We start from the raw sequence: 52665 nt of genomic DNA, 5'->3' as shown, positions 1-52665 counted from the left end.
TTTGCTCTCAAGGAGGGTGATGGTGATGTTGGGAGTTCCACTGACACCTCACCGTGGTCCACTCCCTCCAGTCTGCACCGTGGCTTTAATAGTCCATACTACTCATCTGATTTTGAAGACCAGGCGGACTCACTTACAGTAGTCAAGACATCAGACAAGTCGCGGGGATCAAACACAAGTGGAAGAAAAAAAGGCATTTTATTTAACATGATTTACTATCTGTGTAGTTGGACTTGTGTTGTTTATATGTAAACATATTGGATGCAGTTCACACTTCATGAGTTTTATATTCTTCAAGGGCCCCACAAGCAGAAGACAAACCACACTGCAAACCTCCAAGTCCCGAAGTTGCCTGCGATCAAGCCCCTGCAGGTTTCAAAGCCGGGGATCCAGTCTGCCAACGTGAACTGCGTCAGGGTGCTGAAGAGCCAGGTGTGGGATCTGCAGCAGCAGCTGAGCAAAGCCAGGACTGAGAACAAGCTGCTGAAGACGGTCCAGCATCGCCACACGGTGGCACTGCAGCACTTCCAAGACTCTGAGGGCAGCCTCTCACAGGTTGGTTGGTTTTGTCCCTTTGCTATCACTGCTCAGATTTGAATCATTGCCACAAATGTTGTAACGGCTTTTAAAGCTAGAGAGAAGATACTGGTATCATATGAAACTAGAAAATCTAAGGAATCCATTTATATCAACCATGGCATACTAGCTTGTCGCAAAGGAGGTTAAATAACGCTCCAAACATACACAATATAAATTTTGGCGAGGAAAAACTGGCACGGCCATTTTCAAAGGGGTCCCTTGACCTCTGACCTCAAGATATGTGAATGAAAATGGGTTCTATTAGTATCCACGAGTCTCCCCTTTACAGACATGCCCACTTTATGATAATCACATGCAGTTTGGGGCAAGTCATAGTCAAGTCAGCACACTGACACACTGACAGCTGTTGTTGCCTGTTGGACTGCAGTTTGCCATGTTATGATTTGAGCATATTATTTTATGCTAAATGCAGTACCTGTGAGGGTTTCTGGACAATATTTGTCATTGTTTTGTGTTGTTAATTGATTTCCAACAATAAATATATACATACATTTGCATAAAGCAGCATATTTGCCCACTCCCAGGTTGATAAGAGTATAAAATACTCGTCAAATCGCCCTTTAAGGTTCATTTTGAACAAATAAAAAATATGCGATTAACTATGGACAATCATGCAATTAATCGCGATTAAACATTTTAATTGACAGCCCTAGTTAAAATATACCAGAGTGAGCAAAATATACAAAATAGAAAACATATGCAAAATAGTAAATTTAAACATATACAAGACAGTAAATATGGTTAAAATTGAGGTAAAAAGTAAAGAGTGTAGATAAAGTGGCAACAGTATATAACAGTAAATAAATGGCAGTATTTCTGGTATATATACATAGGTGAATGTACTTGAGAATATTGTCCTTAAAGGGGTTTATTGTTCATTGTTCAAGGCTCTTCCTGTGGGAAGAAACTTTTCCTCAGTCTTTCAGTGTGTGATTTGGGGAGTGGGGGGGATTTTTGCCTTTATTTGACAGTGTAGAGACATAGAGACTGGGTAGGGGGGAGAGAGAGGGGTCCCAAGGCTGGAATTGAACCTGTGACCTAGCGGTGATGTGGCATGCGCTGTAATCAATTGGTTACGAAGGTGCTCCAATAACAGCAATTTTCTAATCATTCCTCTTGATGCCATCCCTATCCCCAGATCATCACCAAGCACAGCAACGAGACCCGAGCCCTGCAGAGGTTGCTCCGTGAGACCCGCGCCTGTCGCGACAATCTGGCGAGCCAGCTACAAACCACAGAAAATAAGTTGCTAAGCACAAAGACCAGCCTCCGGCGCCTACAGCTACTCAGCCAGAACCAGACCCTGCTGGAGAGGGAGGAACCCACCGTCAGGCTGACCAGGTCCTCTGCAGAGCTGGAGGACAAGGACAAGAAGATACTGGTATGGACTGGAGGGGAGCAGGAGGGTGGGATGGTGGTGGGTGAGACTGTTCAGAGTAAGTGTGTGGGAGCAGCATCCGTGGTCACAGCCAAAAATGGAGATTATATTTGACACCACTATACTGTAGATATAAATGGGAACGTGATTTTTATGATTTCCTTTGTTCGCTTTCCACTGTAACGCTGTATTCTAGGACTTGGAGAAGCATCTTGAGTTGTGCCAAGCCTCATTCAATCGCCAAATAGTCACTGAGCAAAGAAAGATCAAAGAGGCGAGAAAGACATCCTGCTCTCTGCTAGAGCAAATATGTCAGCTAAATGAGGAAATTAAAGTAAGTTGAAAAGAACTGTTTCTTTACAGCATTAGCCATGTCCTAGTCCTTGTTAACATACAGTATTGTTTATTGTGCAAGCTCTTTCTTGAGGGATGGTAGCACTTCCACAGGGGCTTGTATCCCATAATGACAATGTTTCGCATATCCCATTTGCCGTCAGACTAAGCATTTGTTGGAGAATTTGGTTAAGATGTTTGGATCAATATTTTCCACACACGATTGCCCATTAGTGAACCATACTGAGGGCTTAATACTTGTGTTTGATGGTGTAATGTGCTCTCCAATGACACTGAGAAAAACACAAGTTCTATGCAAGCATTTTCCAGGTGTAGATTTCAAAATATCTTAACATTTAAATTATATTTTAAACTGTCACATGGTTGCATTAGCTGCACATGTAAGAGATATATCAGACTATGCATACAGTGCATCTTTTGTTTCCCCTTTACAGGATAGAGACAGAGAATTGGAAAAACACAATATTTACTACCACAGATTCCTAAAAGGATCTTCCAAAAAAGGTATACAAATATGACTCTACCTCAGTTTGGCTGTATCTAATTTGTTGTGGGTTTTGTCTGAATGTCTTTTCTGATTTACAGGCAGTGAAAACAAGATGGTTCAAACAGACGCATTTGTCCTTCTCCCCACTGAGGCGGCAAATCTTTTGGAGTTTGGATATACAGAGACTGAGGAGAGGCTGGAAAAGCAGGAGAGCTCCGTGAACTGGGTATGACTCAAATAGTGTGTGGTGTATTTTCAGGGGTTTTTGTACCTGTTTTTCCACTCGTTTGCCTACCTAATTTGTCTACCTGAATTTAATTGTTGGAAAAGAACCTTTGCCAACAATTACAGCGTTACAGAAGAAGCGAACAAAGGAAATCATAAAAATCACGTTCCCATTTATTGGTGTAAAATATAATCTCCATTTTTAGACTGTGACCACGGGTGCTGCTCCCACACACTTACTCCGAACAGTCTCACCCACCACCATCCCACCCTCCTGCTCCCCTCCAGTCCATACCAGTATCCTCTTGTCCTTGTCCTACAACTCTGCAGAGTCCCTGGTCAGCCTGACGGTGAGTTCCTCCCTCTCCAATTTTTCAGACAAAAAAACATACATGCTTTTGTATCATCAAACCTGGACTACTATATCTCTCTTTTTACCTGTTTAAAATCCCACAGCCAGATTATTACCTGAATCTAGGAGGTCCTGTCATATCACTCCAGTTTTAGCATCACTGCCCTGGTTGCCCATTACGTTTAGAATACATTTTAAAACTTTATTTATTACCTACAAGGCCATCCATGGTCTGGCACCAGATTATATCAAAGAATGTTATGCCTATACTATTTTATGGTGTTCTATTTCAACTTTGTTATTGCATATTTAAATGTTGCTTGTTTCCGTATTTTTATATGCACTTCCATATATTTTGCACTTTTATCTGTTTAGCACTCAAGACTTTGTTCTTTTATTGGCATTCTTTCAGCTTTATATGAGATCACTTCTGATATTTGCATCTTATTTGTTTATATACTGTATGTCGTTATTTCCTTTTCTTAAAGGACCACTGTGTAACAATTAGGGGGATCTATTGGCAGAAATGGAATGGAATATTAATAAGTATGTTTTCTTTAGTGTAGTGTGTTTTCGTTAGCTTGGAATGAGCCGTTTATATCTACACAGGGAGCGGGTCCTCTTCACGGAGTCCGCCATGTTGCACAGCTATGTTTCAAATGTAGCCCAGAACGGACAAACTAAACTCTGTTAATGTTTCCTGCGTGGGCCGTAGTCGATAACGTTACTCGCTCGCCTCACCGCCGTCGCTCTCTCTCTCTTGCTTTACCACTCACTTCCCACATACACACACACTCTACGCACTGGCTCTGCTCCAGATGGCTCTAGAGAGGGCTGTTCGCGTTTTTGTGTTGGCCACTGAAGCTCTCCAACACGCTTGTCACACGGTAGAAGTTTCAGTTGGTTGCAATCTCCTCACCTCACCGCTAGATACCACTAGATCCTACACACTGGACCTTTAAATTTCACCTGCTTTATATGAGCTTATTTCTCTTATCCACATCTTACTCAATTATATATGAACTTATTTTTTTTATTTTGCACTTGCACCTCCAGCTGTTATCGGCTCAGTGCTGCTGTCATATATGGTGGGGGCTAAGTAGGTTTCAGATTTTTGTATTCTGTAAATCTTTTTATCTGGAAAGCACTGTGTGCTTAAGCTTGAAAAGTGCTATATAAATAATATTATTTCTGCTGAATGTAGTCGTGACGATAGGACTTTTGAAGACATTTCCTTACCTCTGGAAACTTAATATTTTTTTGTAATTTCTGAATTTGTTTTACTATCCAAATAGTTTAAGATTTTGCTCTCATACTAATAAAGCCTGTATATCATTTCAGTGTTCAGTGGAGTCTTTGGTAATAGAAAATCCAGAGACAGAGGTTTCTGCAAATGTCCCGTTAGAAGAGAATCACCAAGAGGATACTGAGACATGTGCAGGTGAGCAGTTCATTAATGTTACATTTACAGTATAATAACACACTACAAGCAATGCACACATACAGACTTGTTGAAAGACAAAATACCATAATCCACCAACAAATCTCTCACACGAGACAACAACCACAACATTAAGAGCAAACTTGAGAATGGGGTCTTATAGTAGTTGAGCTTAACGTGTGTGTAGCGACTACTATCAATTGAAAAATATTTGTTTTTAGATACCGGTGAGCAGAGTAGTTGTTCAGAAGAGAGCCCAGAATATCAAACTGAGGGAGATTGTGAGGAAGTAAAAGAGGCCCCACAGGTGTTAGAAGAAGAGTGGAAAACAGAGGAACAAGATAGCGAGACGTCCTACATTTCAGAAAAGTCTCTGAACCCAACTGAATCCGAGAGAAAAGGATCCAAGCTCCCCAAAATCAGACGCAATTACGCCTTTAAACAAACTATTGAGAACCTGCACAGTGGAAGGCCTGCCATTAAACAAATTATAAAGAACCTGCACAGTGGAAGGCCTGCCTACACTGAAGAGCCCGATCAAGGTGGAGACCATCAGCAGTTTTTCTGAAATATTTCTCTTAATAAATGATTGTTTGACCAAAAGCTCCACACAGTCCATTGTGATCTATCTACTTTGTTTTAATCTTTTACAATTTGACTTCAAGGAAAACTACCTGGTTTGTTTTTGCTTGTGAATTCCCAATTTATAACATTACAATAATTCTTTATTTGTGCATATAATAAAACAAAGGAGAAGAGATAAATAACATAAATAAATGCACAGGTGGGTTGAAAAAAAAAACCTGAGGGCTTGTAAAAGGAACCCACCTAACATTGAAATTAAAGACAGCTGTAATACAATTTACAAACAAACATAAATATTTTTTAAAAAGATCTAAAAGAATGAAAAGATTACTTTTTCTAAACAAGAAATGCTAGAGATAAAAAGACAGGAAAGAATCAATAATTGAAAGCTTTCTTTTGTTTTATTTCTTAAAAAGGCATGTCAACATTTACAACCCATTATGTTTTGAAATAATACAGCCAAAACATCCTCACAATAACTTAACAAAATCATAGGAACAAAAAGAACTAAATTAAACATCACCAAAATACTGTGAAACAGCCAACGCCAAAATGCACTGCATTTAAATGTTGACCTGAAGCAGCTGACAAAAAAATTACATGAGCTAAATGTTGAGCAATTAGTTCGAGAATCAGCGTATTTAACTCAGCTGCCATCTCTAGCTGACGGCATGGAGACCCAGCGAAACCACTTTGTTGCAAACCACCAGCCAGCATGTGATTCCAACTCCACCTGAAGGGAAAGAACAGCTCCGTCAGTGAATGAATAAAGTAGGGAAAGTACAGCACACTGAAATTTACATATATACAGAGCAGCACTGTGTTTGAATCAGTACAAAAAAAAACATCTAAACGAAAGGTTTTATTATCAATGCATTACAAAGAACGATTTCCTATCTGTATTATATAGTTATAGATTTCTGTGTTTATAAATTGTCTTTTATTACCTGCAACTCCTGTTGGGAAGGCCACAAGGCGCTCCACAGGGGCAATCCATTTACTGGGGACCACCGTCACTGGATCAGCGTAATACTTCCATATCAAGGAGATCATCAGAGCAGCCTGACAAATAAAAGAAAACAAATATTAATGCCTAATGGCTATTTTATTAGCTTCTCTTTATTCTAGCAATATCAACCTTTCCATTATATTTCTAAAATTGTCAGAATACTTTACAGTAATGGTGCCTTCAAATGACACTTGTCACTGTCGTGTACATTATATGCTTGGCGTTCAAGTGGTTAAGTTGTGAGATCACTGCTGCTAAGCAACGGCATTATTAACGTTACTGACGGCGTCTAGAAGCCACAGAGGCTAACAATTTAGCAAGTGGGTAACATAATGCAGTAAATGAAAAGGCACAATGACAGAGGAAAACGATGAGGCTGTTGGGAATATCAACATTTTCCTCAGACATATAAAATTATGAAGAAAAACAATATACGACTAAAATTACAATATATTAACTTATTATGCTCCAAAAATTAATTTACATGACCTCCTCCATTTCTGACATAGTCAACAAACGCGTCACAGCTTGTGAACTCTGAGCTTTCAGAAACTTTCCCCTTAAGAGGTCGTGAATACCACAAGAGGGGGGCGTTCATATGGACTCTTCTTATGAACGCGGTAAACACAACCCCGTTTGAAGGCACCATAAATAACATTAACTGGAGGTTTTCTATCAAATAGATGGTCCGTGCGTACATGTTTGGTACTAAAGTAGCTCTCTGTGTGTGTCTCATAGCTGCATTAGAATCTACAACTAAATGCATGTGTGCTCCTACTTACAGTTTCCACCTACCTGCAGTATATAAAAGACGATGTTCACAACCCATTTCATTTTGGCTTGTTGCGCTGTTCTTGATTTCACTGCAAAAGTGAGGAAATACACAATCGTTAGACTCAATAATACACTGATTTTTGTAGTGAAGCAACCTTCTTTAACACTAACCCAGTCAGTGCCTTTTCGCCTGCTGCTAATCAGATTGAACAACCAGGTCGTTTTACTTCATTGTTTGAATGACTGAAATAAATCAGAGATGTTGGCAGCGATTCAGAGGTCAGAGCACCTATTTTTGTACATTCACAATGAATGTGATCCACCCAGTTACAGGGTAACATGGCAAGTATTCCAAGAGTCCGTTCTTTGTAAGGTCTTGTATCGTAACAAAACAGTTTCCTGGAGCATAACGACATCCAAAATGACGGATGGAATTACAAACTGACCCGACTGCTAATAAGGCTGTATTTTATTTTTATATGTGTGTTAGTTGCAATGTTCTGTACCTAAATTTGAGGAAGAACATTTTTATCTCTTTGTTTAATTCACTGTATTATTTTTAAATTGTCTTTGTGTATTACTGCCATTTCTGTGCAACAGTAACTTCTGTGTTGAGAGAAACTATTTAACATTGACTAACAGATTCTTTATGTAAGTATCCTGATTTAATTGTCTGCCTTTCTATCTCTGTGTTGGCAGAAGTTATTTAACATTGATTAACAAATCTCTGAGTGAAACCTTTGCTGTAGTATGAAGATACCAGTCCTGTGAGAAGTCACACCTTAACTAATTCAATGCCGATAGTTTCGATGTCCTTTCTTCTTCCTGAGAAGATTAGTTCAACCCAGCTCACACCTTTTGTTTGACCTGTTATTTCCAGTAACCTTGTATATAATCCTGGCCAGAAAATCTACAGTTTGTGGTGAACTTCTGTCTCCACTGCACAGGGAATAAAACTCATCTGAACCAGCTACAGAATTGAACCTGAAAGATTGTTTCCTGTTTAGATTATGTTTGTTTGTCGATGTTATTCATCTTATTGTCTTCTTTCTTGTAAAAGACAATGAAGATATAAGTGGAGAGTTCCCCTTGATGAACACAAGTAGAGTTTGGGAGCCATAATTGCAGTAAAACTAGTAGAAAATGATAGTGATTGTTGGTATTTATTGAAGTCATATAGAGTACGACATGGGCTGTTTTAGCTTGGTCATGGGAGATTTAACACTGTCAGTGTGCAGTTAAGAGAAAGAAAGTATAAAATCGGAAACATTCTTTGCTCTGCTGTGCATGTGTATCATACTGAAATTCTGATTTAAGCCACTTCCTGTCTGCGCACAAGATAATCCTGAGGCTGAGGGCTGAAGGACAGTAACAGGCAGCAGCTGTTCCCACTGAACACTCAGTATGTGTTATCCAAAACCTCCTGCCACTTGCTGCGGTTGGTGGTTTTAATGTGTGAATCTGCCGTAGCAGACATGCACAGGTGTGGAAGTCACAATGTGTGCCTTTGACAGTAAAAACGACAGTGTATCACCACATATTTCCAAAAGAAAAGAAGCTGTGAACATACAGGGTGGACTAAATAACAGGAATACAAAACAATAGCCCGCAATAAATGCTCACTTTCTAGAGTTTATGCTCAATTATGTTCATAGTTTGTAGTGTTGCTGTATGTAGATGTTACGGATGTTGTGAATTCAATGCAGCATAACAACAAAGTTGTAGTGCGTTGTAATTGAAGTAGGGCTGTCCCGAATACCATTTTTTGGGCTTAGAAGCTTGGGTGAGAAATATTTGAAGGTATTCGAAGCTTTAGGGCGCAGCAGGCTGTCATGTTTTTCTGTCGGTCTGTCTCCATCTCCCACGTTTCAGTGCCCGGGACAGTGCCACTGCCGCAATACCGCACAAACACGCACCTCAACACACAACAAATATCAGATATCCGTCTGCGAATAACTAAGAATAATTATACATCAATAAAACAAACCAAAACTTTAATTTGGAGGTTGATTTCCATGGTAATGGTCGAAGTTTCGAAGCATTCGGGTCAGCCCTAAATTGGAACATCTCAAGGACAGTCTGACACTATTGTATTGGGACTTCATTTTGGGGGCTCCAGTCACATTGTGTGTATACTATGTATGTCATGTCATGGTGACTAAATGTCCCTCACCGTGAGTTTTCAGCTTGTCTGTCATCTTGTTGATTTTGCGCTCCAACCTGGCATATCTAGCAAACTCATCCATCATGCTAATGGAGGCCTGCTCCTTCTTCATCTCCTGGACTTCAGACCTCATCTCACTCTCCTGCTCAGCATCTTTCTGCACCATCTTTGAGAGCTTTAAAAGAAGGGGAAAAAAAGAAATTTAACTGTAGGCTAGAATAGAATAGAGTAGAAAGCTTTATTGTTACTGTATTAAATACAACGAGATTCACAGTTGCCACTTCTGGTCAGTGCTTTAAAACAAATACTTGACAAGACTAAACGAGGCAGATAAAACATATAACAGGTAAAACACACACAGTTATAAAGCAAAAAAAACAGGTAAAGTAGATGTAATAAATAAATATAAACAGAAGTGTTACACTAGAAGTATAAAATATAAAAATAGATGTAATGTAAACAGAGGTAATTGCAATTGTAAAATAGGTAGGGTAGATGTAATAAATAAAATATAAACATAAGTGTTACACAAGAAGTATAAAATATAAATATAGATGTACTGTAAACAGAGGCATTTGCACTTGTAAATAGGTAGGGTAGATGTAATAAATAAAATGCAAACAAAGGTAGTTGCACTTGAGGTGTATATTGCATCAAGGACATATTGCACAGACAAATGTATTTCACAAACAGTGTATTAATATTGCACAGATTTATTGTTTATTCAGTGTCCGTATGAGTTTTAAGACTAGCCTACAGATTTTGCAGCTATATTTAGCAATTACACAACTGCAAACCTGCTCTTTACATTTGTACAATGATACAGCACAAAATGTTCCCCCCTTATGTGTACTAACTTTACCAGGATCTCTGCTAAACCCCACCCTCTGACTGTAGCAGAGCAGTTCTTTCAAGCTAGATAGCATGACAAAGAGGGTGGAAAAAGGAGTGGACATGCGTCATACACAACACATGCGCGGTCTGCACTCGCCGCAGCTATAGCTCTACTGCGCATGCGCCACACCCAAACGCAAGGCACGTTTCTCATCCTCTTTCATTCAGCCTTGCTAAGCATGTAGCTTGAAGCTAAGCTAGTCAACAATAGTCTGCAATAATAGCCTACAATAACACCCATAATATATATATGTATAGCTATAGCATGTACCTTCACGGGCACACACATATATATTCAAAAAACATTACTTACAAAAGAGGATATAGTCGGCAGGAGTGTTTTCATGAGATTGCACAGAAAAACTGAGCACAGCACAAGAAACCACGCGTAGCCTGACGCCATGTTTGTTCCTCCTTCTTCTTCTGCTCAGTGGTTCAACATCCTCGTTGTTGATGAGAGAGAGCTGCTAGCTTCCAGTGAAGTTACATAAGAATTACAGGTTATTCTGGTTTTTGTTTTATAAAACCGCCTCGTCTTTACAACAACAATGAACTAATTTATTTATAATGTCATCTTGGTGTGTGTGCATCTTTTATAATCACGTTTTGCAAGGCGTTTAATCATAAAAAAAACAAGGATATACAGATACAGGTTTATTTATCCCCTCAAGGGCATTTCAGTTTCTGCAGTCAGTCCACCGAGACATATACACATTCATACTGCACAATCATCAATGCACTATATTCATTTTTAACAGTCTCTTCTGCACTTTTTAATAGTCGTGTATCACAGTTGTTACCCTGCACTATATTCAGTTTTAACAGTTTTTCTTCATCTCCTTGTCTTTTTATATCTGGTATATTTTTTTTGTAATTTGTACTTTGCACTACTTACTGTTTTACTGCCTTTTTACTAACATGTTTTGCATTATGGAACTGTGATGCTGGAAACTTGAATTTCCCTCGGGATCAATAAAGTTACTATCTATCTATCTATCTATCTATCTATCTATCTATCTATCTATCTATCAATGACAGAGGGAACACAAGTAGGTGGCATATGGGGAGGTGCAAGATCAATAAAATGTACAAGAATAAAAAATATACCAAAACCTCCTGCCACTTGCTGTGGTTGGTGGTTTTAATGAGTGAATATGCCGTAGCAGACATGCACAGGTGTGGAAGTCACAATGTGTGCCTTTGACAGTAGAAAATGACAGTGAATCACCACATATTTCGAAAAAGAAAAGAAGCTGTGAACATACAGGGTGGACTAAATAACAGGAATACCAATACAAAACAATGGCCTTGCAAAAAATGCTCACTTTCTAGAGTTTGAAATAAAAAGCAATAAATACAAGAATTAAAAACAAGACGAGATAAAAGAATAAAGGAAAAAATAAAGTGTATTGCACATTACAAATTACATTCCACTAATGTACCCTAATTGCAAACACGGACAACCATTATATGGTTAGTGCAAAATAACATAAATATACATATCACACGCTCTTTAGATCTCATGTTAATGCATGTACAGCCTTTCTGTTTTAGCTTATAGGAAGATCTACTAAGATTTAGTGTATGGAGACTTTGGTCACGAGTGGGTATTATGAGTTTTATTTGTCACATAGGTCTAACAATCTGTCAAAATGGAAAAATAAAGGGGGACTTCAACTTTAAGAGGTTTCTTTAATCATGCACATTTTTGTCATAAGTGTGTTGAGTATTCAGCTTCATGCCAAGGGGACACTTTCCCAAAAACAAGTCAACAACAACAAGCACCTCACAACAAGAGTATGCTCAGACTTGCCAACAGCATCTCTTCTGATCCCTTACATGTTTTAAATGGGGAATATCAACTTCTGCCCTCCAAGAGGCGATTCAGAGTCCCTACATTTAACCGCATCAGGCTAAAGAACGCTTTTGTCCATCAGTCCATCTTGTTGCTATATAATAATTAATGTGCTGCTAAAGACATGTAAATCAGAGGACAGATGGTCATTTTGTAATGGGTTATGTATGAATAATTGTGATGTGTTGTTTTTTTTTGTCTGATGGGTCTTACTTGCCTGTCTGTCTATGGTAACAGTATGTCTGTTGTATGTGTACACTGTTAAGAATTTCCCAGTAAAATAACAGTAAAGAACTGGCAGCAGGGTTGCCTTTATATTACTGTAAAATTAACATTATTATACTGTCGCTGAAATTTACAGCTTTGTACTGTTAATAAAAAATACAGTTTGAACTGAAAAAGGCTATACTAGACTTGTTGACACTTTTCCCAAAATGTCTGTCTCTAGCTGGCTACAAGCACAGAATGCAAACCAGAACAACATGTGAGTGAAGAACATCACAGAGCTAATTCACTGATTTTCCAATCATGTACAATGTACAAGCCTCACATGTGCAGATCAGGTCCCTGAATTAAAAAAATACAGCTTGAAACTGTTACTGATGATACTTTAGACAGTTGATCAGCAGTAACGTGCTGTTTTTTAAGAATGCATTATAGTTCAGTTAAAGTAATTTAACAGGTTTTCTTTTGTATGAACAGTAAAGCATTGTTTTTAGCAATAACAGGTTAATACTGTTGAAATCCTACTGTAAATTAACAGCAATTGTTTACAGTGTACTTTTTCTCAAACTGAGCTGCCTATGGATGCAAAATGAATTTCAGTGCAAACTGACAATAAAGCTGTATCGTATCGTATCTTATCTTGATGCCTCATATAACATTTCCTTGCATACACACACACACACCCTGGGAACAAGTATGTGATTAAATAAATGAGAGTTGGCTGACTGATTGGCACACAGTCCTGCCCAGACAGGTAAAGATGTTATGGTTCAAAAATGTGCTGCCTGGTCCTCCAAGCCAATCAGCGTGCAGCTCGTGGGCGGGGGATCACTCTCCCTGCTCTGCGAGGGTTTGGTAGGATAAGGGATAAAATATACATAGAGAGGGGGGATCCAATCCGGTTCCAGCTAGTTCTTAGTACTGCTCGGACGTTTAATGTGAAGTTATACAGACGGCTTGTGAAGGTGTAGACTGTAGAGGTGTACCGGCTGGCTGACCGACCCACATATCTCATTTATCTTCCCTCCACGACACTGTGAAAGGCTCTTTATTCTCTTTATTATCTCTGAAAACCTGAGCAACAATGGGAAGGAAAGGAGCAAAAGTAAGTTTAAAATAAAAACACGTGTGCATATATGTGAAATATCTATTTAGTAACATGTTTTATTTTGCTTAAATGTATCTTTTTGTTCCAACTTGCATGCGCTGTAACGTAGCCTTATAATAAAATGTGTCCATGTGCGTAATGTCCGCCTCAGCTCTGTCGTTTTGATAACAGGGAAGTGGCGCCTTTTTACTTAGTGCGGTGCAACCATGCTTCTTCTTCATCCCAACAACACGTTTTGCATAGTCTCATCTAATGCAAACTTCTTGTTTTGCTCAACCGTGTGTATCTGGATGGTGGATTTAATAAGAATAATATTAATTTGTCGTCACCGTGTGCTGTGAGATCAAACAAAGGGGTGTAACCATCACCACCGTCGACGAACAGGTTGCCATTTCAAGGAAATGTATTGCGTAGTTGCCCATGTTTTATATTCAAGGAGTTATTTGCACTGTCGATTTTTGTGCTTTAATTATTGTTTTACCTCTGTGTGGCTGTGCGCACTGCAAAAATGGTGCGCGTCAGACCTTGGTGAGGTGTTTTAGTCTTTTTCTTTTTGTGGAGTGTCATGGCAGCTGATAATATCCTCCATAAAGACAGCGACACATCTGGTCGTTATGGAACAATTGGAGACATTGCATTGATGTATGTGACGAAGAAGCGCGTTTGGAGGTGGAGGTTTTGGGGGGTGGCCACCTCTTCCCGCTTCTCTTCCCTATAATAAAGTAGCTCCAGCACCATGCTTACTGCACAAAAACATGTCTGATGCACAGCAGTGCTTGGCGGGAAGATACTAGAACTGGTTAAACCTCTTTTAAGTCAACGTGTTGGACTCCCCTCCCCACTTTAAAGGTTGCATAATGTCTTTGTAACTTCAGAGGAGGGAGAGGTGCCCATCCCCCCTCTACATGCCTTACACACCCACATTAGCTCAGCCGTGAATGGTGGCTCTTCCTGGCTTTTTAATTTATCTCTTTCTCTTTCTTTCTTTCAAAGGAAGCAAAAACCACGGAGCCAAGCGAGCCAAGCGCAAAGGTTAGTATTCAAGTATTAACTCACCACAAACTAACCCAGACTGTGTTCTCTGACACTACCAACAACTTGCACCCAAATGAACATTTTGTTCTTTCTGCCAAGACAAAGAAAAAGGTCTTGATCGAGACAGGATGTTTTTTTTTAATAGAATTAATGCAGCCATGTTTTAATCGTGCAAGTGATAAAACTGAGGTTCTAATGATGATAATGTCAATTAGTTGGTTTAAATGTTCATGTTGTGATCTAAACCTGGTCAGTTTTATAGGGTTAGAGGAACTGCACCGCCTCTAGGGGGCGCTGGTTATTATGCAGCCAGTCTCTTATTTGCTGTTTTGCCCCTCTTTTTTTATAATATGTTTATTGGGTTTTCTTATTTTCACAAATGCAACAATAAGAATAAAAAACAACAACAACAAACAGACAAACACTGGTACAGCTCAGATCAAAAAATATATATCCTCCTGGGAACTGAGTAAAAAGTGTCATCCAATTTCTTTTCTTTTTTGTGATTTCCTTCTTTTTTAGGGTTAGAAGTAAATCTTACAATTTAGGCTTTAAAAAAATGAATTTAGAAGATACAAAAAATTAACACATTATGGCTTTAGAGTGATATTAAACCAAGAATACATTCAACTTGATTGATATCACTGGAAAGCCCAGGGTGCCCTCTTTACAATATACCTGGGTTTGGTGAAGTAGGTCAAAAGAGTAAAAGGATATGCATGTGGACAAAATGTCCACTACAGAGGACACATGTCAATGGGCTGGGTCTCAGGAGGATACAGGGGGGTCATAGGAAATAGTCCATAGTGCAGGGAAGTCACAGGATATGAGTTCATGTTCAGGAGACTCCTTGTAAGATAATGGGTAGATCAGGTCCAATATAATTCAGATAGGGCTGCCAAATATTGTAGAACTGATCTACTTTGGCATGTAGAATATTTATAAGATATTCCAAAGGGACCATCTCAAATATGACTTTACGCCAGCCTTGAACAGAGGGTTTCTTATCACTAATCCACTGTAGTAATATATTTTTTCTAGCAGCAAATGTAAGAATGTTATATATCCTTTTGTTGGCTGCAGTAGTTGTATTTGTACTTGGGATTCCTAAAATCAAAGACATTGGATTCATTTCTAAATCCTTATCAAACATCTTTTCCATTTCCCATAATATTTCAGACCTGTAATTTATGACACAACCAAAGGCAATGGGTTAAGGTACCTAGTTTGGTTTTACATTTGAAACACATCTTTGCCCCTTTTTAATGAGTGCCCTGATTCTTAAGTTACGTACGTGATGCCCTAAAATCTCACCATTTTCAGTATATGTATGGGTACTGTGTGTTAAGTTAGCATCACATAGGTTTAGTTATTTGTTTAAATAGCTGAGGAAGTCACACTTAAACTGCATTTAGTGTGATTTGGTCAAGTAAATTTTATTTATACAGCCCAATATCACAAATTTGCCTCAATCTATACAAGATTCGACACCCTCTGTCCTTTACAGTATAACAGTCTCATTGGACGAGGAAAAATGACACCAAAAAACTTTTAACAAGGAAAAAAACAAACACCATTTTGCTACAAATCACACATTAAGCCCCCAAGATGACAGTATAAGGTACAGTTATGCAGCATTACTTGTCAATGGTGATATCTCAGCATAAGAAATCTGAGTTTACTATTGAGTTCCCTGTTGAGTACCTATTATGTGGAGATATGTGAATGACTGCACACAGAAGCAGTTAAACTGTTGCAAATAATACAATTGATGTACATAAAATGTACCAGTATTTAAATTTTCATTCTGATAAGGACACAACATTTTGAATTTGAAGGAGTTGGAAGAATTATTTAACAAAACTAATAAATAAATGGTTTTATTTATTTATTTCCCCCCATATTCGCAGTCATAGCACCCTCCAAACATTTGTCTCATCATACATTTTTATGGAGGAAAATGTTTTGTGGACTTGTGTGATTCTGTATCATGTGTATCAATACTTTAAAATGACTGAACTAACATCTCATTATAGGTTGCAAAGGTGGTGGAGAAGGTAGAGAAGATGGAGAAGGTGGGGAAGGGCCCAGAGAAACAAAGGAGAATTTCTGAGCGGTTGAAAAAGGTAAGTTGTGCATAGACCATGACGTTTAAATAAAAAAAAATGGTGCATATCGTACTATTACTATGCTTGTTTAACACATAATTGTATGTTGTGTCTGTGTTACAGCAGGCACAGCCAGAACCACAGGTGAAGACGGTAAGTGGAGAAATCTAGTGTGATCAGTGAAATAGAGCACTGAATCCATTCAAAATGCACTGTTTTATTTCTCCGTTGTGAGCATTTGACTGTGCATTTCAAGCTGCTTGTTTTGTTTTTGATATAGAAGGAACCTGCCAAGGCCAAAAAGCCAGCTAAAGCCGCAGCAAAGGCCAAGCCAGTGGCAAAGAAAGTTGTAGAGGAGGAGGAGGAGGAGGAGGAGGAAGAAGAAGAAGAAGAACCCGCGGTTGAGAAAGAAGAGGCTCCTGCAGAAAACGGAGATGGCAAAGCTGAAGAGGTATATTACAAGCTGGCCTCTTCATGACTCTTGCCATGTGAAATTTGCACTGTAATATACAATATTCAAAGAGAACCAAACTGATAAAGCATGTTTTCTCTGTCCTTCATCAGGCTGCAGCAGCAGATGAGGAGGAGGAGGAGGAGGCGGAGGAGGCAGAAGACAAGGCTGAGGAGGAAGATGATAAAACAGCAGAGTAGTAGTGACCTCTAGACTCACGTGCCAGGGCTCCCTGTACCTCGTTTCTTGTACAATGCAGAGAATATTTTTATCTACTATTTTCATAAGACAATAATGTTTTTAGGCAGACGTGCATTTTTAAAAAACAATACTACAATCCCCATTCAGTTTCATGGCCTCTCGGTCAGGTTGTGTTGGTTTGTTTTTCTGTCTTGTCTCTCTGGCTTCTTATTTTGCCTTTTAGGTTGTAGTTTTCTGCATGACATGAAGTCGTGCCTATATCAGGAATTTGATGTTCAACTCCGGGAGAGTTTACCCGAGACATTCCCGAGGCGTCTTGAGGGACTTTGTAACCTGTACTGTTTTGGAATTTAATACATCGTAATACTATGTGTTTGATAGGGAATAGGATGATTGAAAGTTGTGATCTATGCTAAAGAAAAGTCTCGTTCACAACATTCACTTTAATCATGTTCACTAGTACTGGACTTGTGTTTTTTATGCTGTCATTTGATGGTACATTTCAGGATGGTTAGTCTAATCCATACTCAGCTGTGCTCAAAACAATGCATTACAGAGCTAATCATACTAGTTTATCCTTTTTAGGATTACTGTATTTTCACCTCAGTCTACAAAATGTATATGCCACATATTTGTGGATATATCCATTGCGGTTTGGGGATTTCTCTTCCAATGTACAGTTTCCTCCGTTTTTTATAAAAAGGAAAAATAAAATAAAAATGTTTTCTTTGTTATGAATGGTATAAAATGCCAAATAAAGTGGGAATTCCTCTAAAGTGTCTTTTTCGTTTCAATTATTTACGTGATCGAGTTAAAAGTATTGGTTTCAGATTTTTTTTTTTTATTAACTGAAATTAATTGTTAGTTATTTCAACCACTTCAGTGAGAAGTAGCTAATAATGGGCAGAACTGCACCGTCTCAGGTTCGATTCCTCTCCCCCAATTTTGAGTCTACACTGTCAAATAACAGCAAAAAAAAGGAAATACTTATGCCTGGAACTAAGTTTAATTTCAATTTCAAACCCATTTTCCAGTATAAATTACAATGGGACTAGTGGAGACTTGGATATTAGGTTTATATGTGAATTCAAAAAATCTTGGACATAAACCTAAAATAGGTGGACTGATTTGCTAAATGCTCAATCTACTTAGTTGCATCATACAGTACACATTCATATAAATACAGTTACTGATCCACAAATGACCTCACTGTGGAGCCACGGACTTGATTCAAATCAGTATATTTATGGAAATTATGAGAAACTGGAGGAATCCAGGTGAGCTGTCTTTTCAGGAATGGTTCACAGAAGTGGCATCATACGTCATAAATTGGGAGACTATTAGGAATACATTTTTAATCTGGATAGATGTTGAATTAAAGCACATACCATCACACAATGATCGCACATACACACTGTTTCTGAGAATTAATTGGTTGCTTGTCAATTAGATTAGATCATGGCGCAGATTAATGTAAGAATATATATTTGATTTGTTTCTTTTGTTTTTTGTTTTGATTTTGTAGATATTTTATATTTATATCATTATTTTGCATATAGGGGAAATTTGATTTCCTGACCAAAATGTGACAATGTAAAAAATCAATAAAATACGAATTACAAAAAAATCAATAAAATACTAATTACAAAAAAATAAAAAATAATACAGTGTTACTGGTGAGTAAAGTAGTAATGTTCAAAATTCAAAATAATGGCTGGTTTAACTTCATTGTTTACAAATGTAGCACAGGGCTTTACTAGTTGGGTTAAAAACAAGGTGTTACACTCACAGAGTCATGCAGTTATACCAGACAATATACAAAATACTGAATGTTGGTAAAAATCTTATTTTTAGCTTTATATTTAACAATACTTGCTCTGGTTGTTTCATTTTCATCATTTTGATATAGGAATGATAACTATACTTGCCATGTAAACTAATATTACGCTGACAGGTGAGTGATAGATAATACCAATGCTTACCCTGTGTGTGTGTGTGTGTATATACAGTATATATATATATGTAGAGAATTCTATGTCTAGTCTATGAAATCTTGCAGACGCCATTAGGAGCAACGGAGGACACCGGAGGAAACGGATGATTTTTTTCAGATTACCTGTTTCATGCACTACTGTCAGGATATAGTGACCATTTTATAAAAATAACTTTTTTTTTAATTATATTTGCTCCATTTCTACCCACCGCTGCTTTAATGTGTAGGCTACATCACTTCAATATTACAGCTGGTATAGGTGGGGTTAATTTTAATTACTTTACATACTGTCAGGTAGCTTAATCTATGTTAATACACAAGACATTTTAGACATTTTAGTTTACCTATATTTTGTATTAATAATCTGAATCTGCAAGGTAACTACTTAAACTATCAAATAAATGTAGTGGAGCAGAAGTATAAAGTAGCATAAAATGGTATTCAAGTAAAGTACAAGTGTACAGTGCTTGAGTAAATGTACTTAGGTGTACTAAATGTACTAAAAAAACTAGGACTTGGGCACTATAAACTCACCTCTTTGTACTACAAATAAATAAAGTCACTCATGATATTACTGTCTTTCATCCTTTGAAGACTAGTTTGATAATTTTACAAAATTGATAAAGTAAATTTATCAATCAAGAGATTGATAAAGCAAATTGGCAACCATTACTCATGACGTCATGTGCAGAACTCACGACCTTTGTTAGAAAAAAAGGGGGGGCGGCCGTTAGAGTCCTGCGCTGTGTGTAATTTTAATAAACATTTATATTTTACTTATTTTATTATATTTTTACTCATGGATTTGGAAATGGTATTAATACTTGACTTCCGTAAAATATCCAACAGGCTAACGTACACTCTTTTGTTGAAAGTGCTCCTTGGGCACTATACGTCACCTCTTTGTACTACAAATAAATGAAGTCATAATAATAATATTATGCAATATGATGCATACTCTTACGTTAGGTAATATTATTGTGTCTTTCCCCTTCTTGAAGACTGGATTGACGATTTTACAAAATTGACAGCATATTTGAGCCAATACCAATGGAATATCTAGCATGTAGATTTAAATGTAAAATGGGTGATTTCTTCGACATCCTTTTTCAAATATGCTGGTAAAAGACTTACAAATATTGTACTAAAGGGTCTGATAGATTGCAATATTGAAAATTCACCACGTGACATTTTTGGGTCGTAAGGCGAGATATTTAGTTACTGACTTATTTATTTTGTTTTGTTTTGTTATTTTTCTTAAAATGTTATTGTTGCATCACTGTCTATTGTAATCAACTGTAACGGACTGAGCACTTCCTTATCCTTATACATATACATACATTGATACTATGATATTTTCTACTACATGTTCTACTTATGTGATTGTACTATGTATACTAAGTGCACTTTACAGTACAGTGCACTTTCATAGACTAAGCTACTTGTTCAATTCTGCACACCACCAACAGCTCTACTCTGCACATTTATAGACTGGTTTTTACTGTATTATACCAATAATGTACAGCATTATTTTGCACTTTAGTCTAATTTTAAAAAACTCTCTACCTTAGTTCTCATCCCACATTATATTCCATATTTGACATTTCTTAATCCCCTGGTCTCTACTGTATATCTCCTATATTTTATTATTCAGCACTATATCACTTTTTGCACTATATTCACATTTTTAATAGTCCTGTATCTCAGTTGTAACCCTGCACTATATTCAGTTTTAACAGTTTTTCTTCATCTCCTTTTAATTTTATATCTGGTATATTTTTTTTGTACTTTGTACTACTAACTTTTTTACAGCCTTTTTACTAACATGTTTTGCATTATGGAACTGTGATGCTGGAAACTTGAATTTCCCTCGGGATCAATAAAGTTACTATCTATCTATCTATCTATCTATCTATCTATCTATCTATCTATCTATCTATCTATCTATCTATCTATCTGTTAGGGATCTAAGTCTGATTCAAGATTCAAGATTCAAGATGTTTATTGTCACGCCGGTTATACAAGTACAATCGTGTGAAATGCTTTTTGCTGAAAAGCTCCATTAAAAATAATAAGTTATATTACAATTTTAAAAGGAAATACTTTGTACAAGGCATATTAAGAACATATACATATCAGGAAGTATAAATGTACATATATAAGAAATACTTTGTACAAGGCATATTAAGAACATATACAGTATATACAGTATAAGATATATGATTTAAGTACTTTTTGTGTGAGGTGTTGTATGAATTATCTATCGATGTTTAGTTCTTGTGGCCACTGTGTGTTGGTGTATTGTTGGTTTTGTCTGTGTTTAAATGCATAATAAAAAATATTGTTGAAAAAAAGAAATTGATAAAGCAAATTTATCAATCAAGAGATTGGTAAAGCAAATTGGCAACAATTACTTATGACGTCATGCGCAGAACTCACAACCTTGGTTAGAAAAAAAGGGGGCGGCCGTTAGATCACTGCGCCGTGTGTAATTAATTTTATTATTTTTATTTAAATGTTTTTATTTTTACTCGTGGATTTGGAAATTGTGTCAACACTTGACTTCCATAAAATAATGCAAATGTTGACTTAGACTAAGCTACTTTTTAAATTCTGCACACCACCAACAGCTCTACTCTGCACATTTATAGACTGTTTTTTACTGTATTATACCATTACCAACATGTTTTGCACTATGGAACTGTGACGCTGGAAAATTGAATTTCATTCGGGATCAATAAAGTTACTATCTATCTATCCTTATATCTATCTATCTCTGTGTTAGGGATCTAAGTCTGATGTTTAGTTTGTGTGGCCACTGTGTGTTGGTGTATTGTTGTATTTTGTCTGTGTTTGTTGTTTAAATGCATAATAAAAAATATTGTTGAAAAAAGAAATTGATAAAGCAAATTTATTATTTACTTAATCTATGTTAATACGTTGTATATGTTGTATTAATAATCTGAATCTGCAAAGTAACTACTTAGGCTATCTGTGGAGTAGAAGTATAAAGTAGCATAAAATGGTATTCAAGTAAAGTACAAGTACCTCAAAATTGTACTTAAGTGTACAGTTACACTCCACCATTGCCAAAAAAACTAGGACTTGGGCACTATAAACTCACCTCTTTGTACTACAAATAAATAAAGTCACTCATGATATTACTGTGTTCAATTTTACAAAATTGATAAAGCAAATGTATCAATCAAGAGATTGGTAAAGCAAATAATTGGCAACCATTACTGATGACGTCATGCGCAGAACTCACGACCTTGGTTCTAAAAAAAAAGAAGAGGGGGCGGCCGTTAGATCACTGCGCCGTGTGTAAACTAATTTTATTATTTTTATTTAAATGTTTTTATTTTTACTCGCGACTTTGGAAATCATGTCAAAACTTGACTTCCATAAAATAATGCAAATGTTGCTAACCAACAGGCTAACGTACACTCTCATATTAGTAATATTATGCAATATGATGCATACTCTTACGTTAAGTAATATTATTGTGTCTTTCCCCCCCTTGAAGACTGGATTGATGATTTTACAAAATTGATAAAGCATATTTGAGCTAATACCAATGGAATATCTAGCATATAGATTTAAATGTAAAATAGATAGATCTGATAGATTGCAATATTGAAAATGATATTTTTGGGTCATAAGGCGAGATATTGTCGATTTACTATTATTATTATTATTTATTATCGAGTTACTCACTTATTTATTTTGTTTTTTATTTCTCTTAATTGTTGCATCACTGTCTATTGTAATCAACTGTAACTGAGTGCTTCCTTATCCTTATAAATATACATACATTGATACTATGATATTTTCTACTACATATTTATGTGATTGTACTATTTATACTATGTGTTAGGGATCTAAGTCTGATGTTTAGTTCTTGTGGCCACTGTGTGTTGGTGTATTGTTGGTTTTGTCTGTGTTTTAAATACATAATAAAAAAGAAATTGATAAAGCAGATTTACCAATCAAGAGATTAAAGTAAAGCAAATAATTGGCAACCATTACTGATGACGTCATGCGCAGAACTCACGACCTTGGTTAAAAAAAAAAAAAAAGGGGGCGGCCGTTAGATCACTGCGCCGTGTGTAAAATTAATTTTATTATTTTTATTTAAATGTTTTTTATTTTTACTCGCGATTTTGGAAATCGTGTCAACACTCGACTTCCATAAAATAATATCAACGTTGCTAACCAAACAGGGCTTAAACGTACCAACTCTTTTGTTGTCGCTCCTCCCCCACCCCGACCCCCTTGTTCCTGTGTTCCTCCGCTGTGGGCGGAAGTAAGTCGTATCGCTTGTGCTAGCTAGGGCCTCATCCTTCCAATGGCGACTGCAAACAGGCTGAATAGAAAGCGGGAGCAGCAACCGTGGAGGGGGTCAAGAAGAGAGCTGTGTAACTGAAATTAAATAAATATATCCGGTAGCCATAAAGTTAGCCTAACATTTTCTTTTCAACCTCTTCCAAAAATCACAAGGCTGATTATTCAATGGCCAAAAATCGGAACATTTCGCTCCTTGAGTCGGGTAAGAAGCCGCAGAAAGTAATCCCTAACTGATCATTTAAACTACTAACTGATACATCCCAACTGCTGTTTTTCTAACGGTCACTAACTGTCCAAATTTGTTTTCAGAGCTCTATTACTTGATCTCTCGTTTCCTAACAACGGGTCCATGTCGGAGAGCGGCTGAGGTGAGAGCTGCTTTTTTTACACTAGTAATGTATTTAAAACAATAGCTAGTTTATAATAGAGTTAATAGTCTAATCTGAATTACCTCTTTTAATCCACTGCAGGTCCTGGCGAGCGAACTAGAGGAATATCAGGTGTGTATATCTGCTGCTAACTGTTGTTAACGGCTGCTAACTGTTGTTAACGGCTGCTAACCGTCGAGTCTGGGGCTTCAAACTTGTGTCAGTTACTCGACTTTTTTTAATGACATCACACGTTTGACATCAGCCGGCTTTATTTACTATTTTAATGTGGTGTTTTCTTACCAAGCTGATGTTTTTTTTAACAGCTTTTACCTGGGAGACTGGACTGGCTTGGCAACGAGCACCCGAGAACATATGAAGACGTGGTGAGATTTAATATTATGTTATTATTAAGGGTTGTTTTTGTCTTGTGTGACACTGATGGGACTCTGTGTGCATGCTTCTTGTTTACGCTCTTTGTTCTTGTTTCCTGCTGGATATAATGTTGGATTCTCTTAAATTAGGGTTATTAATGATGTCTTAAATCGTTCCCCGCTGATTTAATTTGTCAAGATTGAACTGGTCGCTCAGATAAACTAGTATTTTTGGATAGAGTGGGGGTTTAATATTATTTACTGGACTGACTCTGTTGTACTGCAGAAAAGGGTGGGTTAGTTCGGCTTCTTTGCTTACGTCGAGACGTTCTCTCCGCTCGGCCAATCAGAAGCCGAGATGCACTGTCGCTGCGTTACTTAGCATGTGACCTGCGCTGTGATTGGTCCATAAAAAAAAAATGAAGAGACATATTTGCATAATAAGCCACGCCTCTCAGAAAAAGGAGTTGAGAAGCACACATGACATTTATTCTTACAAAACTGTTGAGGTATTACATACAACTAAAGACCTCACTATGTCATTAATATACGTACCTATATGCATAAGTGTCAAATGAAGAGATATGCAACATAAATGTGGTGTTTTTTTGGTTACAAGTTTTCAAATGAAGGTTTTTTGGCATTGTTGTTATCTTACTAAAACATCTGCATTAGGGCAACTAACAGCTATTTTCATTTTTGATAAATCTGTTGATTATTTATAAAAATATCAGAAATCAGTGAAATATGTCGATCACAAGTTCTGACAGCCCAAGGTGACATCAATCAAATTGCTTATCTTGTTTGAATTTACAAGAGAGCAGCAAATCCTTACAAGTCTCCTTATGGATTATCAAAATTGTTGTTTGATTGACCAATTGTTTCAGCAGTGATCTCATGTCACTACTGTCTTTGTTGTCTGGAATATTACTTACAACTAAAGACCTCACTATGTCATAAATATAGTTACCTATATACATAAGTCTCAAATGAAGAACAATGCAACATAAATGTCGTGTTTTTTGGTTACAAGTTTTCAAATGAAGCAAACTTTACCAGACTGACCAGACTAGTCTCCTACATTACATAAAATCCTACAAAAACACAAATATATTAGGACAACTGACAACTATTTTTAGCAATTCCTTGCATTTAAGAAGGTTATTTGGCATTGTTGTTGTCTTACAAAAACATCTGCATTAGGGCAACTAAGGTGTCATCTTCAATCAAATTGCTTTCCATATCTTGTTTGAATTTACAAGAGAGCAGCAAATCCTTACATTTACGAAGGCAGTTTGGTATTTTAGTCTCCTTATGGATTATCAAAATTGTTGTTGATCGACCAATTGTTTCAGTAGTGATCTCATATCACTACTCTGTCTTTGTTGTCTAGAATATTACTTACAACTAAAGCCCACACGATGTCATAAATATAGTTACCTATATATATATATGTCTCAAATCAAGAAATATGCAACATAAATGTCGTGTTTTTTTGGTTACTAGTTTTCATATGAAGCAAACTTTACCAGACTGACCAGACCAGAATCTTACATTACATAAAATCTTACAAAAAAACATCTGCATTAGGGCAACTAACTATTTAAATTTTTTATAAATCTGTTGATTATTTCAAAAAAAATATCAGAAAGTAGTGAAATATGTCGATCACAAGTTCTGACAGCCCAAGGTGACATTTTCAATCAAATTGCTTATGTTTGAATTTACAAGAGATCAGCAAATCCTTGAATTTAAGAAGGTTGTTTGGTGTTTTAGTCTCCTAATCGAATATCAAAATTGTTGTTGGCGGAGCAGCGAGGCACAGCGTAGCAAGCTGACATGTTCTTCTGTCTGTCTGTCTCCATCTCCTGTGCTGCTGCTGCACTACTGTACACACACGCACCTCTACACACAACAAACAGCAGTATCTGTCTGAGAATAACTAATAATAATTAATGTTGAATATGAATAATGAATAATGTTGTGGGATTATTTCTTATTTCATGTGCTATTTGGGGATTTATATTTTATTATAACATACTTATATATGTATATCAAAAAAATACTTTCAAAACAAAGCATTTGAATAGTGATTTGAAAGTTGAATACCATGGCAACGGTCGAAGCTTCGAAGCATTCGGATCAGCCCGAGTCATATCACAATTCTGTTTACTCTTTGTTTGCCCTGACAGGTTGCAGCCAACAGACATATTGCACCAGACCATTTGCTACAGATATGTAAGCAGATTGGACCAATTCTTGACAAAGAAGTGCCATCATGTGTCCCAGGTGTATACTCTCTCCTGGGGTCTGGAAAGCAGTCAATGCTAAGGACCGCAAAAGGTACACTATCTTCAAGGCACCTCTAAGTATTTTTGGCGGGCCAAATTTATAATGAGCTCCATACTCTCTATGTATTGGGAATTCTACATGCCTCTGATAAATATTGAGTTTTACATAATATAAAGATTTGAACAGTTTTTTTGGTTTGTGCAGTCGCCAGAACTGATACTATCCTCTTCCCACGTGCAGCTGGTAATCAGCTGAATCATTCTGTGAACTATTGGTTTTGTTTTTCAGACTGCGACAGTGTGCGGTTCAATGCTTCATCATATGCAGCCCTTCACCGGGGCAGACCACCAGAGAGGCCTTTCAACAGCAAGAAACCTCCACACCTAGGTAAGTCTGGCCTCACTCAATATTCCTCTGGTGTGTGTGTTTTTAAAAAACTGAAATGGACAAATGGATATGCTGAGAATGTACTAGGCATGGAATGGCTTGGCAGTGTTTTTTCAACTAACCCTGCAAGTTATGTGTTTGCTGACAAGTCATGTGCACATTAAAAAGTGTGAAGAATTAAAATCCTCATTCAATCCTATAGGACTGATGTTATACATTGTACACACGGTGTAAATCACTGTGTATTTCTTTTCCCTGACTGTCCGAATTTTAGTAGAAGGCATTTTGTCAGGCTATTGTTGTCAAATAACAGTTTGGTGCGCTGCCATGTCTTAGCCAGATTGGTCGCCTTGATGCAGTCTGTCACATCGCAGTGCTAGTTGTTATTAACGTGTCAGTTATATTGATCATAAGCCATCATTTCATCAAGACGTTTGCAAGGAATTATTAGTCTTTTTTCAATGCTTCACCCACTTGATTCTTCAGGATTTCCAGCGATTCCTGTTTGCTGAGGCATTTATCTCCTACACACTGCTGCAAAGATTCTTGTTCCGCCTGTGTTCTATTTAAAATCAGTCTTTCCTCAGGGAAAATAACACACATGCTGGCCTTTTGGATTTTTTCTTTATCTAAAGAAAGGCCTTTGAAGTTGCTCAACTGTTGATTAAGCCACCTTTCAGAAGACATGCATTACAAAAAGGCCTCATGAAATGCTTAAAACAACTTTATTTTGAAGCAGTGAGAACTTAAAGCAGATGAAAACATTATGGATCGTCTTGTTTCTCTGATATTTTTTCGTTTCCCATAGCAACAGATACAAACCAGATGCGTCAGACTTCAGAGCAGCAGTGATATTGTATTGTTTAGAGATGGGGATGGCAGTTTTGTTTCATGCTGTTGGCGTTTAAATCAAATTTATGTAACTGACACAATACGTGTAAAAAGAGAGATAAAGCAGGTCAGTGTGAGGGACAAACTAAACTTAAAACCTGCTCTATGTATCAGCACAGGGTTTATTGGAAGAAGATGCACTTACTGTACATGCTTGGTTAAGCCCAAGAATAACCGCTTCTTTTATTTACATATATTTAATTTCATCCCGTGATGATAATGCCCCGCAACTCCTGATCACATTAGAGTGAATGTATCCCACGCCCACCTTATTTGTGTTGCAGTCCTGTAATTTCACCACTATATTCTGATCATTGGCGCCTTGTCATCAACAGTGAAGGTCCATCGAGGGAGAGAGCTGACGGGAGCGCAGCGCTTCAGCTCCATCAATCCCGTCAGCAACTATGAGCACATGCGGCTGCATAGGCGGATCCTCGGGCATCTGTCTGCAGTGTACTGTATCGCATTTGATCGCACTGGTCTCAGAATCTTTACAGTAAGATGGAACTTGTCAACATATCCCCCTACTCAAAAATAAACCCCTACTTTGTGTGCAGTGATGACAGTTTAGCTTTTGCTCTTCTGGAACACTGATTAGCACAGTGGGAAACACACAATTTGTAATAATGCACATTTATTAATTTAATACTCAGCTGACTATGACTACATACTTGATGTTGTTATGATCAGATCCAAGTTGCTTATGTCAAGTGCTAATCCTCTAATGTATAGACCTAGGGCAACAGCTTTGGGCCAGGTTTACTTCCTGTCAGCTACTGCATTAACAAACCTTGCAACAGGAAATACAAAGGCGCCTATTTAGTATGCTTATGTTGTCAAGTTTGAAAATGTCTATGCTGAAGTAGAATATTAAAGTAGATGTTTGTATTTTTCTTCGTCAGGGCTCAGATGACTGTTTGGTGAAGATTTGGTCTTCGTTTGATGGAAGGCTTCATTCTACGTTGCGAGGACACTCTGCAGAGATCACAGACTTGGCGGTTAATTACGAGAACACACTTATTGCCGCGGGAAGCTGTGACAAGACCATCCGTGTGTGGTGCCTTCGTACCTGTGCCCCTGTGGCTGTGCTTCAGGGTCACAGTGGATCCATTACCTCCCTACAGGTAAGAACTGGCATTTTAAGAATGGGGCTGCCCTGTGTTTTTAATTAGAAGAGGTTCCTTTTTCTATACAAATGTAATTTGTCATTAATTGAATGAGATTAGAATCACCCCCTTACTGTGGGCATGCTAAATTGTCTGATGACCTCAGCAAAAATCAAGCAATTGTAGATGTATTACTGCTATCAAAGCAAAGGAGTAAGATTCATGAATACCTTTTTATATTTGGAGTATTTGCAGCCATACCAGCTCTCATAATTCTACTGTGATATATATTTTTATTGTACTGAACCTCATTATGCAATACTTAAATATTTCTGGGATGTAGATCTCACAAGGTATCGTATGCTCACATTGAAGTCTGCAAAGTTTTACTGCGATGTTAACGCAAAGTGGTGTCCGTTTCCATCAACTACTGCTCTGTAAATATTTTTTTAAAAGGGCCAAAATATTGTATAATTAAGAGTGTCCATAATTTTGGTAAATTGTGCATCTCTCCCTGTTTCCACTTTCACACAGAATTTGTAGTTTTTAATTAATTAATTTTATATACCGCACCATTCTTTTGTAATTAGATTAAAGTTTTGGTGGTAGTATATGTTGTTGCTGCATTGACACTGCCTGAAGTAAAACAAGAAGAGGAGATGGTAGCAGGTCTGGCAAAGTATTGTTTTATACTAAAAATATTTTCCATCGGCCTTTTATTGCATCCTCTCTTTATCGCTATGACAACTTATGTGTAAAAACATTTTTGCAATATGTACATGATGCTGGGTGGATGGAAACATACTTACTGTTACCTCTGGTGTCTCTGCTCTGGTCTGGTTGTCTGTGTCTTGATTGTAATATATTTGAGTAATTCAGATGGCTGATCTGTGAATGTTTTGTGTTTTCAGTTCTCGCCATTTGCCAAGGGCTCAAAACGTTACATGCTGTCCACTGGAACTGATGCTACTGTCTGCTTCTGGCAGTGGGACGTCAACAACATCAACTTTAGGTGAGTGCTGCTGTTTTAAATGTGCTTTAAATGGTGACATTCACAGATATTCAGTTCTAGTACTCAAACAAATAAATACCAGAAATAATTATCAGTGTCACGACTTCGATTCTAAATCGGAAATCGATCAAAATTGGCTTCCGATCTCGATCATCGAAATCAAAAGCAGGATCGATGATTTTTTTTTTTTCTCTGCCAACGCCTGCCTTTGGCAAAAATACAGCTGTATTCAAGAAATGTAACAGCCTACTCACTCAAAAATCACACCATGTTCTGAACAGACACATTACATTACAAACACTAACAAAAGTAACATTTGCAAACTGGAAGTACTCAGTCCAGCACTCGGGACTAGACATGCATGATGGGAAGTGTGGGCCTTTCCTGTTGCTACGGTACTCGGGGTACTTCCTGCATGCCTGTGGCATTTTACACTGCATGAATAAGCCTAGCGGCTAGCGGACTTTAGTTAGTTAGTTAGTTATTTTTCCTTTCTCATCATAGCTCTCTTAGGACCAAGTACCAAGCTCTCCTTGTCAAACCTTGGTTTAACATTAAGTCACTGCATCTTCCTACAGAACAACGCCACGGTTGAATTTCAGCCTATATATATTTTAAAGAAGAATTTGAAAGTGTAAATGACAGTTGTCAGGGCATAAAACCAATGATCTGCTGATCTTTACGAATCAAGACTCCATAGTCTAATGGTGCCATGTTTAAATCGAAAATCGCATCGAATCGTGACACCCCTAGAAATAATACTATTTATATGTGTTTATGTGTATGTTTCTCACGTGTTTCATGTGGTCAGTTAGGAGGAAATGTCATTTTTAAAAGCTCTTTTAAAGGAGCAAAGATTGTATTTGTATCGGTGTGTAATGGATTAAAGGAAATGTTGACATCTCTGTTTGTCAACATCAAACAGGTTTGCTAAATAGCTTGTTGTAAGTAACAACAAGCTATTTAGCAAAGTGTTTAACATGGTGAACTGTAGGCTGTTATGTAAATGGTAGCTGGATGTGGCAGTTCTTTTCATGGAAATCAGCAACAGGCCTACAGCAAACCCTGGGAAGCGAGTCAAACTGGGTTGACAGACTTTTTCTGTCCCATCACTGGCTTCTATATCGTTATATAGCCCCTTTATAAAGTGCTACAGGGATGAAGGTCTTTTTTAGGCCAACTCTGAAGTTAGCATTGCCCTGGTTCCCTCGACAGAAAGCCAATGGGATTTTTCCGTTGGGTTTTGGATTATTTTGCAGAAAATAAACTCTGTGACAAACAAACATTTATGATACTTCTATGATACTGAAAATCTTCACAAATGAACACCAGTTTTATGATTTTTGAAGTGTGAATGCAATCGGCAGAAAAGCTAAAGTTAGGCTATAAACAATCTACACCACAGTCGCATGAACGCAAGTATACACAAGAAGGCTGTGAAGGCGGACGTGTTGGTGTGATGACATTTAGAAGTCTAATTTAGCTACTTGTTAGCAACCGCCTTTAAGACTTATAAAAGCTTCAAAATTCACGAGTGGGGTATTTACTGATGTATCTTATATTGTAGAACAAAACTTTAAAATCTCCTCAGCTTGTGTTAACCACAGACCTTATTTCACATATCTAACCAAAAACCCATTTAAAAAAAGCATTGACTTTCAGATGAGGGAACCGGAAGTGCTAAAATGTTAACTCATTTTCGGGTTTTAGGACTCATTCCTGCACCACTCTATATAGCTGCATCCAAAGAGCCTGCTTTACTTTGACTTGCAAGCATCTAGATGTATAGAAACCAACCAGGAAAAAGTATAAAACAAGTATGTTGATGAGTCTCATCTGACAAAGGAATGTTAAACCGGCATCTTACCTGACTGTCACATCTGTCATCCTGAAGTTGAAATGCCGGTTAGATTAGATGAAACTTTAATTGACTTTTTTGTTGAAGGATGGGCCAACGAGTACACACTAGATACTGTATAAAGGTCAGGATTGGTGCTACTCTATATGAATTAAACTGATGGTTGTCAATGGGCATGTATAGTAGGATTGCCCCCTATTAGTCGGCTGATCAGTCGTTTTGGTTTTAGTTGACTAAGATTTCTTCAGTTGATTAGTAGTTTTTTATGCTTTTTCATGCTAAATGACTTATTTCCAAGAAACTTATGTTCACATCTCTGTAAACACAAGATTTAAAGGGGTGCTATTGTGTGATTCTTTGGGGAGAAACTACAGATCTTTCTATTAAGTTAACTAATCGATAAGTCGACAAAATCATTAGTATTATAAGAATAAGAATTTCTTTGGTCGAGGACAGCCCTAATGTGTAGGCAAATGATGTGGTCAAACGGTCAAGACAATTCTTTAAATCCTTTCATAGGCCCCCCGGAACCAAATATTGTGGGTTTCTAACTATATATTTCACTATGTATTTTAGTTTGTCAGTAAAATATAGTCATTTGTTCTGTTCTATATAAAATCTGTAACATTTTCTCTTCTATCTTTCAAGTGATCGGCCACACAAATTTACGGAGCGGCCGAGGCCAGGAGTTCAGACCGTGTGTTCCTCATTCAGTCCAGGTAATTCGTTATTTTAGGTGTTTTGTTCGGTGTTAAAACTGTTTGTATTGAACAAACCTGTATGTATGCTACTTTGTGTTTAAGCATCTAGCTAGCATATCATTATTACAGACATAAAGCTTCTGATTGTTTTTTTGACAGGTGGGATGTTCTTAGCAACAGGAAGTACTGATGATGTCATCAGGATATATTACTTGGGAGGCGGGAGTCCAGAAAAGGTATCGGAGCTCCATGAGCACACGGTGAGAACCCCCTCAAAAGCCAAACTCTGATGTGAAGCATGTTGCATATACAGAGAACATATTGACATAAAGCTGCATTATCTTGTTCAACATATTAAACATTCAACAATTACATACTAATGATTACTCTTCATATTTCTGCTCTCTGTTCAGGACAAAGTTGATAGCATCCAATTTTGCCACTCAGGTGAAAGGTATAGTAGAATCATTGTACTTACTTGCTATTGCTTTCATAGTAGCTAATACTGAATTAAATATAATGGAGTATACAGTGATGGTGCAAGGTGTTTGTTGCTGTCCTTTCTCAGGTTTGTGAGTGGAAGTCGAGATGGAACAGCACGGATCTGGAAGCTCCACCTGCGGCAGCAGTGGAGGTGCATCCTGCTCAACATGTCTGCCACTATTCCAGGGTAAGGAGCACTTTGCTGCTGTGGATTCTTTGAGTAGATTCCTCTGATGTGTTGTCAGTATTTGTGTCTCTCTCAAGAGGAATTAGTGAGACAAACGTCGACCTGGACTCAGAGATTAACTGATTAGATTTTGTTGGTCAAAGGTCACTGTGACCTCACGTCCGTCCCATTCTTGTGAAAGTGATATTTGAATTGTATTACATCTGGCACAAACATCCACTTGGACTCAAGGATGAACTGATTAGAATTTGGTGGTCAAAGGTCCCTGTGACCTCACAAATCACATTTTTGGCCACAACTCAAGAATTCATATGCTAATTATGATCAATCAATCAATTTCACATAAATGTTTAGTGATGACATTTTGGACAGACACGGATGTAACTTTAGGTTAGGACTGGTTGGCGGAGACATACAATCACGAGGCGGTAATTCCAGTTTGTTCAGTAACTGATTCCAGATTGTATACGTTGTAGCACGGTCTTCTCACCTGTTTGTAAAGCAGTTGGTAACAGATTGTGAAGACATCTTTCAGCTAAGGACTGAAAAATGTTGGATTTTTACCTGCAACATCATTATTTCTGGATGAGGAATTATGATTGCTGAAAACCTTTTGTAAAATGCTACATTTCTCTACCAATTTTGCTGTGACTTTTACAAATACATTCATCACCCATTGAAATTGACTTTTAAATCTATGATTAGAATTAAGTACCCTGGCTTTATATTTGTTTATTCTGACAAGATGTGTCGACCTCCGTAGACCTTGTTGCTGAATTGTAGGTTAATAATGAGCGGTGTGATCTTTCTGCTAAAACATGAGACTAGCTACAGTACTTTTATTCTGAGGAGGGTGACATTACTGGGGAGTAACAAAAGGAACTCCCTGTTCACCACCAGACAGTCATGCTTTGTGGACAATATCATCTGATTTTGGGTCCTCTACATTGTAGCTTTCTAGCAAAGCATTTTTCTGAACAGTTTGTTCAGGTTTAAACTTGGCATTACTCCAAACATTCAGGCTTTATTCCACTGTCAGTCATACAGAGTCCGTACCTACAGAATGTATATGTGCCAATACAGTACGGCACTGAAAGATAGATATCAGTCTACCCATACTTTCAGCTACCTTCATTGTTGAAAAGCAAGTAGCAAGTAGACAAAATAGTATTTACCACCGAGAGCTTGTCTGTTTGCCCTGAGAGGAACTATAAAGGAGCCTCACTGGCAGTTTCTACAATTAGCTCGTCTGCCAAAAGCATTTTCACACATTTAATGACCAAAGTACAATAAAGTTTTCTCACCATTCTCAGTAAATGTATTCAATTTGGTACTATGTGTAAAGTTAGCGTCACAGAGGTTTAGTTATTTGTTTATATAGTTGAGGAAGTCACACTTAGATCACACTAAATGCACCCAGTCTGTTCAAGTGAAATCAATTTTATTTATATAGCTCAATATCACAAATTTGCCTCAGGGGGCTTTATAATCTGTACAGCATATGACACCCTCTGTCCTTTATGACCCTCGCTTCGAATGAAGGAAAAACTCTCCAAACATACCCTTTTAACGGGGGTAAAAATGGAATAAACCTCAGGAAGGGCAACTGAGGAGGGATCCCTCTTCCAGAACAGAAAGACGTGCAATAGATGTTGTGTGTACAGAATAGACCAACACGAAAACAATCCATATGACGAAAAATGTAGACATAGAATGTGAGCATACTGTATATGAAAGCGATGGATCCAGGAGGATGTCAAGCAGCTTCCAGGTGTCGCCAAATAGCTAGAGCCTGAGCCACACATGACCTCCTCTCCACCAAGTAACCCGGAAAGAGGACAGGCTACACAAACACACAATAAGCAAAACTGAAGCACATCATTCACACAGATAGGAGAATGAAACAAACACAGAGAGGGTGAGAGAGAAAGAGGCTAAATCTCGTTGATCCAGATCATTTGTGTCCAGTAATTAAACTGTATCACTATTTGATAGTATGTTTTCGAGAGGTTCAACATGTAGTGTGTGTATTTTCTAATTTGATGTGTTTTTCTCTCTCAGTGTTGAACCAATGAGTGAAGAGGAAAGCTACTTCAAACCCAAAGTCACCATGGTAGCGTGGGATCGCCATGATAATACAGTCATCACGGCTGTTAACAACCATCTCCTCAAAGTGTGGAACTCCTACACAGGACAGCTGCTACATATCCTTAAAGTAATTGTGCACAATGCTGTGTTTCTCTCACAACCACTTAATTTAACCTCCACAAATAAACCAAGTTTACAACTAACTTGAACGTTGTTTTCAGGGCCATGAGGCTGAGGTGTTCGTCCTGGAGCCGCACCCTTTTGACCCCAGGATCATCCTGTCTGCCGGCCATGACGGGAATGTCTTCATATGGGATCTGCTGCGAGGGACTAACACACAGCACTACTTCAACATGGTACACTTAGCACTATCAGAACATGGCGTTTACATGATGGCAAACACCACAGTTACACAACAAACAATACTCATTTAGAGACGCACCATGATACACAACATGATAAGACAGCAATAAGCAACACAGTAGTATTTAGCCCCGTTTCCACCGCAGGAACTTTCCCCCAGAACTAAGAACCTTTTGAGGAACTCATTGCGTTTCGACCGCAGGGACCGGGGTCTAAATTAAGTTCTGGGGACATTTTACCCCCCAAAAAGGCCCTGTTCAGGGGTTAGTAATTTCTAAAATTACTGTAACTTTCAGGGTGGAGTTTGCAGGGATGACAGTCGCTGATTGGTGAAACACACACACACACAGAGCTTCAACGGCTTCAACTCGTGTACTGCCTCATTCATAAACAAGGAAGTACTTTATTATCGATTTGGGGCCATTTTAGGACGAGGGGAGAACATTTCTTTGTTTGATAACATTAAAAGTAATGTTAGGCTCTGCTGTCTGCTTCCCGACTCATTAAAAAAGAAAGATAGAGTGAAAAAGAGAGATCGTGCGAGCGAGCTGAGAGGGTGAGCGGTAGAAGATGGGGAGACGTAGTGCAGTGGTGCTGTGAATGAGAGAAAGGATGGTAATTTTCTGTTTTGTTGTTTCACAGCGGTTACGTTCCAAAGCACAAATTAATAACCCTCAAACACTCAACAGGTGATTTACTGTGGAAACAGATGCTCTTAGTTTCAGTGTCCTTCTCTGCATTTCATTCATTACATCCAGTGTGCATCAGTTAATATGTGCAGCAGTAAATATCATCGCATTTTTCAGCGTGTTTTTTAGATAAAACATGCAGACCACTGAACTGCAGGGTGCGTTTACTACTGTCTACTACCGTTTACTACCCTCGTCTCATGTCATGTTGCTTTATCATACGTCAGCGGACTAGTTTGCCTAATCTTCGCAGGTCTTTAGACCGTGGTGGAAACGCAGACAACAGTGGGCTGAAGGAAGCTTTTAGTTCCTTGAAAAGTAGTTCCTGGGACTAAAAGTCCCGGGAACTTTTGGTGGTAACCCAGCTTTAGTCATCAGTTTACCTCAGTGTCACACAGTGTACCTTGAAGTGTTTTCCATCCTGTAACTGTCTTTCATATCTCCTGCTACTTCATTATTATTTTTTTTAAAGTTGAGGTCCTCCAGGATCTGAAAAGAAAAAAAATCATGCAAGAAAGTTTGTCTCCCAAGTTAATGAGTTTCTGTACCTGTGGTGATTTTGTGCTTCTCATCCAGATTGAGGGCCAGGGTCATGGAGCCGTTTTTGACTGCAAATTCACCCCTGATGGCCATCGTTTCGCCTGCACAGACTCCCATGGCCATCTGCTCATCTTTGGCTTTGGCAGTTCCAAGCCGTATGAGAAGGCAAGGATAAATCTCTTTTAAATCTTTACACAAAAATTCATCATTGCAGACTTAATCCACAGTAATGCTATTTTTAAGGTAATAAATAAATAGCATTTTCCAGATTAAGAAATCATTATAGCTCTTGAATTTGAACACTTTCAAAGTTTACTGTATAGTATGAAAATGTAATATTGGGCGTGTGTGTCTGACTAATCCAACATCACCTGAATATAACAAAAAACGCAGGAAGCCATATCTTAAACTTCCTCTTTCTCCTGGTCTCCACACAGCTTCCAGACCAGGTGTTCTTCCACACAGACTACCGACCGCTGATCCGGGACACCAACGGCTTTGTGCTGGATGAACAGACACAGCAGGCGCCCCATCTCATGCCCCCACCCTTCTTGGTGGATGTGGATGGAAACCCCCATCCACCAAGGTAGACATGACCTTCTTGCAGTTATACAGCAGCCATACAGTCTTCAGTCAGGGTAGTCCAGTTAAAATGTTTGACTTAAGGCTTTAAACTTTTTTTAAATGTCTTTACTTGATTTTCAGGTACCAGCGTCTTGTCCCTGGCCGAGAGAACATCGCTGCTGAACACCTGGTTCCTCAGCTGGGATACGTAGCTACCAGTAAGAATGGAACCAACCACACGCAGGCCTTAATTTGACAATAATTAGCTAGTTTACACAGGAAAATGTACTTTTTGATTTATAAATCACATATCCATTTTCACTGCTTTGTCAGCCAACTAGATTTAAGAACATCTGAACGATACCTTAAGTGTTTGACCAGTGTGAACATCTGCTACCATCCCACTCATCCTCTTGGTCTCCCTGTTTGATGACATCTTCAGGTGATGGCGAGGTTGTGGAGCAGGTGATCAGCCAGCAGACTTCAGAGCATGATGAGGTTGCGATAAGACGCAGCAGCCTTTTGGACGAGGCCATCCGTAATCTCCAGCAGCAGCAAGACCGGCAGGGCCAGCCTGCGACAGAGGCAGGGCCGGGGGCTGGAGCAGGTCCAGAAGGGATAGCTGAGGCACAGGGCCCAGCCTTGGCACCAGCACCAAGCACACCCCGCAGAGGTATCAATACACCACCAGTGTTTTAGTGTTTTTTTTTATCTGGCACATTGATCCAGTGAGCTGCTGGAGGCTAGCTGTGTGATTTTCGAAAGCAGCACATTCATTTACTGAAAGGTAATTGTTATTTTTCTTTCATTACAGTGTCTGTGAATGATCGAGCAGACGTGCAGTCCCCCCCTAATGTGGGTCTGCGCCGCAGCGGACAGGTGGAGGGCGTCCGGCAGATGCACCAGAATGCTCCTCGCAGCCAGATGGCCACAGAGAGAGACCTGCAGGCCTGGAGACGCAGGGTGGTGGTGCCCGAGGTGACACCCAGCGGCTACAGGTACCTGAGATAGCAATGTTAGCTTTACCATCCACAGCTGAAGACATGGGATGCGTGTGACTGGAAATGTCTGTATTCTTTGTGGTGTTTTATATTAGATCATGTTTCTAAGTGAACATTTTAGATCACATCAATATGTAAATAATACCTTCAACATTTTACGAATTCATGTAAAAAAAAAAAGCTTATATCTAAACGAGCACATCAAATGGTTTGCATACTTTTTTTTAACTTTTTATTTATTGACTTAATTAAATCATACATGAATATTATTCTCCGAGAACTGAATTGTTTCATCATACAAAATCAACATGCCATAAGTTAATCATATATCCAAAAGCAATATTTTTTTGTGAGGGGAATGAGGAAAAAAAAGAAGAAAAGGACAAATAGATAAATAATAAAATAAAAAGTAAAATAAAAGCAAGGAGAACCAACCAACCAGACCGACAAAATAATAATAATATTTATAATAAAAATAATAGCAAGTAAGTGAGTAGAAAATAAATTGAAATTCGTTATAATAATCATTATCATAAAAAAAAGGAAATGCATAGAATTCAAATAAGATAACTGCTAACAAACATCATGGAACTTGTTTTTCAGGGAGCAGGAGGACATTCGAGCAGCCAGAGGGGATGAGGAGGTGGTTCTGTACAATGCAAAGAAGAGACGCATTATCTACAGCAGCTGTCGAGTAGGTTTCTTTTTCCTTTGCTTCAACGTAGGAAGTCTTAAATGGCAATTTGAGTATCTTCACTATGCCCTTTGTAGGATTGTTTATTTATTTATGTATAATCAAAGGTTGAAATAATTGCCAGCATTGTTCTGTTTTGTTTTTTTCTCCGTTCACAACTATTTCTGTACAAATCTTTGCACTGGTGTTGAGTCAGCCCCATCTGTCCCCTCAGGATGATTCAGATGATGATCCTCCCACTGCGAAGCGAACACACGGCCGCAGTGACACGCTGGAATTCATGGATTTGTCATGTGAGGAGGGAGAGGAGACTGCAAGCTCAGAGGTACACACCGAGGCATCACATTCTCCGCTCTCCTATGACTTTGGTAAAAGTGTCATTTACAAGCACCTGTGGTCTATTTTTGGGGATTTTAAGCCATATCCTGTTTTTATTTTAATCTGTTCAGGACAATGAATTGGATGGCAGTGAAATGGATTCCTCCAATGATGAGGAAGAGTGGAATAGTGACAGCTCAAGGTATAAAGTTTTATAGACAAAGGTCACTGTACTATTGAGGAGTCATCCTTAGATTTTGTTTGAACTTGTTTAGAGTACCAGATAAAAGGGTTTTCCTGAATCAGAAAATGTATGATATAGACAGAAAAGTATTGACATTCATGTTAAATCTTTGTGTTACTCCTTTGTGTTGCAATCCCCACCCATCTGGTACCCCAAGCAGGTTAAAACAAATATTTGAACTAAGTTATTTGTAATGTTCATATGTAACTTAAAATTGTAATCATAACTGCTTTTGATTGGACAGCCACACGTCCAGCGAGTACTCGGACTGGACGGCAGACGCTGGTATCAACCTGCAGCCCTCCACCCCCTTGTCGTCACGGAAACGAGTGCAGCGCAGAATCAGCAGCTCTGAAGAGGAGGAGGAAGAGAATGAGAATGAGAATGAGGAAGAGGAGGACAAGCAGCAGCAGAGTGAAGAGGAGGAAAAAGCTGGCAAGAAAAGCAAAGAGAAGTCCAGGAAAGCAAAGAACAAGGCACCCAGGGTGAGTTGTTAAACAGTGTCTTACCTAATCCTGATGTGTCGCTGGCTGAATCCTAACTGGCATTGCCCAGATTCTGCTTCTGTCAGGGAGGAAATATAAAGATGAATTTTGTTTCAAATATGATAAAACAGGTTCATATTTACTCGCTTAATGTTTTGCATCTTGGTGCTCCAATCAGCGTCCAAAGGTCAGACCATCCATCAACAGAGAAGTGTCCAATGAGTTCAGACCCTCACCATGGATCACTGATGTCATTCCCAGGATAGCTCCTTATGTTCCCCAAATGGGCGATGAGGTATGTACATTAGACATTAAAGGGTAACTTCAGTATTTTTCAACCTGGACCCTATTTTCCCACGTTTTTATATGTAACTGACTAATGGGGACAACAGTTTCTGAAATTGGTCCAGTATTATAGATGGCAGCTGCTCAACGGCTGCAATATGGTGCTATTGGGGCAAGCTACTAAATGTGCTTGTTTTTGCCATGACAGGCTCTGATTGTTATTATAAGTGTCTGATATTATGGAAAGAGTCTCACTCAAGGAGAAGTCTCGTTCTGGAGTCTGGTGAGGTGAGGTGTTGCTGGAAGACAATGGTGGAATAGTGGAATACATCCATGGTGGAAATGCGAGTTTGTTGTATTGGAGTACAAAAAGTGTAGCTTAGTGATATCTAAAAAAGTGGTTCCCAAACTTTTTCACATCAAGGACCCCTAAACTGACACAAATTAGACCAGGGATGCCCATTTGATAAGATTTTGTCCCAGGGTCTCCCATCTGATAGGATCTTTGCTTTTATGGCCCAGACACACCAACCTGACATCAAAGAACTAGCGGCGACGAAGGCCACCAGTTGTGTGCCCTCATGTTGCCTTTGTCTTGGCCAAAAAGTTGCACACGAACACACCGCAAAGACTACAGCCAATGGTCAACTACCACGCACGTTCAGACCCTGCGCAAGATGAAATAACTCTCTACACCAGCAGGTGGGAGTAGTCTGTATTTGTCATTAAAAAAGGGAAACCAGAAGACCGAGGACTGCTGATATACTAGCCGTTATTATGATACGTTCATGAAACAAAGCAGCATTTGCCAACCATTAGCTTCATTCCAGATGGGCATGTCGCTGTTAAAATATCTTCTGTGTTTTTCGCTTTGACATTACTTGTTGGCTTGTTTCCTGACTTTCTTTTGGTGGTTTAACAGGGCGTCACGATCGCCATCCTGTTTCTCATCATGTAGAAAAGTCACTGTCTAAGCTCTGAATCTCTTGGTGTCTGTCAGGTGATCTACTTTCGGCAGGGACACGAGGCCTACGTTGAGGCAGTGAACCGGACTGAACTGTACCCCATCAACTTAGACAAACAGCCCTGGAAGAAAATGGAGCTACGGGTAAGACAAATACAAAGATAATAAAATGTTCTTGGTAGAAGAGTTTGGAAAAAGACAGAATTCGGAAGAACAAAATTTACAAAATCTTCACCGACATCATGAAAAACACTGAGAATCAAGGGGATTTACAACATCAGAAGAAATCTTGGATACAAAATTCCTGTTTGTTTTTGTGCAATTACAATGTAGGCACTATTTTCCCACCCCAAACTGAACCCATTATTTTGAATTTGTTTTTCAAATGTGTTAATCAAATTCAGATTAAATGCAAATGCTGCTGTATATTTTCTAGGACCAAGAGTTTGTGAAGATCACTGGGATCAAATATGAAGTCTGCCCTCCAACACTTTGCTGTCTGAAGCTGACTCTTATTGACAACGGCACTGGCAAAATATCAGACAAGTCATTTTCTGTCAAGTAAGCAGCTCAGTTTCATTCACCGTTTCCCTATTAAGAAACACATTACATATTGTTGCATTTTGTTATTCCAATTAGCATTTTAAACTGCATGTATATATGAAGGTTATGATTCCAAAATGTAGTATAGTGAATGTCTATATTTCGGTGTTGTGTCTGTGTTATGATTAGGATAATAAGGTCTCTGCTTACAACATTTTGAGGATAAAAATCAGTTTTTGGCTTTGACATACTGGCTGAATTTCTGGTACTGTACTGTTTATTTTATGAAATCAGTATAATTTTATGAAATCAGTATAATTCAGCATCGGTTTCACAAAGACAAAGTCTTGAATATTTGTTAATTTTAGTGATTCTCAAAATAAATTGAGAACCTCTGGTTTACTTCCCCATTAAAGTGACGCTGATTTCTCCTACAGGTATCACGACATGCCAGATGTGATCGATTTCCTCGTGTTGAGGCAAAGTTATGACGAGGCGCTACGCAGAAACTGGCAACCAAGTAAGTTTGTGCACCTTGTTAGAGATGTTAAATCTTAGCTTTGAGGTCAAGTAGGCATTTATCACTATCAAAATAAATTGTTTCCCTAGGAGTGAATTTAATAACTTTGTCAGCATTTCAAACTATCTTTGGGAAGCACTATTCCACTGTGAGGATTCTGCTTAATTTCTGCGCTGATACATATACACATAAATCCTGTTTCAAGTGATTCATCACTGCAGCCTCTTACACTAAATAGATGCTGTGGATTTTTCCTCCTCCTAAACTGGTTAACATCTTCTCCTGTGCAGACGACCGGTTCCGCTCAGTGATAGACGAAGCCTGGTGGTTTGGGACCATCGTCTGTCAGGAGCCCTACCAGCCTGAATACCCCGACAGCCTCTTCCAGTGCTTCAAAGTCAGGTGGGTACACGCATGTTGTCATGAGAGGGTCGCTGGAGATATGGTGGTTGTGGTGCCAGCATCAATACCAAATATCAGCTAGTTTCTAGGACATACTGCTTTTGAAAATACTGTCACTATGTTCAAGCAAAGCTTGGACACTGTATGCCTCGCCAGACAGCAGTGAGGGAAATTTATGGCTGACACTTTTGGATTGTCTGCCTCTACAATAAATACAGTGGATTTCTTTCCCAAAACTGTATTTGATGTTAGATGTTGCATCTTTATTTTTTTAGTATATTAAGATGTACTTTTACAGTCAACAGTAGGTCTAATTGGTCAGTCTAGGACTAGTCTGTCTGCCCCCTCGTGGTTACTAAGAGGCATGGATGTTGTGTCTATAACACTGTGTGTTTTTGAAATGACGGTAACAGATGTGTTAGAGCAACCGACGATTATTTATTTTCATTGTCAATTAATCTGTTGATTATTTTCTCGATTAATAGATTAGTTGTTTTGTCTATAAAATGTCAGACAATGGTGAAAAATGTTGATCAGTGTTTCCCAAAGCCCAAGATGACGTCCTCAAAGTTCTTGTTTTGTCCACAACTTAAAGATATTCAGTTTAATTGTTATAGAGGAGTAAAGAAACCAGAAAATAATCAAATTTAAGAAGCTGGAATCAGAAAATCTTGACATTTTTCTTAACAAATTACTCAAGTCGATTAATCGATTTTCAAAATACAGTAGTTGGCGAATAAGTGAATAGTTGACAGCTAATCGATTAATCGTTGCAGCTCTATTATGTATTACTAGTTGTGTAATTGAAACAAAACAAAAAACATATTTAAATGTCCGTTTCCTATTAATCTGAACTAAAACAAAAAAAATGCAGCACTCAGTGTTGTTGCAAGTGTGATAGTTTACTTTGGTTTTGTGTTTTCACCAGATGGGACAACGGGGAAACAGAGAAACTGAGTCCTTGGGATGTGGAACCTATTCCAGATGATGGTAATTAAGACTTTTTACTTACTTATTGCTGTCACTTCCACACAAACACTGTACTGGTGTCTGTCCACAAAGCAGGGTTAATGGGGTTTCAGTGTATATTGAACACGTCTTGTCTGTGCTGTGCAGCCCAGCAGCCAGAGACGGAAGGATGTGGTATCCCCGTGACTGCTGATGAGATGAGTGCGCTGATGTACAAGCCTCTGCCTGAGGAATGGGGGGAGAGGAGCAGGGACATCGAGTGTGAACGCATCGCCGCCGGCATCGAACAGCTCATCACAGTCGGTGTGTATGCATAAACAGTAGGGCTGCACAATTATGGCCAAAATGCAAATTATATTGAATAATATTGAGGTCACAATTATATATCACTATTATTCATTGATTTTAGGGACAAAATATTTGTATTGCACTTTCACATTTAACTAAACAGAGCACTGCTTTCACTTCCTTATTGTGATCCATGTTGTGCTACATTCCTGCTAATGTACAACTCTTTGCATCAAAATAAGACTCAAATTACAGTTCTTCTTCAACTGAATTTAGTGCATTTCCTTTTGCCAGTCCGTTCTCTAAAACAAGTAATATATACAGTATGTTACTCTTCTACTCTTTCAGGAAAAGTTTTTCACGGGCTGCCGCTCTATGGTGTGCGAGCGCAGCGGCATGAAAGCTCCCCAAAAGTAAAGCCAAAACATCTTGATCTCCCCCTAGTGGCTGGCGGTTAGTTTAGGAAGCACTTGATTTGATATGCAGACTGCGATTAATATTTGATTAATTGTGCAACCCTAATAAACAGGCTCTCTGTTTTTTGCTCTCAATCACACACTCTCCCTCTTTCACATGTCTGGTCCCAATTCACTCACATCAGGGTATCTATGGGTTCCTTTAAATAACCCACCTTCCACTGTTTCTGCTACAGAGATTACAGCTCCCTTCTCTGGTCCTGTGGACTTAGTCCAGTATCCCACCTACTGCACTGTGATCGCCTATCCCACTGACCTGGGCACCATCAGACTGCGACTCATGAACAGATTCTACAGGTGAGTCTTTCCTCCTTCCACCTATCTGATAATACAAGCAGGTCAAACCAAAGGCATGGAAGTATTTGCACTCTGTCTGTCCTTGAAATGTTTTCAGGTGTTGAAAATCAAATAATTAATATTATTTACTGTTTGTGAAGTCGCTGTGTATTTACTCACCTCTGGTGATCCACAGGCACCTCTCAGCATTAATTTGGGACGCCAGGTATATTGCACATAACGCCCGCACTTTCAACGAGCCAAGGAGCAAGATTGCCCACTCTGCAAAGATCATCTCAAATGTCCTCCAGAAGTTTGTCACGTATGTTTTACTTATTCTTCTTGACTGGTGTTTTTGCTAAAGATAATCTAGATTAGATCATGTGATGATACCCAATTTTTTGGCACAGTATATCAAACAAATAAATTGACACATTTTTCCTTCTTTCCCAGTAATCCCAGCTGCACAGATATCATGGAGATTTACAATGCTGTTGAGGAAATGGATGATGATGATGAGGTAAGTCTGGCTGAATTACAACAGCTTTCGTCATTACATTTGATATATCATGCACTGCTGTCAATTAATATAAATTAGTTTGACTAGAAAATATGTAGCATGATGTATATCGGGCCTGATAAATTATCGGCTAATAATACAAAGCCAAATTACTTTCATTGATTAAACAAGTGTAGCATCCACACACTCCGATACAGGTATAGGTGGCAATATGCACCTCTAAAGTTGGCCTGCAATCCGCCAATAAACACAGAGGAGAAGAAGAAGAACAAGCTCAGCATGCTGACTAGAGAGCCAAACATGTTGTCACCGGTGTGGATGTTTTTCACAGTTTCAGAGGAAGACGACACGATTGCAATTTGCAGTACAAGTTTTTTTTATGTACTTTACTACTTTATAAAAAACAAAAGTGTGAAATTATTGGTTATCTTATCAGCTGAAAAAACTCCATATTGTGCATCCCTACAAATATGTACAAATAGGGTGTATAATAAGGAAAGGGGATAAGATAAAGGAAACCTAAGTTGCCCATAAACAGTTACAATTGATTGTTAAGAAGTTTGTTTTCCATTCTTAGTAATTTATCTATGGTCACCTTTTCCTTTGAAGAAGTAATTGTCATCTGGTTAATAACCAAATCCAAATTTGATTACTGCCTACAGGAAGAGGATACAGAATTACCAGGAACATCCTCTGGACACAGACTGCGTCAGGTAAATAGATGCATTAGAATAGATAACTTGCAAAAACAAGACAACCCAAATAAAGAATGACCAAACATCGGTTGTTTCAACTGTGTATTAGATCATCAGTCTGAAACGTATGATTATTTTGGTAGAATTTGGTAGCAGATTGAGTGTTAATGATTCAATAGCAGCAGATGGCATGCGTTACACGTCATGACGATTTCCTCTCTCCTCGATATTCGCAGCGCTCTGTAGAGGTGGTGCCTGACAGAGACGCCTGGAAGGAGCAGTGCAAGTCTCTGCTCACCTACATATTTGAGTGTGAGGACTCCGAACCCTTCAGACAGCCTGTGGATCCTCAGAACTATCCAGTAAGTTAACACAACAAACCAAGGGCAGGCGGTCAACAAAATAACATCAGCAGGTTATGGTTTGTTTTTGAGTGTTTTTGATGAAGTCTAAATCCTGTTTTGTGTGCTTATTATCAGGACTACCATAACATCATTGATACACCAATGGACCTTGAAACAGTGAAAAGGAACCTGTTCGAAGACCGCTATGAAAACCCTGTAGAGCTTTGCAAAGATACCCGGCTAATATTTGCTAACGCTAAAGCCTACACACCCAATAAACGCTCCAAGGTAAGCAGGGGTAATTCAAGCTTGTGAAAGAAATGTCAGGATAACGGTTCTCCAGTGCAAGACATAATCAATAAATGTAATGGTTGTAGTTCTTCTAATGAAATCATCTTTGGGTACAGATTTTGGAATGAAGTTTTAAGTCATTTAACATATATTTTGACTTCTGTCTGAGCTTATCTGACTCACCTTTTCTGTTCTCTTCTAGATTTACAGTATGACCTTGCGGATCTCTGCCTTCTTCGAGGAGCAAATCCGAACAATCACATCTGAGTACAAAACTGCCATCAAGAGCAGCGATAGGCTCCGTCGCAGTCAGAGGTTCCGCAAGAAAATGCAGCAGCAGGATCAGTCCAACGCCACAACCAGGTCTGTTTGAGTGATGCACAATTTGAGCACAAATGCTTAACAATAATGTGATGGAAAAAAATTAAGGTGCAAGTAGTCAGAGCAGGCAACAACATATATGGTTTCCTGTCCATATCCATGTCTGATGAAAAGTTGCATTGTTCTTTTTCTCAAGTCAAAAGAGACCTGCTCAAAAAACTCAGGAAAAAGTAGAGCCGACGTCAGTGACCAAATCTACCTCAGCCAAAGTGTCTGTTCCTGAGAGACCCAGGAGGAGTCGAAGAAGGGGCTCAGGTCACAACTCCTCGGACGACGACTCCGGCTCCAAAGCTGCTTCATCAACACCAGGTACAAAAGAAAGTTTTCCTCTTAGTAGGTTCTTTAACAGTAGTCTCATCGTGGCTTTTTTTTTTAACAATGTGTTAGCTTCTCCAAGTTAGATGTTGTTCAGTAAGAACATTTTAGAGAATTGTTTCTCAAAGTGCAATAACTTGTGAAGTTTGATACTGTAGCAAGTGAAGTTGTTTGACTTGTTACTGAATTGTGTTGTGATAAATAGAGCCTGTGGTGTCATTGTGTTGTCATTCTCTGTTCTGGCCCCACAGCGGTGGAATGAACTACTCACTGAAGTCAGGACAGCACAGTCATTACATTTTTCATCAATTGCAATGTAGTAAAAAATGTTTTCCCTGTTGCCATAAAATATCTTAAACAGTAAGGACAGCTACTTTTTTAAAGCCAGCTTGCTACCTCAGCACACAACATTTTATATTGATTTATTTGACCTTAATTCAGTCTTCACCATTGAGTACCTGGTGCTCCTTTTAATGTAGCTTCTATTGTGTATTGTGTTTTTATGTGTCCTGTTTGGATGTCATATGTTTTGTTTTAATATACCCTCTTTAATAGCAGATTTGACTCATGCAAACCAAAGACAAATTTCTGCCGTTTGCACACAAAAATAAGCAATAAAGTATTTTCCATTCTATAGTTCTCCAACACGCTTTCAGCAGTTTATTTGGGAGGGTCGCGTTTACAATTCTCTGGCTCTGGTTGCTTTTGAGTTTGAAATCACTTACTGTAAGTCGCTTAGGACAAAAGGTGCCTGTCAAATTAATGTAATGTATAAAATGTAATTTATTTATTTTTATTTCAGAGTCTGACAGTGAGAGCGAGCTGAGTGAGTCTGAGGAGGAGAAACGTCCTGGTTCCTCAAGGCGCCATAAACTCAGACAGAAAGCAAGAGTTACAAGAAACAACCGTGCCAAGCGAAGGAAAAAAGGTCAGGAGTCAAGTATTCATGTTAAAATCTAGTTTTCAATCACGCCTCATTAAACTCAGGGGTTGTCATCAGGATCAGAGAAAAAAGCACAATGATTTTAGTGTGACATTCTTAAATTGTGTATTGTTATTGTTGCCAGTTGCAGAGAGCGATAGTGAAGAAGAGGAGGAGGAGGACAGTGAAGGTGAAGACGGAGAGGATGGAGAGATGTCCTCCCAGTCTTCACGTCGTCGTTACCCCAGCAGGAGTAAGAACAGCAGGAGCACACGGCTGACCAGAAACAGTGCTGGTGCAGACAGGAAGCGCACAGGTAAACATTACAACAACCGTCTTTAGCCTCGCTCTCGCCGAACCACAAAACCCTTCAGCTAATATGTTAAACATCCCTCTGCATGGCATGTTTTCAGAGGGCCGAGCAGAGATGAACGGTCACAGCAACAGGTCGTCTCGCAGGGAGAGACGTCCCCACCGGGACTCTAACAGAGCCACATCTCAGGGCTCTGACAGGAACGAGGAAGTCACGGTTCGCAGGTCACTCAAGAGAAAGACGGCGAGGGCAGCTGTTAATAAGATGAAACTTCTCGAAGCGTTAGATGAGGAATATGAGGAGGAAGAGGAAGAGGAGGAGCAGCAGCCGAGAAGGAGCAGCAGCCGCCTTTCCCACACAGTCAGGACCAGCAAACGCACCGCAGTGATCCAGAGCAGCTCAGATTCTGATGAAAAGCCATCAAGACGGGGTAGGCAGATGCTGTTCTTAGTACTTTTATCATACAATACTAGATTGTAATCATTACATGCTCTTAGATCTTGTAAACAGTCCTTTAAATACATGTAAAACATGTTTGTATTTTTACATTTTAGGCAGCTTACGGGATAGATTTTGCTGAATTCTACCCTTCTTTCTCTTTATAGCTTCTCGTAAAGCAAAGAAATCAGGTGATGAATCCAAGGACGAGGAGGATGGCAATGACAGTGATGCTTCATCCTCCTCCCAGAATCAGCAGAATGGAGACACGAGGTCCAACAAACAGAGGACATCAAGACAAGCTGCTAAGACTAAGGGAAATGGTGAGAAATGTCGTCATCGGTCATTATTAGTTTTGGATTTCTTGCTTTGAATTGTGACGAAAGTTTCTCTAATCGGTTCGACTTTTTTCTCCTTTCCTCTGCAGATACTTTGACCCACTTGAACGGACACAGTGCAAAACATCACAAGTCTGACAGCAACTCTGAACAAGAGGATGCCGCAGAGGAGAGTTCTGGAGAAGATGAAATTTCTTCATCTCAGAAACCCTCTGGAAGCACAGCAACCAGGAAAAAGAGGATTACAAGTGAGGAGGAGGAGGAGGAAGAGGAGGAGGAGGAGGAGGACACACCACGCAGGACCACACGACACAAACTTCCTGTCAGCTCAGATGAAGAGGACAAAGACCACAGATCTCAGAAACACCCACACCAAAATGGAAGAAATGTGGAGGAAGCAATCCACAAGGACTCCAAGAAAAAGTGTAAAGTTTCACCGTCAAAAAGCCAAGACAAACAAAAATCTGCCTCAACTAATAAACTGGATGGTGCTGAATCAGAGGAACTCAGTGATTCCCCAAAGAGATCCAGCCTACGCAAGAAAAGACTGAAAAAAGATGAAGAACGCAAAGTAGAAAGCAATCACTCCAGTGAGGAATCTGAGGTTGAAACCAAGTCAAAGAGGCCAACAAGAAACAAATCTAAACGGCCTCTTGGCGACACCTCCGCTTCAGAGAGCTCTGAGCAGGAATACAAACCCAAGAGGAAGTCGAGGAGGAAACGCTCCACTGGCTCATCAGACGAAGAGTCGGATAATTCAGACAACACATCAAAAAGACGGCTAAGTCTCCGAGCCCTACCAAAAAAGAAATACATCAGTGACAACTCCCTCTCTGAGGAAGACTCTGTGACTGCGAGCCAGCGTAAACAGGGAAACGGTAACAAAACAGCCACAGCGTCGAGGGAGGACAGGTATAATAAGAGAGAGGGTAACAGAACCTCTCCCAATGAAGCCAGGAATCAGATGTCTTCCAGCAGAAAACGCATTTACACCTCAGACTCTGAAGATGCAGAGAAGGACGGAGAGAAGGAGTCCAAGAACAATAAAAACAGCAAGTCACGCTCCTCAAAGCGCCCCAGAAGGGAATCCAAACAAGAGGAAAGTAACCACAACGAGGAAGACACCTCTTCCCAGGCTGATTCCAGCGAAGAGGCGGAGGAGGAAGATGTCGGTCGTTCAAGGAGCAAGAAGAAGGAAGCGAGGCGGCCAAAACACAAACGAAAGGAGAGCCACAGCAACAGCAATCACAGTTCTGACCCAGAAAGCAAGCAGCCGTCTTCAGCCTCTGAAAACTCGTTTGCCAGCTCAGGGTCCCGCAGCAGTCCAAAGAGGAGAAGTCACAAACGGGCTGAGGTTGGTGTAAGGACTGCCAGTCGCCAGCTAAGGCAGCGTCGCCAACGCTCCTCCTCAGAGGAGGAGAACAGCGAGGGGTCGGGCAGCAAACTGCAGCGAAAGACGCGCGTGAACACCCGTAACCGGGGGAAGCGGACAGTGAATTATCACGACAGCGAGTAAAGGACGTACAACTGTAGAGGAAGGACGGACATTAACTGGAGACCTGTAAAGACACTTGACGGCCACGTTATGGTAGTAGCACTGGAGTCCTCGAGAGAAAATGCTGTGAATCTGTTTCATTCAGGGATATTTATATTTTCTATGAAAAACATGTTTATAGATGTTATACAAATTCAAGCATTTGAACTGCTGGTTTTCACAAGGATAAAGAGCAAATCACCACCTCCCATACTGCTTGTTGTGATTGGGCCAGCAGAGTAACCATTCTGGGGAATCTTGTCAGCTTGGGTGCTATCTAATATACCTCTGTTTAATGGCTTGCACTAAGATACACTGTAATGAGGTATTTCATACACTAGTTTTGCATTAGAAACTCAGGGGTCAAATAAGTTTACTGTAGTCTCAGACATGCAGTTGTTTTTTGAGCTAAGGTAAGGACAAGAAACAATTCCAGGTCGGCAGATGTCCAAGCACACTCACTGGGACAAAACAAATCCATGTTCAGACTTTTGACTACAGCACTCCTTTGTAAATCCACACACTTAATGCTTGACTGTATTATGAGTTGATATGAGCCAAATGAACGAATATGAGTTCTTTCCCCCATACCATTTCATTTCTTTTTTATTAGTTTTGTGTTGTATTCTAGTGAATAGATGTAAATATGTGATTGAGAATGACATCGTCTGAGAGGTTTGTCAATCAGTCAGTAGCAAAACGTTTATTTAAATTTGAGCTTTTTTATTTTTCTTTCTTTCTTTCTTTTTTTTTTTTTTACATTTAACTACATTGTCTTGCCATATGTCACAAATTGGTACCCTTTTGCCAAGTACGAGTAACCAAAAGTACTTAATGCAAAATACTGTGATTTCTCATATTGGGAAGACCTTTTTATTGTTGTCCTGTGTTCTCCTTTCAGTATTAAATTCTTTTTCAGAGTTGACTTCAAACATTTTGCCAGTCACATGGTTTAGTTTTGTTTATGGGGAGGTTTCTAAATACAGTCGCTTTATGACATTTTGCTTAATGTTTTTCGTACTACACCTTTAATAAATCGATTTCACAGGAAAACTTAACGCAATGTGGTTGTGGAGTGCAATGAATGAGTTATTCCTCATATTAATAAAGACATCATTTCAAGGTGTATTCTGTGTTTGACTTAAATCTTATCCGTTGACATCATGATTCTACAGTAGTTAGATTGCATCTGTCTTGCTCAGTTTATCCTTTGCAGGTATAAACAACAGACAGTAAGAAATGCAATTATAGATATGCATTATTTGTGAAAGGGATTTTATTCTGGCTCTGACATTATAATCTAAGATCAGGACAAAGAGATTATATTTCTGCCTCCAAGGAATTTATGTCAAAATTCAAAGGAATAGTTCACTATTTTGGGAAATATGCTTACAGGAAGTAAGCTTCCAAATATGTTCATCAAATCATTTATATTACATTTACTACTGTATTTACAAGTCTATATTTTAAGACTTAAATTTATCTAGATGATAATAATTGGATTGAATATAGAGACAATCGGGGTGCATGTAGTTTTGGTACTGAATGTTTCACGGTCAAACACCCATTAAAATGTTTTGAGTTGATCCCGCAGGACAAAATAATTGATTTCTTGATAAA

The 52665-nt window shown here is 38.8% G+C and overlaps 3 protein-coding genes across 5 annotated transcripts in view; 2 read left to right on the top strand and 1 right to left on the bottom strand.

The window, feature by feature from the left end:
- LOC141771399 (uncharacterized) overlaps positions 1 to 5446 on the top strand; it is a 5517-nt gene extending 71 nt beyond the window's left edge. Inside the window, exons 1-9 of one of the 2 annotated variants that reach the window (XM_074641603.1) lie at positions 1 to 193; positions 299 to 555; positions 1739 to 1981; positions 2175 to 2312; positions 2767 to 2836; positions 2918 to 3045; positions 3251 to 3394; positions 4738 to 4837; positions 5059 to 5446. The exon at positions 1 to 193 is cut by the window's left edge and continues 71 nt beyond it. In XM_074641603.1, coding sequence (XP_074497704.1) covers positions 1 to 193; positions 299 to 555; positions 1739 to 1981; positions 2175 to 2312; positions 2767 to 2836; positions 2918 to 3045; positions 3251 to 3394; positions 4738 to 4837; positions 5059 to 5405 — 1620 coding nt within the window. In that variant the 3' untranslated portion in view covers positions 5406 to 5446. The remainder of the gene's footprint in view (positions 194 to 298; positions 556 to 1738; positions 1982 to 2174; positions 2313 to 2766; positions 2837 to 2917; positions 3046 to 3250; positions 3395 to 4737; positions 4838 to 5058) is intronic. The other variant, XM_074641604.1, reaches the window with a different exon arrangement.
- A 358-nt stretch (positions 5447 to 5804) lies between these two features.
- Positions 5805 to 10728, bottom strand: get1 (guided entry of tail-anchored proteins factor 1). Of its 2 annotated transcripts, none has more exons than XM_074641667.1 (5): positions 10577 to 10728; positions 9379 to 9544; positions 7227 to 7294; positions 6370 to 6484; positions 5805 to 6155 (listed from the first exon to the last, which is right to left on the bottom strand). In XM_074641667.1, the coding sequence occupies exons 1-5, from the start codon at positions 10664 to 10666 to the stop codon at positions 6082 to 6084; spliced, it is 513 nt and encodes a 170-aa protein (XP_074497768.1). In that variant the 5' UTR covers positions 10667 to 10728; the 3' UTR covers positions 5805 to 6081. The 2 variants fall into 2 exon arrangements, with proteins under 2 accessions (XP_074497768.1, XP_074497769.1); XM_074641668.1 differs by lacking the exon at positions 10577 to 10728 and adding an exon at positions 10232 to 10367.
- A 12841-nt stretch (positions 10729 to 23569) lies between these two features.
- Positions 23570 to 52171, top strand: brwd1 (bromodomain and WD repeat domain containing 1). Its single transcript, XM_074641580.1, has 44 exons — positions 23570 to 23788; positions 23896 to 23954; positions 24057 to 24086; positions 24281 to 24340; positions 26521 to 26671; positions 26909 to 27007; positions 28234 to 28394; positions 28801 to 29022; positions 29916 to 30016; positions 32523 to 32593; positions 32735 to 32835; positions 32989 to 33029; positions 33144 to 33245; positions 35307 to 35460; positions 35555 to 35689; positions 36962 to 37090; positions 37363 to 37511; positions 37631 to 37707; positions 37932 to 38162; positions 38304 to 38487; positions 39094 to 39184; positions 39399 to 39509; positions 39634 to 39704; positions 39991 to 40231; positions 40410 to 40526; positions 41517 to 41624; positions 41917 to 42041; positions 42461 to 42543; positions 42834 to 42945; positions 43874 to 43935; positions 44062 to 44217; positions 44855 to 44975; positions 45151 to 45276; positions 45408 to 45474; positions 46137 to 46187; positions 46406 to 46531; positions 46649 to 46801; positions 47007 to 47167; positions 47322 to 47494; positions 48303 to 48428; positions 48568 to 48738; positions 48836 to 49165; positions 49341 to 49496; positions 49601 to 52171. Exons 1-44 carry the CDS (start codon positions 23752 to 23754, stop codon positions 51025 to 51027), a joined length of 6759 nt encoding a protein of 2252 aa, XP_074497681.1. The 5' UTR covers positions 23570 to 23751; the 3' UTR covers positions 51028 to 52171.
- The last annotated feature ends 494 nt before the right edge of the window (positions 52172 to 52665 follow it).

The sequence above is a fragment of the Sebastes fasciatus genome, chromosome 7, assembly GCF_043250625.1.
Source record: "Sebastes fasciatus isolate fSebFas1 chromosome 7, fSebFas1.pri, whole genome shotgun sequence".
Lineage (NCBI taxonomy): Eukaryota > Metazoa > Chordata > Actinopteri > Perciformes > Sebastidae > Sebastes > Sebastes fasciatus.
This window is presented reverse-complemented; position numbering and strand designations above follow the sequence as displayed.

Bases quoted from the DNA above. Each gene is read 5' to 3' on its own strand.
- brwd1 (XM_074641580.1), top strand. From the start codon at position 23,752: ATGGCCAAAAATCGGAACATTTCGCTCCTTGAGTCGG. The intron at 40,232-40,409 runs GTGAGTTGTTAA...TGCTCCAATCAG, and splicing joins CAAAGAACAAGGCACCCAGG to CGTCCAAAGGTCAGACCATC. The intron at 45,277-45,407 runs GTATGTTTTACT...CTTCTTTCCCAG, and splicing joins GTCCTCCAGAAGTTTGTCAC to TAATCCCAGCTGCACAGATA.
- get1 (XM_074641667.1), bottom strand. From the start codon at position 10,666: ATGGCGTCAGGCTACGCGTGGTTTCTTGTGCTGTGCTCAGTTTTTCTG. The intron at 6,485-7,226 runs GTAGGTGGAAAC...TTTATTTGTCAG, and splicing joins TCGTCTTTTATATACTGCAG to GCTGCTCTGATGATCTCCTT. The intron at 6,156-6,369 runs GTAATAAAAGAC...CTTTCCCTTCAG, and splicing joins CTTCCCAACAGGAGTTGCAG to GTGGAGTTGGAATCACATGC.